Raw genomic sequence first — 50799 nt, 5'->3', positions numbered from 1 at the left:
CAGGCCAGGCGCGGTGGCTCATGCCTGTAATCCCAACATTTTGGGAGGCCAAGGCGGGCAGATCACTTGAGCTCAGGAGTTCAACACCAGGCTGGCCAACAAGGCGAAACCCTGTCTCTACTAAAAATACAAAAATTAGCCGGGTGTGGTGGTGGTGGCACATGCCTGTAATCCCAGCTACTCGGGAGGCTGCAGTAGGAGAATCGCTTGAACCTGGGAAGCGGAGGTTGCAGTGAGCCAAGATCACGCCGCTGCACTCCAGCCTGGGTGAGAGAACAAGGCTCCGTCTCAAAAAAAAAAAAAAAGTTCTTGAACAACCCGGAGTTAACTTCAAATCTCTTTTCATTCATCCTAAAAAAAATAGTACTTTTATGAGTGAAATAAGATATTCTGCCCACACAGTAGTGGCCAAAAAAACTTTATTAGCTTAGTCTCCACCCTTTTAAATGTACTCTAGGTACAAAATAAACATTATACACATATAAGATCGGTCTTTCCAACTTTAGAATGTATAAATAAGAATGACATTTTAAAATAAAATACTTTAGTCACAGTCACACAAAACTACCTTCTAAGGAAAACTGTCCAGTGAAGCCGTGAAATTTGTGCTTTCAGCTATGAAGAATTAAACTTAAAATGCATTCATTCTTCTTTTAATGAAAAATAACCTACCCTTGGAAACAGCATAAGCATTGTTATGGTAGTCTAGCTCCTAAATGAAAATGTGGACTGAGTTACAGTTTACTGTAGTAACCTACCTAAGAAGACTTTGAAAATTAGCAATCAATCAAAGTATTTACATAAATTCAAGCCTTTTTCTTAGGACAAAAGGTAACACAGTTCCTTAACCTCTTTTAAAAGGAACTTTGAAATTAAACCTTACGGTCACAACTTTCATTCAAAAATGTTGCTTAAATATCAAATTTCTCTTCACAGACGCTATGTCCATTTTCTTCATAATCTTCTCTTGTTACCACCATATCTTCAAAATCATCATTCTCTGATATCAATTTTCCACCTTCCCAGGCATAAGTAATAGGGCTGAAAATAAAGGTATAAATGAACCCCAGATGATTTTACAGGAAAACTGAAATGCCTGAAACATAAATTACTATTAGGTTGGTGCAAAAGTAATTTGTGTTTTTTTTGCCATTAAAATGTGGCAAGCTCTACCCAACCCAACAGAAAATCGTTTAAGGTACAGAAATAAGCATACATTTCATATGAGTAGAGCAACCCAAAAAGGAAAGGAACCTTGTTCACTGCTACAAAATAGTAAATATTCCTTTTTCCCTATGTCCTGAATTTATGGACCCTCTAATTCTAAAGAAAAAACAAGAATATAAGCAAAAGATCAAAAGATGCCTAAAAGGAAAAACTGTCATACTGAGTCTAAATTCTGTATGTGGCAAAGATATGTCATCTCAATAATTCTCATAGCAACTCATAAAATAGCTATTACTCCCACTTTCTTTCTTTTTTTTTTGAGACGGAGTCTCACTCTATTGCCCAGGCTGGAGTGCAGTGGTGCAATCTCAGCTCACTGCAACCTCTGCCTCCCAGGTTCAAGCATTTCTCTTGCTTCAGCCTCCCAAGTAGCTGGGACTACAGGCACATGCCACCACACATGGCTAATTTTTTTTGTATTTTTAGTAGAGGTGGGGTTTCGCCATGTTGGCCAGGCTGGTCTTGAACTCCTGACCTCAGGTAATCCACACACCACGACCTCCCAAAGTGCTGGGATTATAGTCGTGAGCCACCACACCCAGCCTACTCCCACTTTCTAGATTTGGAAAATGAGGCTCAGAGAAGTTAAGTCTGGAACTAGAATTTAGGCTGGAACTAGGATTTAACTCAGAACTGTTTTCACAGTCTGTGCTTTTGCTGCTACACTTTGTTGCCTCTAATAAATGAAACAGAAAACATAGTGTATGATAAACAATTATGTGGGAAGACACAGACAATAGGTAAAATTAGAGCAGGTAAAACATCTAGTTTGGTTTTGCTATCTACAACCAAGGTTATCCTATGTGTTATGACTCAATTCTATTTCTACTATTCTTTTTCCCCAGTTTAGAGTTTCAAATCTGAAAAAGGTAAAGAAAAAAGTTAAATCAATATTTTCTAGCCAAGTGTGGTGGCATATACCTGTAGTCCTAGCTACTTAGGAGGCTCAGGCAGGAGGATTGCTTGGACCCAGGAGTTCAAAGTTGCAGTGAGCTATGATCACACAAGTGACAGAGGGAGACTTTATCTCTATTAAAACAAAGGTCGGTTATGGTGGCTCATACCTGTAATCCCAGCACTTTGGTAGGTTGAGGTGGGAGGACTGCTTGAGCCCAGGAGTTCAAGACCAGCCTGAGCAACATAGCAAGATCCCATCTCTACCAAAAATTTTAAAAATTAGCCAGGCATGGTGGCTCATGCATGCAGTCCCAGCTACATGGAAGGCTGTGGTGAAAGGATCACCTGAGTCCAGAGGTCAAGGGTGCAGTGAGCCGTGATCACACCACTGCACACCAGCCTGGTAACAGAGCGAGACTCTGTCTCCAAAAAAAAAAAAAAAACAAAACCCAAAGCCAGACGCAGTAGCTTACACCTGTAATCTAAGCACTTTGGGAGGCCAAGGCGGGCAGATCACAAGGTCAGGAGTTTGAGACCCGCCTGGCCAACATGGTGAAACCCCATCTCTACTAAAAATACAAAAATTAGCCAGGCATGATGGCATGTACCTGTAGTCCCAGCTATTCGGGAGGCTGAGGCAGGAGAATCGCTTGAACCTGGGAGGCGGAGGTTGTGGTGAGCCAAGATTGCGCCATTGCACTACAGCCTGAGCAGCAGAGTGAGACTCCATCTCAAAAAATAAAAAAAAAATTTAAAAAAATTTAAAAAACCCCCCAAAACCCAACTTGGCTGGGCTAAGGCAGATTACTGAGCCCAGGAGTTGGAGGCCAGCTTGGGTGAAACAGTGAGACTCCATCTCTACAGGAAAAAAAAAAGGTTTTCTTTTCTTTCTTTTTTCCTTCTTTTTTTTTAGAGACGGGGTCAAACACTGTTGCCCAGGCTGGAGTGCAGTGACGCAATCCTAACTGACTGTAACCTCAAACTCCTGGACTCAAGCCATCTCCCTACCTTGGCCACCCAAAGTGGTAGAATTACAGGTGTGAGCCACCAAACCTGGCCAATAAGTGTTTTATTGTATTTATATTTGCATTAAGCTTTTATAAAAATAGATTTATATATAAGTATACACATATATTTATACATATATAAAAGCAGTAGACGCACAATAAAAATTTATTTAATAAAATAATAAGACCTATTTCTGTGGATCCCTTGGCCTGTAATCTGTGCATGCAAGAAAAAAAGCCAATATGCTTTATACTCTTAAGAACATATGAACATTAGTGGTGATAAAAATCATCCCAATATTTTTAAATTGTTTATTCATTTATCTCATAGCTATAAAAGAACGTGATACCAATGAGGGCCTTCTATTAACTTGCTGATTTTGGAAAATTCTACTTTAGCTTTAAAACAAAACTCTAGAATTAAGAGTCAGGTATGTGGGGTCTTGTTTGCAACTCTGCCACTAACACTAGGGGTGAGTTTTTAGACATATATTTTGGGTAAGAAGTCCTCACTCAAGGTAAGAAAACTGGGTTTTAATCTGATCATTGCTATTAACTCACCATAGGGCATTTGCCAACTCACGAGCCCTTGTTTCTTTATTTACAAAATAAGAATATAGAATAGGATGATATGTAAGCCCTTAGAGCTGTAAAATTCTACCTTCTTTTTTTGTTTTTTTTTTGCAGGGGGGTTTGTTTGTTTGTTTTTGAGACAGAGTCTTGCTGTGTCACCTAGGCTACCATACAGTGGTGCAATCTTAGCTCACACCAACCTCCACCTCCTGGGCTCAAATGATCCTCCTACCTCAGCCTCCTGAGTAGCTGGGACTACAGGTGCACACCAGCACATCCGGCTAATTTTTTGTAGAGACAGGGCTTCACCATATTGCCCAGGCTGGTCTCAATCTCCTGAACTCAAGTGATCTGCCTGCCTCAGCCTCCCAAAGTGCTGGGATTACAGGCGAGAGCCACTGCGCCTGGCTCTACCTTAGTTTATTTTAACCACTAAAGTGGAAGTGATGATATGCACTTTTTCTTATATAACACTGTACAGGGTAGACATAAAACAGTTTTGAATTTTAAAAACCTCATTAATAAAAGTCATTTAAAGGAGAATTTTAAAAATTCTAAAACAATTTATGAATTGATAAAACTTATCACAATGGTTCAATTATTCAATTTCTATTCCTGACAGAAACTGACAATAAATAATACATCTCAGATAAATCATATAGACAATAACCTGATTGCTTTGCCTATAAAAATCTCTTAGGACCAAGGCTGATTTACTACATGGGAGTAATCACCCCATATACTTAATTGAGCACCCATTGTGTACGAAACATTATGGTTGGCACTTTACATACTTCCATTTAATTTAGTGAAATGTAAGGTTTATCATTTCAATTTTTGAAAGAAGAAAAATGAATATTCAGCAGGTGAAATGAACCTGCCACGGTGGGAGAGCCAGGTTTTAAACTCAAGTCAACAGACCACCTTTTCTACATGCGGACTTCCATGTTTCGTTTCTATATAAAACAACACTTACTTTTCAGGCAGCACAACAGAAACATCATAATCTGTTGGAGTAAGACATCGAACTTCTGAGTAAACCCGATCCCTAAATCCTGGGAAAAGGGAATTTCCTCCTGTCAAGACAATGTTCTTAAAAAAATGCGGCTGCATTTCTTTAAAAGAAGAAAAGGAGAAGGAAAGGAAAAAAGGCATTAGAAAATCTGTTTACTTTTCTGGAAAGATGTGGATGAGGGATCAGATAAGAAGCAATTAGGGATTACAGTTACTGGTGGGAAACCAAATAAATTTTCAGGTCCATTCTAAGATTTGTAATGAGGTTACAGTTTATACAAATAAAGACATGAAACAGTGAAAAATGACCACATAGATCTTTAAAAGAAAAACCTAAGGTGAGGGGGGTAAACTACTGGCTACTTACTATACACTCATGTAAGCCATATATAAATGAGTGACACCGTAGTAAAAAAAACAGTTGGTAATTATAATTATTCTTCTCTAAAATGGAAGGGGGGTGGTTCTTGCTGTAGGCTGAGACTGTGAGCTACCACAAGGATGAAAACGAGGTCTTTCATGACATTTGAACTTACAAGCCCAAATCTCCACATTATCTCATTGAGGCAAACATGCATGTTGTGCAATACTTACCTTTGATAGTTAAAAACACTCATAAACTATGTTTAAAGAAGGGATCTAAGTATGAACACTCATTAAAGTTACATGATAGCAAATGTTAAGTATTAAAAGCCTTCAAAACACCACTGGAAAATCCATCAGGAATTAACAGGTATGGGCCGTCCAACCTAATGTTTCTGTTCAGTAAAACAAGGGCAGAGTTTCCTTATATTGACCTCGAGTCTCACTCTGCCATGACCTTAAAGCAGTGTAGTACAAAATGTTGTACACATCATGACTGCAACTTTATATAAAATGTGAAATATGAAAATAGCTGTGAAATAATTATGTATGGATAGCATTATGTTTTTCTTTTTTTTTTTTTTTTTTAATGAGAGGAAAGCACATGGCCTGTGCTAGATTTTCTCCAATGCCTACTTCTTGCGAACCAGGGAGATAGTAAAGTACCCTAAAACTCTGGAACATTATTTACTTAAGGCATGTTTCAGGAGAATCCAGAAATCACTATGAAGCACCATATTCCAATCTCTTTAAAGTTAATCCTGTATGTTACTCTAAATATAGCAGAAAGAATAAGTCAGTCTACCAATAGCTGAAAACCATTAAATTGTTACATTATAAATTTATATTCTGTACAGATCTGGGTTAAATTAAAACTTTCCTAAAATGGATATGGCAATTTAATGCTCATGGAGAGATACATTTCTTCAAGTTTAAATGGACCATAATGATTTTTCCTTATCGAATTTATAATCACAAAAAAAGATAAAAGAAAAGAAAAAAACTTATAATCAAAGATGAATCAAGAATTATATAAATGCATTATGGGATCTACAAATCTCTGCAAATAAAACAGACTCACCAATTTGCCTGAAATTATTTAGAGGAAACAGGGTTCACAGGGCTTATGATGTTTTTAAAACAATTATAATTCTTTAGTATTTTACTCTATTTATGTACCTTCAGGTAGATTTTGAATTGAATACACAATAGCTTCTGGAATTCCCATTTCTTGAATGCCTATATCAGAAGGATTAAAGAGTATTTCTGGAACAGCAAATCTCTCATTGGCCAAACGAAGAATTTGTTCCCCAGATTTGTATTTTCCACTCAACACCATCTCTTCCCTTGGCTTAAAGACAAAGAAGATTAAAAGTTTAAGCTATATTATCTAGCTCACATGACTAATAATTAGTAATATGCAATAATATATATGCAATAATATATTAATAATATATTAATAATATTCTTGGAAGTTTCAGGATTCTCAAAATTTAGAAGAATGTGTGGCTGCCTTTACTGTTGCCAAAATCACACAAAACACAACTAAATAATTACTGACGCTAATATGGCTGTTCCTTCAAAGATAATTTGGCAGCTTTATTCCACACACTTTAAAATACAAAGAGGGCCAGGTGCCCTGGCTCACACCTGTAATCCCAGCACTTTGGGAGGTCAAGGTGGATGGATCACTTGAGCCCAGGAGTTCAAGACAGCCTGGGAAACATAGCGAGACCCCCGTCTCTTAAAAAACAAAAAAAAAAAATTAAAATACAAAGAAAAAAAGGAGGAGAGACAAGAGAGAACTTCATAATCTACCTATAATGGTACAATGATTCTAGTTTCTAGGGAACAAAGAACACATTCTAAATAAAAAACATTTACTATGTCTTGTGTTTCTAGTACTGTCTACTTTCACTCCCCTAATTTAGGTGTTTACTGGATATGTGGCTCTATTCTATTAGGATTCCCCCTTTCCCTTCTGGAAAGAGCCTACATCTCTACATTTCTTTAATATGTATTCAATCTCTATTCAAAATTAGTTTCCAAATGATGTAAGCAAGTCCATGGTCCTTATCCTTGAACTTACCTTATAATGCTAACTTTATATGAGGCCTATGTATAACAAACTTTAAACAACCATGACTCATATTTTCTTGTTATTTATTTTCTGCTAACCCACCCAATCTGTGAGCTGTAGTGCTGAGGGGGTTGCAAAAATAATCTCCTTCCACAATATTCTAAATCATTAAAATAATGGTCCCTCTCAATTTTACAACCATCAGCTTTCCTAGATTCAGGTAAAGACACTCATTTCATTTGACTTATAAATGCAGTTGTCCTCCCATAAAAGGATAGGTCCCTTAATATAATCAGCCATCTACTCTCTATTCAGATTTCAGCTTCCTGAGAGGTTTTCTCTGCTTCCCAAATAAAAAGATCCTTCACTATTCTCTATCACCCTATCTTATCCTTCATAGCTTATATTGTTCACCATCACATATCCACTAACTATCATAAAAAAGTACCTGGCACACAGTAGATACTCCATGAATTCTTGAATAATAGTAAGCAAGACAGCAACATGTCATTCATTAAACATATTACATACATTATCCCACTGAACTCTCATATAACCCTGTAACACGGGCATATTTTCCTTTTAAATTAATGATGCAATTGGGCTCTGCAAGGCTACATTACTTGCTCAAAGTTATTCATATCATAATCCAAAGCACATACAAAATATTCCTTCCACGATACTACCACTCATAACCTGGATATAAATGGTTAGATTTTGATCATTTGGGAATTCCATGCTCAAAACATTATTCTAAAATAAAAAATATCCTGAAAATTATACAGTATTCACAAATACTCCAGGAAGAACAGAAAACTATAAATCACTTTTAACCCAGAAACTATAAATCACTTTTAACCCAAAATATTGTTATATAGTAACAAAGAGAAGAATATTATGCCTCATAGAAGTATTCTTCCTTCTCAAGCAGAATGGAAAATATTTTCTATGAATTTACAAATTCATTAAATTCCAGCCATTCACTGACTTGAGTTTAAGGGATATAACTCATTTTGTCAACATTCAAAATAACCTGAGATAGTTGCAGATTTAGGAATTTCAGTTGACAAAACATTAGAGGTTATCTAGTTTATAGCCCTGATTGACAGAAGAGGATCATGTGACTTATTCTAGATTAAATGACTAACTAGGAGAGAGAGCCAGAACTAGACATCCTTGTTAAATGTTAGCACTAAAGCCATTAACCATCAACAAGTAATCTGGAGGCTGGGCACACTGGCTCACGCCTATAACCCAGCACTTTGGAGGCCAAAGCGGGAGGATCACTTGGGCCCAGGAGTTGAGGCTAGCCTGGGCAACATAGATGAGCGTGGTACCTCGTCTCTACAAATAACTTTTTAAAAACTTAGGCGTGGTTTATATTATATATTTATATAAATATATATTTATATAATATATATTTATATTATATTATATATTATATAAATATAATTTATATAATATATGTTATATATTATATAAATATATATTTATATAATATATATTTATATAATATATTATATATATATATTTATATAATATATTATTAATATATTATTCCATCTGTGGTCCCAGCTACTTGGGAGGCTAAGGTGGGAGGATCACTTGAGCTTGAGAGGTCAAAGCTGCAGTGAGCTGTGATCACACCACTGTGCTCCAGCCTGGGCTATAGAACAAGACTCCGTCTCAAAACAAACAAAAAGTTAGTTCCAGCACAATTAAAGAAATGATCAGTGTTATGTTATACTGGCTCTGCAGAAAGTGGTAATCCATGATGAGGACGATTTTCTCAATTTAGGTCAGTCGAATTCATTATACATTAGTAGGCTTCCTCTTTCTGATAAGAAAGAAAACTGGAATTTCTATTGGTTGTTATCTGTAATGATATTACAGGCCTAGTTTTATTGCTATTGTTACTACCATTAGTGCTAGAAAATCAAGTATGTAACTTCCCCCAGCTACTTAAAAATATTCTTGAAACTATCAAAATTCAAGTGTTAACAAAACCCTACGAATAAAGGCTCTCAAATAAATATTTATTTTAATCAAGTATTAAAATCAAAACAATATAAAAAATTCCAATATATAAAATATAACTGTTTCTAAATCTTTAAAAAATTATTAAGATGATTTAACACAGACTGAATAAGGTGTACATTTTAACGAAATTGACAAAGATTAAACCATTCTTTCTACAATAAACATTTGCGGTAACACTGTATCATCTGCCAAAAGCCCAGTTCCAACTGACTTTGTCCACTCATCTGCTATTAAAATACACATTATATATGAGAATCAGCAACAGAGTGTATCCTGAGTAAATGAAGCCCACTGTCCATAACCAGATTCTGTTCACAAGGTCAAAGGCCAATAAAAAACCTTATATGGCTTCTGCCTTTTCTAAAGATGAGTAAAGTAATGGTCAACTGGGAGAATAACCACACCTCTACTGGCTTATTGCATAAGGTACTCACTTGAGAAAACACGGCTTATGATTTGGCAAGGAAGAAACTGGCAGAGTTTAGAAGAAAATGTCCAATAAACAAATAGGTTGTAATTTGCAGGGAAGGAGAGTTTTTCTAAAAAGAAAGATTTCCTAGTTGACTATCCAATCATCTGGAAGAGGTTTTAAGTTTTCAAACTTATGAAACAGGCAATTCTAGGAAGAGGAACTGAGAACACGGACACAGGTTTTGTTTTGTTTTGAAGTGCCCCAAGAGATTCCAATGATCAGTCAGATTTGAGGAGACTGGAAATCACTGAGACTTTACTCAGATCCATCTCTGTAAAAATCAGGATTACTTTACCCCTATTAACCCTACAGAGTACCATAAAATTTCCACAAGGTATCAGCTATAAAATATGACAATAATCAAATGTGCCTAGTAAGAAAGAGGTTTGGTATTTAAATGTTTGGGGCAGTTTTTCTTGTCTTGTGAAGAAGAAAAAAAATACACCTTCTGTATCTTAGCCAGGACTTGGGCTTCCAGTTTCTCTCTACCTGATACATGCCCAGGCAACTTTATCCCATCATCTATCTCAATTCCCATTTCTGAAAGCCAGCCTAGGTCCTTTCATAAGGATCTGTTTCACTTTTTGTTTTTTGTTTCTTTTGTTTTTAAAGAGACAGGATCTGGCTCTGTTGCCCAGCTCTGGAGTGCAGTGAAATGATCATAGTTCACTGTAACCTCAAATTCATGGGCACAAGCAATCCTCCCAACTCGGCCTCCTGAGTAGCTAGAACTACAGGTGTGTGACACCATGCCCAGCTAATTTTAATTTTTTTTTTTTTTTTTGTAGAGACAGGGTCTCACTTTGTTGCTGAGCCTGGTCTCAAACAATCCTCCCACTTCAGCCTCCCAAAATGCTGGGATTATAGGTAGGTGTGTGCCACCACACACAGCCATAAGGATCTGTTTCTAAGAACATAAAAGGATGACTTCAGTTTTATAAGACCCCAAGTAGTCTCTGAACTCTGATTCATACTTCACCTCAATAATCTGGCTCAAAAAAATTCACTTTTGTTTTCAGGCATACTAAGTATAAATAATTATATAAAACCCATGTATTCACCAACCAGCTTAATGTAACTTTACAGATAAGCTGACACTCTCCTAATTTAGTATTTTATCATTCACATACATAGTTTTTTATACTTTTACTTCATATTTAAGTATACCTTAATAACATATTATTATTCTCACCAAAAAGAGAACATAATTATTCTGCATAGACTAAAAGTGTACATAGCTTTCTAAAATGTGCTTTTCTGTGAAAATCAGATTTCTGAGATTTGTCCATGCTGTTTATATAAGCTCTACTTGATTTCACTACTGCTTATTATTTTACTATACGAACATATCAAAAATTAATCTCCTTCCATTAGTGGATATTTAGGCAGGTCTCAATTTTTCATTATTTTAAAGTACACTGCAATGAATATTATCATAAATGTCTCCTTGTACAAATGTGCTTATGTTTCTGACCAAAGATTTTTAACTTCCCAACAGTCCTCATCAGGTTGGTAACCAGAAATGCAAACTTCACATTTACCTAAACACAGAAGTAATTTTATCTGAGCTGATAAAAGATAAATAGAAATTATTTTGACATCCATGATAAACTGCTTCTCAACACTTTGAAATGCCATTGGATTTTGCCCTTTTCTAATCTAATCATACCAGACCAAACAGAAGTAGAATTTGGCCCTAGGTCAGCTATGTCAATAATTTTCACAATAGGAAAATAACCAATTTCTAACTCAATTTAAACTAATTTTTAAGTAAACAAAAATGGGTTAGCCATAATATACATAATGATACTATTTATCTCCAGATTTGCCCTATGTGCTATCTTTTGGCTGATAGTTCTTTTTCTAAATAAATTTACTAAGAAATTTATTAATCAAATTTCACTTTTGCTGGGTGAAATGGCCAGCAGGAAGGTAGTAATCAACAACTCTCGAAGGCCCAAGGAGCTGTGGCTCACGCCTGTAATCCCAACACCTAGGAGCCAAGGCAGGAGGATCATTTGAGCCCAGGAGTTCAAGGTCAGCCTAGGCAACACTGTAGGACCCCACCTCTACAAAAAATACAAATATGAACCAGGCGTGGTGGCACATGCCTGCAATCGCAGCAACTCTGGAGGCTGAGACAGGAAGATCACTTGGGCCTGGGAGGTAAAGGCTATAGTGAGTGCTGTGATCGCACCATTGCACTCTAGCCTGGGTGAGAGTGAGATGTAGTCTCAAAAAAAACCAAAAAAACAAAACAAACAAAAGAAAAGCAACTCTCTAAGGCCCTGCCAATCCCAGCTGGATGTGAAATTCTTTTTTTTTTTTGAGACAGAGTCTCACTGTGTTGCCCAGGCTGGAGTGCAATGGTGTGATCTCAGCTCACTGCAACCTCCACCTCCCAGGTTCAAGTGATTCTCCTGCCTCAGCCTCCCAAGTAGCTGGGACTACAGGCACCTGCCACCACACCTGGCTAATTTTTTTTGTATTTTTAGTAGAGACGGGGTTTCACTATGTTGGCCAGGCTGGTTTTGAACTCCTGACCTAGTGATCCACCTGCCTCAGCCTCCCAAAGTGCTGGGATTACAGGTGTGAGCCACGGTGGCTGGCCTAAATGAAATTCTTTTCAAATCTAACTGAGGTGATCACTTGAAATATCACTGATTTTTTTTTTTTTTTAATTTTATAATAGAGACAGGGGCTTGCTTTGTTGCCTAGGCCAGTCTCTTAACTCCCATCTTAGCCTCCCCAAGTGCTGGGATTATAGACAGGAGCCACAGCAACCAACCATTGATGGTTTTTAAAAATTACCTTACAAAAGCCCTTTTTAATTGTACTGAAGTCAGGCAAGACATAGTCTATCATTACTGTATTTTCTTCTCCTTTCAACCTGGAAAACAAAATTGAGATTTATGAAATATTCTAATTATGTGTAACATCCCCTAACAATCTACTTTCCAATTCTTAGATTGTCATTATACATACTTTGCAATATCCATGTCTCTATAAAAATCCTGAGACACATAGCATACATCTTCTTTCACTTGATTAATCACATGTGTTTCATCCATAACATGTAGCTGCCTAACAGAAATAAAAGTTGTAAAATTTGAAGCAGAAACAATTAAACATAATTTATAATTATCTGAAATTTTTTTCTGGAATTAAATTTTCAGGTAACTGATTTTTTGAAATTTTAAATTCTTGAATGTGTAAAATAATTTTAACTTTATGGAATACTGTCACTTCCATTAATTTCCACAGTATTCCTCTGAGGGTAGGTATTAGTCTAGTTTATAGGTAAGGAAACTGAAAACAAAGATGTTAAGTGGGGTTTATCTAACTAAAGATCAAACATTCCCCCGCAAACCATTCTGAATAGAATCTTGCTACAATGCCTTAACTCTATGCACTTTCTTTTCTGATTATATTAAGTATTGCTGAGTCAGCACACAGTACCAAGCACATACAAGCAGTTCAATAAATGTTTGACTGAGGGTGAAGCTTAAACATTGGCTTACTATAGAAATAAAGATGTTTAAAAATAAACAAAAACTTTTCCACCTCCCAAAGTGCTGGGATTACAGATGCAAGCCACTGCACCTGGCCATAATTATTTTTAATGAAAAAATGGCTAAATGTATGGCATGACTGGGTGTGGCCATCCCAGTATTCATTCTCCCACCAGTATCTTTAAAACATATATATATATATTTAAAGCTGACATGTAATAATTGTACATATTTCTCAGGTACACAGTGATGTTTTGCTGGGAGCTGTGGCTATGCCTGTAATCCCAGCACTTTGGAAGGCTGAGGCAGGAGGACAGCTTAAACCCACGAGTTTAAGGCCAGCTTGGGCAACATAGTGAGAACCTGTTTCTACGAAAAAATACAAAAATTAGCCAGGTGTGGTAGCACATGCCTGTGGTCCCAGCTACTTGGGAGGCTGAGGCAGGATAATTTCTTGAGCCAAGGAGTTGAGGATGCAGTGAGTAATGAACACACCACTGCACTCCAGCCTGGGTGACAAAGACCCTGTCTCAAAATCAAAAAGAAACCCACACAGTGCATCAGATCAGGATAACTAGAATACTCATCATCTTCAACACTTATCCATTTTTGTGTATTGGTAACACTCAATATCCTCCTTCTAGTTACCTGAGACTGTAACATTCTTGTCAAGCTCAGGGGCGTGACGTGCAGGTCAGTAATCCCAGCTACTAAGGGAGGCTGAGATGGGAGATCTTTTGAGCCCAGGAGTTTGAGACCAGCATGGGCAACACTGTGAGACCCTGCCTCAAATAACAATAATAGTAATAATAAAATTGTAAAAAGAAAACAAACAAAAAGAAACTAACATTCTTCAGATAACAAACATATAGCGATGGAAAGCCAATTAGTGGTTGCCAGGGGTCAGCGACACAGTCAGGGAGCAAATACAAAGGAGTAGGGCACATAGGGGAGCAAAGGGATCCTGATGGTATGATACCATCCAAAGTTAATGTAACAAGAAATTGAGATTTAAGAATTCTACTTATGTGTTAAACACAATAAAATTAATAATAGTAGCATAAGTTATGTTAATGTACAACATTTACAATTTTTTTTTTTTTTTTGAGAGAGAGAGAGTCTCACTTTGTCACCCAGGCTGGAGTGAAGTGGCGCGATCTCGGCTCACTGCAACCTCCACCTCCTTGTTCAAATGATTCTCATGCCTCAGCCTCCCGAGTAGCTGGGATTACAGGTGTGTACCACCACACCTGGCTAATTTTTGTATTTTTAGTAGAAGTGGGGTTTCACCAGGTTGCCCAGGCTGGTCTCGAACTCCTGGCCTCAAGTGATGCACCCACCTCGGCCTCCCAATGTGCTGGCATTACAGGCGTGAGTCACAATGCCTGGCCTTAAAAGTAAGGAATAATCTTAAATTACTGTAAAAGGTTCCTCCCCAGAGCCCCATCCTCCCAAAGAATCAAAGCTAAGCATCACCTGTAAGATATGATCTCCTTTAGATGATTGGTTAAGAGTTTTCCTCCCACATTTATCCTGAAAGGGGAGAACTCAAATTTAATTATCGCACATATCATTCTGTTTAATCTTTAGAAACAACATGAAAATTAAATGCAACTCACCGAATAATTGCTTCTTTTTTCTTTTTACTTCTACAATAAGGAACTATATGTGTAAAGGAATATCCACTATCAACAATGATACAGCATAATTCGGAAGGATTATCTCGGAAATACCTATGTGCACTGAGAGCCCCAGCTATTTAAAAAAAGATAAAAAAAGTGAACAAAAATATAACACTAATTTAAAGCAATTAAAAAGGTAGGAAACAAAGACAAGCACCAAGACAAAAATGTTCCCTTTATTACAAGAAAAATGTTAATTTATAATACTATTCATAACTGTCAAAAGATCTTTATTGTGTTTATACTTTAAAACACCACACTTACATGGTAAACATAATAAAAATTTGGTATCCGTTTTTAAAGGTAAATATTCACTCCATAGTTTAAAAGAATTACTACAACAGCAGCTCATTTTTACTGATCATTTATTACATGCCAGACTCTATTCTAAAATCTGTATAATGAGTGTGTGTGTTAATACTCAAAACAATTCCATTTTACAGATAAGGAACCTGAAGCTCAGAGAAGTAAAGTAATGTGCTCAAAGTCACACAGTTAGGAAGTACCAGAGCCAGGATTCAAACCTAGGCAGTAGGTTGAGACCTCAGAACTATTGACATTGGGGGTTGGATAACTCCTTGTTGTAGAGGGCTTTCCTATGCGTTGTAGGATGTTTAACAGCATCTTGGCCTCTACCCATGAGATGCCAGTAGCACCTTCCCGGTGGTAACGATCATGGCACACTGCAACCTCCACTTCCCGGGCTCAAGTGATCCTCTTGCCTCAGCCTCTCCAGTAGCTGGGACTGTACACATGCACCACCATGCCTGGTTAATTTTTTAATTTTTCTTTTGTAGAGATGGAGTCTCACTATGTTGACCATCTAGCCTAAAGTGGTCCTGCTGCCTTGGCCTCCCAAAGTTCTGGGATTACAGGCATGAGCCACTACACCTGGCTGAGATTGTGCCCTTAACCACTGCCCATACTGCTGCTTATATGGACTTAAATTCTGAAAGTTAAATATTTAAATACTTTCATTGTACCCAACCATGTCATGTAATCTAAGCCTGTAATAAACTTGCTTCTAGATGATATTTACAGATTGTTCTCCCTCACACTGGCAGCCTGGGCTACTAACATTATTTCAAACAATAAGAATTCGGCCTGGAGCCGTGGCTTATGCCAATAATCCCAGCACTTTGGGAGGCCAAGGCGGGAAGATGACTTCAGTCCAGGAGTTCGAGACCAGCCTAGGCAACAAAATGAGACCCTGTCTCTACAAAAAATAAATAAATCAGCCAGATGTGGCAGCACATACCTGTGGTCCCAGCTACTTGGGAGGCTGAGGCGGGAGGATCCCTTGAGCCCAGGAGGTGGAGGCTACAGTGAGCCATGTTCGTGCCACCACACTCTAGCCTGGGCAACAGAGCAAGACCCTGACTTAACAAAAACAAACAAACAAACAAACAATAATAATTGCAAACACATAAATGACAGGAAAGATAACTACCTCAGAATCTTTCAGAAATAAGAAATATGTGGCCAGTAACTTCATTAGAAGAAGTATTAGTAAAAAGATAAAATGAGAGATGTCTGACTATATAATCTCTAAGGGTCCATTTAGTTTTAAGATTCCAAAACTTGCGCAGTGGCTCATGCCTGTAATCCCAGCATTTTGGGAGGGCAAGGCGGGTGGATCACTTGAGATCAGGAGTTCAAGACCAGCCTGACCAACATGGTTAAACTCCATCTCTACTAAAAATACAAAATTAGCCAGGCATGGTGGCGAACGCCTGTAATCCCAGCTACTTCGGGGGCTGAGGCAGGAGAATCGCTTGAACCCAGGAGGTGGAGGGTGAGCAGAGATTGCTCCATCGCACACCAGCCTGGGCAACAAGACCAAAACCCCATCTCGGGAAAAAAAAAAAAAGAAAAAGAAAAATCCAAGTCTTATTTCCTTCAAATCTAAAAAATGCCACATAGTATTCTGGAACTTTAAGAGTTTCTTTACTTGGTTCATATCCATATTCGAGCTTCACATAATTCAATTTCTTTTTTTTTTTGGAGACAGGATCTCACTCTGTCACCCAGGCTGGCACGATCATAGCTCACTGCGGCTTCAACCTCCCAGGCTCAAATGATCCTCCTGCCTCAGCTTCCTAAGTAGCTGGGACTACAGGTGCGTGTCACCATGCCCAACTAATTTTTCTATTTTTTTGTAGAGACAGGGTTTCACCATGCTGCCCAGGCTGATCTCAAATCCTAAACTCAAGTGATCTACTCACCTCAGCCTCCCAAACTGATGGGGTTACAGGTGTTAGCCACTGTGCTAGCCAAGAATGCCACTTAATATTTTGGGACTTTATGAGTATTACCCTATTCATATCCATAGTCATATAACTCAATTTCAGTGAAAACTTGAACTCACCATTTACTCTTAATACTGCTTGAAACTGGTATTCTTCAAATAGAATTTCATTCATTGATTCTTGAATTGAAGTGAAGTTAAAGTATGGTTCAGTGATAATAATATTAGTATCTAAAAAATCAACCTATAGGAGAAAACATTCCAAAATGTTTCATAATTTGTAATGATAATTAACACTTGTTTTACATGTACAAACAAATTTATTTAATCCTCACAATAATCGTGATAAGTCTTATTACTATCCCCATTTAATAGATGAGCAAACTGAGGCACAGAAAAGTTAAATAAGTGACCAAGTTCATAGAGCTATTTAATGACATAGGTAAGATTTGAATCCAGGGAGTCTAGTTACAGAATCCATGTTCTCGACTATTATGCAATTTTACTTCTGTTAGAGGTAGCATTAATAAAATGTTACCAGCCTGGCACAGTGGCTCATACCTGTAATCCCAGCACTTTGGGAGGCTGACGTGGAAGGATTGCTTGAGGCTAGGAATATGAGACCAGCCTGGGAAACATAGCAAGACCCCACCTCTACTAAAAAAATAATAATAATAATAAATAAAAATTAACAGGGCATGGCGGTGCATGCCTGTAGTCCTGGCTACTTAGAAGGATAAGGTAGGCTAATTGCTTCAGCCTGGGAAATTGAGGCTGCAGTGAGCCATGATTGTGCAACAGAGCAAGACTCTGTCTCTAAAAAATGAAAGAAAATGTTACCATAAAATTGTTTAAAGACAATTATAGAAACATTAATGAATGATACAACAAATATTGGGGCTGTTATGTTTCTAAATGAAAGGAAAACAAGGTCAGGCACGATGGCTCAGCTTGTAATCCCAGGACTTTGGGAGGCTGAGGCAGGCAGATCACCTGAGGTCAGGAGTTCCACACCAGCCTGGCCAACACGGTGAAACCCCATCTCTACTAAAAATACAAAAAAAAAAAAAAAAAAAAAAAGAGCCAGGTGTGGTGGCGCGTGCCTGTAATCCCAGCTACTCAGGAGGCCAAGGCAGGAGAATCACTTGAACCCAGGAGGCAGAGGTTGCAGTGAGCAGAGATCATGCCACTGCACTGCAGCCTGGGCAACAGAGCAATACTCCCCCTCAAAAAAAAAAAGAAAAAAAAAGGACAGAACAAGACAAAGACAAAACAAGAGAAGATGGGGCTGGTGCGGTAGCTCACGCTTGGGCGGATTGCTTGAGCCCAGGAGTTTGAGATCAGCCTGGGCAACATGGTGAAACCCCATGTCTATTAAAAAGAAAAGAAAATCATAATAAAAAAAAACTTGCAGATGTTTTATTTATGTATTTATTTATTTATTGAGACATAGTCTTACCCAGGCTGGAATCCAGTAGTGCAATCTCGGCTCACTGCAACCTCCACCTTCCAGGTTCAAGCAATTCTCCTGCCTCAGCCTCCCAAGTAGCTAGGACTACAGGTGTGTGCCAACATGCCTGACTAATTTTTGTATTTTTAGTAGAGACGGGGTTTCACAGTTGGCCAGGCTGGTCTCAAACTCCCGACCTCAAGTGATCCACCCGCCTCAGCCTCCCAAAGTGCCGGGATTACAGGCATGAGCCACCGCGCTTGGCCTGCAGATGTTTTAAATTAAAAAAAAAAGGAAAAGGGCAAGATGCTTAAGATATTCAAGTTTATTTAATTCTCTCACACACATTCTTGAGAAGTATTAAAACTTGAACATTTTCTCCTTATACCTATAATCACATTACAGACATTAAAAACACAAAATCCTCTTGTAATATTCATGTATTTAGATATGTAAGCAAAAATGTTTTATTGTGAAAATTAAGATGATATAGTGAATTGATCTAATAATAGAAATCTGAAGTAAAATTTTGAGTTTCATACAGACTATCTTTACTCAACCTCTACTTCAACATGGAAATTTTATTCACTTGCATTTATTATTTATTTTAAAAGTGACTTAAATATGTGCTGAGAACATATTCATAAGTTTATAAATCTTAAAATGTAAATTCTAATTTTTCATTACAATTAAACATGGAAATAGAATTTGAATACATACTCTAATTTGTTACCTGATACATTTCTTTTCCAAAAAGGTAATCCCAAACTTGTCTCTGAACATCCCAATTCACCAAGTAGCCCTAAAAAATGTTTTTATAAATTTAATTATCAAGAATATTTGAATAATTTTTAAAAATCAGATTATAAAAATTTGAATAATTTTTAAAAATCAGATTCCAAATCACTGATTTCTATCTATGGTTACCATTTCCGGTGTAATGCTGTATGAATTTATTTTTTTTAATTAAAAAAAAATTTTTTTTATTATACTTTAAATTCTGGGATACATGTGCAGAACGTGCAGGTTTACTACATAGGTATACTGCTGTATGAATTTCAAACCGATTATGTTAGTATGTTTTTCTCCTTTAAAAAGTTAAAAAACAAACTCACAAATAAGCAATAACTAAAATGTCAGAGGTTCAAAAGACACACCAATATATACAGTTGCCTCCCTATACTTATTTTCTTAAATTAATGTGTGCATACCACTTAGATTTAATGTAAGTAAAAATCAGTACTCACAATAAGTAACTAAATCATGGTCGTTTATTTTTACCCAAACAATTAAATTTTAATTTGGGTTTAATTAGGTTGTAGTTAAAATTTAAGTTACACACAGCCTTTTATATACAATTAAAATTATCTTTAAATTTAGGTCTACAATGCTAGAAATGAAACATAATTAATTGGATTACCTTTTGAAAAGGAAGGATGTAAAAGAGTCCAGAAGGGTCTTTTATTTCATCTATCTGGTTGGCAGTAAAAGTTTTAAGACGTGCTGTTTTTGACCGGAACTGACAATTAGGAATAACCCTGGAAACAAGGAAACAAATAATTATCCCCTAAATATTTAGTTCCTAAAAACATTTTTACTTCACCACCACTCTTGATGCCAAAAGATTAGTGTATCCTAAGATTGGTATATCCAGTGTTTCTCATTCTGTCTTAAAATAATACCAAAGGCTGGGAGTGGGGGCTCATGCCTATAATCCCAGCACTTTGGGAGCAGGATGATTGCTTGAGACCAGGAGTTCAAGACCAGCCTAGACAACATAGCCAGAACCTGTCTCTACAAAAATAAAAAATAAGGCCGGGCATGGTGGCTCACGTCTGTAATCCCAGCACTTTGGGAGGCAAAGGCGGATGGATCACTTGAGGTCAGGAGTTCGAGACCAGCCTGGCCAACAGGGTGAAACCCTATCTCTACTAAAAAAAACACAAAAATTAGCCAGGCATGGTGGTACATGCCTGTAGTCCCAGCCACTAAGGAGGCTGAGGCATGAGAATCAATTGAACCTGAGAGATGGAGGTTGCAGTGGTCTGAGATTGCACCCCTGCACTCCAGCCTTGGCGATGGGGCAAAACTCAGTCTCAAAACTAATAATAAAATAAAACAGAAAGAGAAAAATACGAATCAGGCAGGCATGGTGATGAGCATCTATATTCCTGTCTTCTAGAGGAAGGCTGAGGCAGGAGGATTGCTTGAACGCAGGAGTCTGCAGCTGCAATGAACTGTGATCCCACTACTGCATTCCAGCCTGGGTGGACAGAACAAGGCCCTGTCTCTATTTTAAAATAATAATAACACAAAAATGCCCCTCCCCCATTTTTTTTTAAAGTTCAGTATGTAACAAGTTCTATACTGGATCCTTTCTTTCTCTAATAATCCTCAAGAAATCCTTACAGGTAAGTATTGCTTCCGCCACTGCAGAGGCGAAAGCCAGTGCTTTGGTAAAGGTCCTTGTCTTTCTGGCTTTAACACAGAAAGTCTTAATACCATTTGGATTAAAGATTCACAAGTTAGGCCGGGCGCGGTGGCTCATGCCTGTAATCCCAGCACTTTGGGAGGCCGAGACAGGCAGATCACGAGGTCAGGAGATCGAGACCATCCTGGCTAACACGGTGAAACCCTGTCTCTACTAAAAATACAAAAAACTAGCCAGCCTGGTGGCGGGCGCCTGTAGTCTCAGCTACTTGGAAGGCTGAGGCAGGAGAATGGCGTGAACCCGGAAGGCAGAGCTTGCAGTGAGCCAAGATCACGCCACTGCATTCCAGCCTGGACGACAGAGCGAGACTCCGTCTCAAAAAAAAAAAAAAAAAAAAAAAAAAAAAGATTCACAAGTTAAAAATTATGGCCATAAAAATTAAGTTTCCAGCCGGGAGCAGTGGCTCACAGCATGTAATCCCAGCACTTTGGAAGGCGGAGGCGGGCAGATCATGAGGTCAGGAGTTGAAGACCAGCCTGGCCAACATGGTAAAACCCCATCTCTACTAAAAAATATAAAAATTAGCTGGGCATGGTGGTGCATGCCTGTAATCCCACCTACTGGGGAGGCTGAGGCAGGAGAATTGCTTGAACCCAGGAGGCGGAGGTTGCAGTGAGCAGAGATTGTGCCACTGCACTCCAGCCTGGGCGACAGAGCAAGACTCTGTCTCAAAAAAATAAAATAAATTAAGTTCCCATGAAGCCAAAGATCTTCAATCAGCAAGATGCTATAGGGCAGGGATCCCCAACCGCAGGGCTTGTGGTCCGGTACCTGTCTGTGGTCTGTTGGGAACCAAGCCTTCATAGCAAGAGGTGAGCACCAGGGTGGGGAAGGAGGGTGGGGCCGTAAGCATTAACACCTAAATTGCACTTCCTGTCAGATCAGCCATAGCATTAGATTCACATAGGAGCAGGAACCCTATTTTGAACTGTGCATGCAAGGGATATAGTTTGTGCACTTTTTTTGTGAGAATCTAATACCTGAGAATAGTTTCATTTCAAAACCATCACCCACACTCATACCCCCAACCACACGTTAAAATTGTCTTCCACGAAACCAGTCCTTGGTGCCAAAAAGGTTGGAGACTGCTGCTGCTACAGGGTACAGAAGTAGCAACTTTTTTTTTTTTTTTTTTTGAGACCGAGTCCCGCTTTGTCGCCCCAGGCTGGAGTGCAGTGGCGTGATCTCGGCTCACTGCAAGCTCCGCCTCCCAGGCCCACGCCATTCTCCTGCCTCAGCCTCCCAGGTAGCTGGGACTACAGGCGCCTGCCACTACGCCCGGCTAATTTTTGTATTTTTAGTAGAGACAGGGTTTCGCCGTGTTAGCCATGATGCTCTGGATCTCCTAACCTCGTGATCCACCCACCTGGGCCTCTTGCTGCTTGCCATGAGCTTACAATCTGGTTTGGAAGACAAACTAGAGCCATTATTAATTATACACACATGTATGCATACAAATGTGTCTGTATGTGTATACGAGATGACACTGGGATAATACTGTAAAAAAATGTTTTACACCTGCTTATTTCACTTATAATACTGTCAGCATTTTCTCTACATGTTTAAATGTTCTTTGAAGACATAATTTTAAGAAGCTGAATTTGTTATCAGTCTCAGGTTGTATTTTGGTGTATTTAGCCAATATGCTATTCCTGATTATTTAGCTTGCTTCCCATTTTTTGGCTGCCTGTATACGATGACTATGAATAATACAAAGCACTTCTAATTAATTCTCTAGGTAATAACAGAATTGCTGTGTCATGGCCGGGCGCGGTGGCTCACACCTGTAATCCCAGCACTTTAGGAGGCCGAAGCAGGCAGATCACGAGGTCAGGAATTCCAGACCAGCATGGCCAATATGGTGAAACCCCCGTTTCTACTAAAAATACAAAACTTAGCCAGGCGTGGTGGTGCGCAACTGTAGTCCCAGCTACTTGGGAGGCTGAGGCATGAGAATGGCTTGAACCCGGGAGGCAGAGGTTGCAGCGAGCCGAGATCGTGCCACTGCACTCCAGCCTGGACAAGAGAGCCAGACTCCCTCTCCAAAAAAAAAAAAAAAGTTGCTTTGTCAGCTGGGTGTAGTGGCTCACGCTCCTAATACCAGCACTTTGGGAGGCCAACGCGGGTAGACTGCTTGAGGCCGGGGGCTCGAGACCGGCCTGGCCAACATGATGAAACCCCGTCTCTAACAAAAATACAAAAAATTCGCCGGGAGTGGTGGTGCACGCCTATAATCCCAGCTACTCTGGAGGCTGAGGCGGGAGAATCACTTGAATTCAGGCTGCAGTGAGCTGAGATCGCACCACTGCACTCCAGCCTCGGTGACAATGATAATGATACACATTGCCAAAACGTTTTCCAGAAAGATTGTAACAATTTACACTCCTACTCAGTTTGATTTCCCTCTTTCATTTCTGTTTCAAAAGAAATGAAAAAGAAGGAAAGGAGGGAGGAAGGAAAGAATTTTTTTTAATGCTGTTAATTTGATAAAGGAAAGGCGTGTCTTTAGGTTTGCTTATTTATTCAAACATATATTTTATGACTATACAAGTTATGAATGCCATTGTATTAACAGTACTTCTGTTTAATTGACCTTACCAACTAGGTCGGCCAGTAGGCCAAAGTCTTCAAAGCCTCTAGATCCTAAGACCGTGATTTTTAGACTTTTGGAGGGTCATAGAACCCTTTGAGAATCTAATGAAACCTATAATCTTGTACCCAGGAAAATCCGCATACACCCAAACACCGTGCCCACAGTTTCCAAAGGCTGATGAACTTTACGGACCCTTCTGTCAGGAACGCATCTCTATAAGCCTATTTTCCTTGGCTATTTCCTGTTACGAAATAAAACATATATCCCACTTCCGGGGCCTCGCAGCCCAAAACTAAAACCAAAATCAATTTCAATTCAAAGCATCACAACCACCCACCCAGCTCCAACCAGGGAATCCCTCTGGCTAAGTCAGGGCCGAGCGGGGGTGTCTGCAGTTCATTGATGTCCGGAGATGAAACGTAGCACATGAAACCACTAGGCGTATATATCTTGTCCCTCGGAGAAAGAAAGTACTTACGACACATTTTCATGGCTGTAACCGATTTTGGCGTTGTAAGCTCCATTATCCAGCACTAAGGTCGTCATCTCACCACCAACCACACCGCAGCCGTAGTTGTTTTCCCTTTCCGACCCCTCTGCTCGAGCTTTTTCCGGTACTCTATGGTTTGTTGGGCGGAGCGTTAGGACGCGCCTCTGGTCACCTTAGCAACGGAGGACGCCGGAAGTCGGAGATGCTAAGCAGCACCGAATGTTAGGGGCTGTGCTTCCAAACTTAACCTGTTTATGTGGTGGCGAGATTTGACTGCTATGTGCTTTCTCGCTCATTTCGTATTTGTTTTTAACTACGCAGATTGATTCGCGCAAGTTTTTTCTAATCCTGTAGAGAACCGGCTGCGTGTGTGTGTGTGTGTATGTGTGTGTCTTCCAATCGCATTCTTCAGACGGTGACATTCTTTGAAGAAAAAAGTGCAAAACTTGCTCTTGGACTCACATTCATACTCTCCTCTTCCCCAGCCCACTTGCTCTTCAGGACGAAGCTGAGTGAGTCTTTCTCATCCAAAAAAGGCTTTTGGGCCGGATGCGGTGGCTCACGCCTGTAATCCCAGCACTTTAGGAGACCAAGGCAAGCAGATCACTTGAGGTCAGGAGCTTGAGACCAGCCTGACCAACAGGGCGAAACCCCGTCTCTATTAAAAATACAAAAAGTAGCCGGGCGAGGTGGCGGGCGCCTGTAATCCCAAGTACTCGGGAGGCTGAGGCGGGAGAATTGCTTGAACCCGGGAGGCGGAGGTTGCAGTGAGCCGAGATGGCTCCACTACACTCCAGCCTGGGCGACAGAGCGAGACTCCGGCAGGGCGGGGACTTGGCAGGTGCGGGAGGCAGGACCTGGCTTCCGGGGCGTCGCGGGGGCAACGGCCAGCGGGCTAGGACAACTGCCAACGGGCTTGGAGGGGGGCGTTCTACAAGTTCCAGGCCACTTTGAGCGCCTGAGGGAGGAGCGGGGCGGCGGGAAGGGGGCGCCGCGGGGGCAGGGAGCGCAGCAGCCGCAGCGCGAAGGCGCGGAGGCCGGGGAACAAACGGTTGGCGCGCAGGCAGCCATACCGGGGCCGGAGCCCGGGCAGAAGAGGGCAGCGACGGCGATGGGGAGGCTGCAGAGCCCGGGGCGGGTACCGCGCGGGAACCAGCGCGACTGCGTGGCTACCGCAGCCGTCGGTTCGTGTTGGACGGGCGCCGCTGCTGCCTCTGCTACTTCAAGAACCCCCACGACCCGCTGCCCCTCGGCCACCTGGACATAGCGGAAGCCTGCTTCAGCTACCAGCGCGCCGACGAGGCGGCGGAGCAGCCTGCGCACTTCCAGGTGCGCAGCGCGGGAGCCGCCACGGTGCTTGAGGTGGGAACTCGCGCCCTGCAAGCGCCTGGGCCCTTCTGTTCGCGCTCCCTGCCTCCCCTGGGGGCCTGCCCCATCCACCCTCCTTTCTCCAAGGCCTCCTCGCACCCTGCCAACGTCGGCCTGCCTTTCCCCACTTCTCCACATCCCGTCCTCGTTCCTATCTCCTCCCCTCCACCTGGGCTTAGGCCCGTGTGGCTGGGGCTACCCAGCCCAGTCTCCTTCCTCAGACACTTTGACCCATTATCTCCCTCTGCTCCTTCCCTCTGACCTCTCTCTAGTGTCTTCTCACCCCCAGCATCCCGTGGATGTCCGGTGCAGCCCTCCCAAGCATTCATAACCGTAGGCTTCTGCCCCGGGGGCCTCCTTTAGAACTCTGCTAGGACCTTGGTACATCAGTTAACCGCTCTGCCCTTCAGCGTCCTCTAAAATGAGATAGCAGTAGTATCTATATCACGGGGTGTTGAGATTAAACTAATTATACTCTAAACTGCTCAGTAAATGTTAGTACATTTATTTTATTTTTATTTATTTGTTCTTTTTGCCATAGGATCTCGCTCTGTTGTGCAGACTGAAGTGCAGTGGTGTGATCTCAGCTAACTGCAGCCTCATGCCTGGGCTCAAGTGATCCTCCCACCTGAGCCTCCCACCTGAGCCTCCCAAGTAGCCGGGACCACAGGTGCAGGCCCACGCCTGGCTAATTTAAAAAATGGTTTTTTTGTGTGTGTGTGGAGATGGGGGTCTCGCTATGTTGCTCAGGCTAGTCTCGAACTCCTGGGCTCAAACCATCCTCCCCACCCATCTTCCTGGGATTCCAGACATGAGCCACAGTGCATTTAGCACTATAGACAAAAAGAGTCAGAAATGGCAGGGCCCTTAGAGATATTCCACTACATTTCCTCCGAGAGTGGGCAGGGATGCTCCAGCTAAGGTCACACAGCCAGTAAGTGGCAGACCCTCTTTTCTTGCTCCTTGTTTTGTCCAGGAGAGGTCGGAGGGGGTCACTTCAGCCAGTTAGGCCTTGCTCTTTGAGGCTCTTTTAATCCTCCAGCGAAGAGACATAATGGGAAAAATAATGCAGAAGCAGGAGAGTAGAGTGGGGAGTCCTGGTGCTGAGAGGCCTCCCCTTTCCTTGGGAGTCCTTAGCGGGCTAGACTCTGTCACCTCCGAGGGGTCCACCTGCTTCGAGCACATAGAGGGATCTGGGCCCAGGCCTGGAGCCCAGTATCCTTTCTCCAGGCTGTGCTCCCTGCCTGGCTCCTGTGAACCTCCACCTTCTCTCTCACTCCTCTTCCGCGCTGCAGGCTCGGCTTTCTCCAGGGCAGCAGGGTTGGGCTGGGATGTATGAAAGCACTCTCAAAGCTGGCCACGCGGAGAGCAGAGTAGGCAGGCTCTTGGCCTTATGAGCACAGGACTGTTCCTCAGACCCCCAGAGCTGCTAACAGCTGGAGCTGCCCCCGGAGATGTTCTCAGAGCTTTGTCGACTCAGCTTTTGCCAATTCAAGCAGGATCTGATTCCCATGTTCTCTCGGGCTCCTCTGTCCTGTCTGTAAGTGGGTGCAGACAGCCTGTTTCCCCGAAGGAAGCCAGCCAGGGTTGCAGTCCTACTCAGGCTTACTTTGCGCCTGTATAAACATGGGAATGACCCCGGTGGAAGACCTTTGCCAAAGGTAGAGGCTCTTCCTCAGTGTATACATGGACTGTCCCCATGTCAGGTGAATTTCCTGTAGGATATTTATTAACAAAGAAAATAGAGCGTCATGTTTCAGATTTTTCTCAGATGACTGTAAAGCCCTATATGGGTTACAGGGCATACTGTCAGGAGCATGGCTTTAGACTTGGATGGGCTTGAACTTGAAGCAGGAGCCTGCTGCTCACATGTACTGGACAAGTTATACCACGTCCCAGTTCCTCTTTGGTCTTCTCATTCCTCATCTTCAATGGGAATCTTACCTTCCTCATTAGTGGCTGTGAGGATTCTGGAGAATGTTATGGAAATAGCTGGCACATTTTCCATAGTGGTATGGAAAATAGTAGGCACTACATGGCATATGAAACATCAAGCAGTGTTTTTGGCCAACTATGTAGTATATTCATATAATGGCATATTATGTGGTAGTAAACAAAGGAACTAGAGCTATAGGTGTCAATGTGGATTACTCTCACAAACATAAAATTGAGCAAGAAATAAGTTACAGACTGATTCTGTTCAGAATGATACCATTTATAGAAAGGTTAAGAAGATCATGTAAAATAGTGCTACAGATCACAAGGATATATACTGTGTCAGGAGGGGAAGAGATGCAAGGGGGTGATGAGCTCTGGTTTCTAGGTGGTGGTTGCCTCTGATGGGAAGAGGGGGGATGTGATTGGGAATGGCTGCCTTGGGGCTGGTGCCTTGTGGCTTCCACTGTTGTTTTGCAGTGTTTTATTTCTTGGACTGGGTGGTGGGTGCATCAGTGTTTGTTGTGTTATGCCATCCATCTTTTTTTTTTTTTTTTTTTGAGACAAGAGTTTTGCTCCTGTTGCCTAGACTGGAGCGCAATGGCGCTCTATCAGCTCACTGCAACCTCCGCCTCCCGGGTTCAAGTGATTCTCCTGCCTCAACCTCCCAAGTAAGTGGGATTACAGGCATGCGCCATCACGCCTGGCTAATGTTGTATCTTTAGTAGACACGGGGTTTCACCATGGTGATCAGGCTGGTCTCAAACTCCTGACCTCTGGTGATCCACCCGCCTCGGCCTCCCAAAGTGCTCAGATTACAGGCACGAGCCACTGTGCCTGGCCGCTATCCATCTTGTTGTAGGTTCAGAGTATTTCTTTTTTTTTTAAGAAAAGGAAATATTTTCCTTTGGGTTACTGACAATGGAGGAATATTTTGACATGTAAAATTAAATTGGTCACAGAGTAAGATAATACCTGAGGCCTCGAGTGTTGGCTATTTACAACAATGGAAATGGAAACAGGCAAGGCTTTCCAAAAGAAGGGATCAGGGTTTTAGAGTAGGGGTGTTTTTTGTTTGTTTGTTTGTTTTGAGACATTGTTTCGCTCTTGTTGCCCAGGCTGGAGTGCAATGGTGCGATCTCAGCTCACCACAACCTCCGCCTCCCAGGTTCAAGCAATTCTCTTGCCTCAGCCTCCCGAGTAGCTGGGATTACAGGTGTACGCCATCACACCCAGTTAATTTTTGTATTTTTAGTAGAGACGGGGTTTCTCCATGTTGGTCAGGCTGGTCTCGAACTCCCAACCTCAGGTGATCCACCTGTCTTGGCCTCCCAAAGTGCTGAGATTACAGGCGTGAGCCACTGTGCCCGGCCAGGGGTGTGTTTTAAGAAAGATAAATTTCATTGTACCATTATTTCTTTTGAGCTCTAGAAGTAAAAACTTTATGGTGGTAAATAAGGAAATTACCGATTTATCTTCCTTTTCATCTTTCAGATCCAAGAACTGATTCCCATAAGCCTTAATGTTTCACTTTAGGGCTGTCCAGCCATAGAGGAGACCCTGATTTCTAAGGATTTTTAAGTTAGGTTTTAGCCCTGCTCAGACTTCAGCTAGTTGTGTATAATTTTACAAATACCATTTCTTTTCACAGAGGGTTAAAAAGTAAAGAAAAATCAGCAATGTTCTTATTATAGTATTATATATTTTTCTTATTTTAAAGCATCTTTGAGCCTTCTCTGGAGAAGCTGTGGTTTTGTTGGGCTTTTCCAAAATGTTTTACTATGTGAGTCTTAAAGCTGATACAAGAATTTCTTGGTAAACTCCTCTATTCCAAAACTTAGGGATCTGATCTGGTGCCTTATTTTACAGATGCGGTAATAGAGGCTGGAGAGGGTATGTAATTTTGCTGATGTCATGAAGCTAGACTCAGACCCTCTCTGAAAGTAGAGGCTCCAGGAACAGTGAGTGTCCAAAATGTGGAATATCTAATTGTATTGTCCGGTCTGACAAGTCTACTTTTTTTGACTTTGGATATTAATTGTTTTGGATCAGATAAGGTATAGTAGTCTTTCCTTTTACTGTATTTGATAGCTGTCCTTTTTGGACAGTGAGTATCACCAGGAACATTTTACTGCCCAGTTCTTTACCAGGATGCATAGTACCTTTTACTGGACATATCTGCAAACTGTTGTAAGGGCCTAGCAGAGGCTGACGCTACTGTGTGCGTATCTCTGTGTGTGTAGGGGGGCTGGAGGCTTCTCGTGGAGCTTTACTGGAATCTGAGGCACTTAGGGGAAGGAGAGCATGTGATTGACTGAGGGTGAAGTTTAAACAGCCTTGCTCTTCCGGATCTCTGCAGTCTTCGGAGCAAGAGAGTGTCATCAGACAGTCAGCAAATGATTTCCTTCCTCTGCTGCCTTCTTGTAGGTGCTTGGTGCTCAAATGGACATGTGTGTTGGTTTCCGAGCCACACGTAACAGAATAGCTATGTACACCTATTCTTAACCCACTTTTGTGGGAGTGTGCATTCCCTGTTGTTGAAATTGCTCTTAATGACAAACATGTATTGGCTTGGGTAATCAGAGTGTGTTCAGTACAAACTAGATGTGGTGAACCAGCATTCTTTGCTGTATGGTTCTCCTAAGTTGTTCTACCCTGGAGCATCTACTCAGTCTTGAAGCATTATTTAACCTTTAAGTTATGGGGGCTTAAACTTTTCAAGGCTTTCCAATTAGTAAGTTCCTTCAAGGCAAGTCCAGTATTGTGCTTGTGATACCACAATGGCATTCCATCTTCCACTGCCTTTCACACAGTCCTCATTGCACGGGAGTCCCCAACCTATTTCCTACCTGCCAGAAGGTGAGCTCCCTAAGGACTGTTTGTATCCTCAGTTCACGCAACAGTATCTGGCACAAAGGAGGCTTTCTATAGACCAGTGTTTGTGTTTGTGTTCCTGAAAAATTCATATGTTGATGCTCCAACTCCCAATGTGATGATATTTAGAAGTGGGGCCTTTGGGAGGTAATTAGGTCATGAGGGTGGAGCCTTCATGAATGGTATTAGTGCCCTTATAAACGAGACCCTGGAGAGATGATCTCCTGCTCCACCTATGAGGATACAGCGAAAAGGCATTCCTTTGCAAACCAGGAAGAGGGCCCTTGCCAGGAACCAAATTGACCAGCACCTTGATTTCGGACATTCTAGTCTCCAGAGCTAAGGAGTCAATTTGTGTTGTTTAAGCCACTCAGTCTGTGGTGTTTTTGTTATAGCAGCCTAAACTGACTAAGGTATGGTGCCCAGGTAGACACTTGTTGAATGAATGAATAGAAAATGGTTACCCAGTAAGCACTGGTTTTGGTGACGCTTTAGAACTGATCAGCCAGAACTCCCAAATGTACAGATGTATTACATGCCATTCTTGCCTCATGTCATAGAGGAGGCAGCCATTCAGTAAATGCCCACTGAATAGAACGGATATTGGGAATCCAAAAGGGGGTTATGACTCACCCTTCCCCAGAGGAGAGAGCTTACTTACAGTCAGTTCTGTATTTTCAGGTATCTTGTATTTCATGCCCATAGTCAGGACTTCGAGGACACTGTTACAGCAGGGGCAAACTTTTTATGTAAAGGGCCACATAGTATTTTGGTTTTGCACACTCTTCCATCTCTGTCACTATTCTGCTGTAGTAGTACAGAAACAACCGTAGAATGAGTATAGCTGCATTCTGATTTTTACTTATGTACTCTGAAATTTGGATCTCATGTAATTTTCACATTTCACAAAATATTCTTTTAATTGTTTTCAGCCATTTAAAAATGTTAGCTGGGCACAGCGGCTCACTCCGGTACTCCTCCCAGCACTTTGGGAGGCCAAAGTGGGAGGATCACTTGAGCCCAAGAGTTCAAGACCAACCTGGGCAACAAAGTGAGACCCCATCTCTATAAAAATTTTAAAACTGGCCAGATGTGGTAGCAAATATCTGTAGTCCCAGCTACTTGGGAGGCTAAGGCAGGATTGCTTGAGCCCAAGAGGTAGAGATTGCAGTGAGCTGTGTTCGCACCACTGTACTCCAACCTGGGTGACAAGCTGTTTTTTGTTTCAAAAAAACAAAATAGCAAAATAAAAATGTTAAAACCATTCTTGGCTTGTAGATTGTACAGAAATAGGCAGAGGCTGGAAATGACTCCAGGCTGTAGTTCACTGACTTGCGTTCTAGGAAGGCCTCGGGAGCTTCCCACTCAGTCACTCACTGTGTGTGATTAGGCACTAGGGATATGACTGGACAAGATAGTCCCTGTCCTTGTGGAGCTGTCAGTATCCAGGGAACAGATATTAATAAAATATAACAAACACCAACCAGTGCTAGGAAGTTTGAAAGGAAAGAGAGGCAGTGCATGTATAGTTCAGGATCTTGATGTGGTTTAGGGGTTGGGGAGGGCTAGGAAAGACTTTCCTGAAGAAGCGACATTCCAGCTGAGACACAAAGGACGAGTTGGTGTTGACTGGGGGGCGTGGAGAGGGGGAGTAAAGTGTTCTAGGGAGAGGAAGTGGCATAAACAGAGGCCTTTAGGTGGGGGTGCTGTTTGCATGTGGGACTCAAGGAGTGCCTGGTGGCCGCTAGGGGTGAAGGGGACATAGCCTTTGGAAGAGGCAGGGCTTGGGTCCGGGCAGGATTTTGGTCTTTGTCCTAAGAGCTATAGAGTCAGTGAAGAGTTTTAAGCAGAGTTTGACAAATCGTTTCTTTTCTTTCTTCTTCTTCTCCCAAATTGATTATCTTTGTTTATTTGGGCTGCTGTGATAAAATACCATAGACAAGGTAGCTTATGAACAACAGAAATTTATTTCTCATAGTTCTGGAGGCTGGGAAGTCCAAGATGAAGACAGCAGCAGATTTGGTGTCTGGTGGGGGCTCACTCTCTGTTTTAGAGATGATGCCTTCTAGCGGTGTTCTCACAGCAGAAGGGACAGACAAGTTCCCTCTGGGGCCTCCATCTATGTATACATATATATGTGTGTATATATCGATGTATGTATACATATATATGTATGTATGTATCTAGCTACCTAGCTAAGTGTATTTTTCTCCTGAAATCCCTTTTACCACTCTGGCCTCTTCTATAAGGACCCTGATCTCATTCCAGAGGGGTCTGCCCTCATGACTTAATCACTTCCCACAAGGCTTCACTCTTACTACTATTATCTTGGGGACTAGGTCTCAACATAGGAATTTTGTGGGGACACAGACATTCAGACCGTGGCACTGATGGTTTAGTCATGCCTAGTATTTTTATTTAACTAGGTTGGAGGATTATCTTGTTTGTGTATGAAGGGTTGAAGTATTTATATGTTATGTACTGGCAAACATTTAAAAGTAGATAAATGCAAAGCTGAACCTATTTGGAGCAGTTGCTTCTTAATTGTTTCTGAGTTGGGGGTGCTGTGATGGATGAAGCTCGCTTTGGCAGGTATGTGTGGCTGGGGCCAGCCCCACCCCGGTGGACTTCCTTTCCTGAAGGATTCCTAATGGCCCTTAGCATTGACTTCTCTCCTGCTGCACTTGCTTTGCTTGTATGCACATTGCCAGTTTCCTTCCGCCATGGAGATAACAATTTCTTGAGAAATGAAAGGAGGGGTCAGATGCATTCGGGGTGGAGGTGTACCAGCTCCCACCTCACTGAGGCATCTGATGAGGGTAGACAGGTGTCCTTGGTCAGACGCTTTTACCTTTGAGGCACTGGGGTGCAGACTTCCCACCTCCAGTCAGAACAAAATATAAACAGTAACAACCCCTTCCTCTAAAGAAAGAAAGGGACCCTGCCATTGTATCTCAGACTGGGAGAGGGAAGGGCATTTTCATTAGCAATTTTCAGTTCTGGTATTTATGTAGTGGGGTCTTAATGATATTTGATTGGGTGTTTACCTATATCGTATCAGGCTAGCCCTCAGCTGGGTTTCGTTTGCTTTCACAGAATGAATGTATTGTGGAAATGGTAAACTAGGTAGTCGTGACTAATTAGTGGCTTCTAACTAGTGTTCTGTGAAATACTCTGCCTAAAGTGCTCAGTTCAGTAAACATCCTGAGCACTCGGTTGTGTGAGACCATCTGAGGGGCAAGGAGCTGAGAGGATCCCTAGGGAGACTGTGGCTTTCATGATTGTCCAGTAGGCAGTAGCTCACCAGCCAGCACAGGGGGCCCTCAGTCGGCTAGAGATTCAGGATGGTTTTGCTCCCTGATCTAGTCTTTGAGCATCTGCTGTTGTGTCCTACTAGAGCATCACCTCCTAGGAGGAGATTTTGTCAGTATAGTTCACTACTGTGCCTTTCATGCTTAGAGGATGCCAGATGCTTATTGCCTAACCCAAGCTTTAAGCCCTCATATCCTCTTGGAGTGTGTGTGTGTGTGTGTGTGTGTAAACCTCTCCCTCTCTGGATCAGTGACAGTGTTGTTAAGGTTACAAATAAGAAATGCCTAGCACACTGCCTGACTGATTGTAAGTGCTCTGTAAATGGTGGCTACACACCCCAGGCCTGCTGGCATTGCTGCCACTGTTGCCCCTCTGACTCTTTTGAGCCAGTAGGTGAAGTGTGTCTCCACTCCCTTGGGTGGAGTGGACAGGGTGCCTTTCTCAAGGGCAGTTGTGAGGGCTGAGCTGGCCGGGAAGGTGTGCTCTTCCTTCCAGGCCTCCCTCCCATAGGTCTTCTGCGGGCCCTGCAGTTGGCCCTGCTCTGACTCTTAGTTTTTGCTTCGTTCTTGACCCACTCAGGCCTGGTAGAAAGAGTTATCTGTGAGCACAGCGGGGGTTCCCAAGAATCTATTATGGTTTTAGTGTCTAGGACTCTAAAGTCGTGACAGTGACTCGTCTCTTCAGCCCCCGTTTGCAGCAGAGGGCGCAAACCAGCTCAAAGCAGGCACCCAGATGTTTGGTGAATTGGGAGAAGTTGTTCCTGTCCAGGAGCCGTAACGTGGTATTTGTAATTTTCCTCGTTGGAAGGCATGGCTCTGTCTGCCAAGAAAGACAAGGCATGTAGTCACCATGCTGCTGCCTCACAGTGACATTTTTAAAGCCAGACCTTCTAGAGAAGGAAGCAGGAAGGAAGGCGACTTGCTTTTGGGCCCGTGGAGTTTCAGCAGTTGCGGGAAGTTGCCTGGGCTGTGTGTGTGTGTTGCTGCATTGGTGCCTGGTCTTCTTTGATAGCTCCCAGGAGCATGAGGTTGTGCTTAGCAGTTGTGTCCCATCAGTCCTCTTGGTCTCGATCAGTTCACACGCTCCCAGGGCCCCACGTATCAGAAGGGCCGCCGTTGCATAACACTGTCCATGGAAATCACTGCAGTCATGAGAGGAGCAGTGGCTTTGGCCTGTAGACTCAGAGACCTTTCACCATGACTCAGCATGGGAAGCGGAGGCTCAGAGAACTTCAGCCTGTCTTGTCCAGGGCCACCAAGGGAGCAACTGAGCCATGTCTTCTGTTATATTTAGAATTGGGGGCTGAGGAGGGGCGCCTATCTGCATTCTCTGCCGGTCCTGGGTCCACCTGTTGCAGGGACCCAATTCTAAGGGACCTGAATCAATTCAATCTACTGCCTCAGCCTTTCAGAGGCTTCTCATTGCTTTAGGCCGAAGGCTGTGCTGCTGAACATGGCCTTCAGGGTCCCATGGGGTCTGACTCCTGTCATTTCCTCTGTTGCAGGCCCACTTGACTTCTTGCAGTTCTTCAGATGTATCGTCTTCCCGACAGGCCCTGCCTCAGGCTGTCCCTTTGCAGGGCGGGCTGTCTCTTCTCTGGTTACTTCTGCTCGTTCTTCAGAGAAGCCTTCCCTGTTCCTCCCACTCCTCACTGCCGTGCTTCTCCTTCACAGCCCTTACCACTGCCTGTAGTTACTGTATTTCTTTGTGTACTCATCTGTGGTCTAGCTCCCTTGCAAGGCTGGGAGCTCCATGGGGCAGGGACCCTGTCTGTCTTGTCTCTGGTTTACCCCAGTGCCTCACACGGCCTGGTACATGGTGGGTGTCCAGCATCGACTTGAGGAAGAGTGATGAGGGAAGGCTCCAGACCCTTTCAGGGGCAGAGTTGCTCTACTGCTCCTGCTCCTGCTGCTTGGGGCTCATCATCCTCTGCCCTGCACACCCGTGGCAGGGGGGGTCTGCCCACACCCACCTGCCTTTGTGCCACACTCCCTTCCCTAGCAGGACGATGGTTCCTCTCAGCACTGTCCTTTTTGTTTGGCCTCCTGGTGAGAGGTGAAGCCAGCTGGACTTCCTGGGTCGAGTGGGGACTTGGAGAACTTTTCTGTCTAGCTAGAGGATTGTAAACACACCAGTCAGCGCTGTGTCTAGCTAAAGGATTGTAAATGCACCAATCAGCACTCTATGTCTAGCTAAAGGATTGTAAATGCACCAATCAGCACTCTGTAAAAACGCACCAATCAGTGCTCTGTGTCCAGCTAAAGGATTGTAAACACACCAATCAGTACTCTGTAAAATGGATCAATCAGCACTCTGTAAAATGGACCAATCAGCGCTCTGTAAAATGGACCAATGAGCAGGATGTGGGCGGGGACAAATGAGGGAATAAAAGCTGGCCACCCCACCCATCAGCGGCAACCTGCTCGGGTCCCCTTCCACGCTGTGGAACCTTTGTTCTTTCGCTCTTCATCATAAATCTTACTGCTGCTCACTCTTTGAGTCCGTGCCACCTTTAAGAGCTGCAACACTCACCACAAAGGTCCGCAGCTTCATTCTTGAAGTTGGCGAGACTAAGAACCCACCAGAAGGAACCAATTCTGGACACTGGGAAGGATGTTACCTTCGGACACAGTGTTGTTCACTTTTTTGACGGGGAACCAACAGCAGATAATACACCTTTGTATGTAAATGTATACTGTCAGTATGTACATAAAACTGAAAGAAAAATGTCACTGCTACATATAGTAAAGCTAAGTACTATTTTCTCTTTTAATACTAAAAAAAAATGCTTGTCCCCTCAAAATTGACTTCTTATCTTCTTAATTTGATATCCTGGCCCACAGTGGGTCACCACTCAAGTTTAGAGAAGCCCATTCTGCAGGACTGCCTGGCTGTGCAGCTGGCGCTCCCTCCCTCCCTGCTGCATTTTCCTCTCCCCCTCACTGTGGGATGGGGCTGAGGTTGTTCCCTTGGGTAAGAGGCTGTCCCTCCCTGCCTTCAGCAGTTTGAAGGGTTCTCAGGAAGACAGGCAGGCAAGGCCTGTGAGTCCTCTGCCACAGGTGCCGTAGGGTGCAGTTCAAGGCTGAACCCAGCATGTCACAGCCTCCCTGGGTGCACCAGGAAGAAATGGCTTATTCTTTGCGGTGTGGGTTTTGGGAGAGGCTAGTGATGGTTTTGCTGTGAAGACGAGTTTTGACTTAAAGGGCTTGAGCGATGGAGAGGGACTGGCCAAAGGGAAATGCAAGTTCAAGGACACCCATGCAGAGGCAAGGAAGTCAGAACAGGGTGTGTCTCACAAGTGGCATGGGTTCTCATGCCAGGTGCATAGGGTGCTTAAGGGGGTGAGGATAGAAGAGGAGCTGAGGAGGCCAGGGAGCCCAGGGTGAAGGGGTGGGGGTGTCTGCCCTTTGGGCAGTAGGGAACCAGTGGAGCTGTACCTGTCTGAAAGTTCTACAACAAGAGTATTGTTTCTTAGATGTTTGGTTTATTTGAGGCTGTGCATGTTTTATTAGGTGTTTGCTCTAATGTGTTACAATTGGAAGGATGATGTACTCATCTGTCCAGGTAAATGTCTAGAGTATTTTGGAAAGGGTCTTTCTGATGACACCCTCCCAGATCCTCAGGATCAAAAGACATCATATCAGAAGTAAATATATTCTAACTTTGGACATTAACGCTCCAAACTTGAATGCCAACTGAAGCCTGGACCACAGCAGAAAGCAGCCTCTCAAAGTCCTTGGTTTGAAGGGCAATAGCTTTTTAGAGAGTGATTGTATTAATCTGCTCTGGCTGCTGTAACAAGTTACCATAAACTTGATGGTTTAAAACAACACATATTAATTCTCTGATAGTTTGGGAGGCCAGAAGTTCAAAATCAGCTTCACTAGGCCTAAGTTCAGGTGTCGACAGGACTGGTTTCTTTGGAGGCTCCAGGGCAAAGTCGGTTCCGGGCCTCTTCCAGCTTCTGGTGGCTGCTGGCATTGCTTGGTCTATGGCTGGCTTGCTGTAATCTCTGCTTCCCTGGCCACATTGCCATCTCCTCTTCTGCAGTTGAATCTAGGCCCACTCCTGAGATAACAGCGTTAATCCATTCGTGAGGACTGAGCCTTCATGGCCTAATCACCTCTTAATGGTTCCACCTCTTAATACTATCACAGTGACAATTACATTTCAACATGAGTTTCGGAGGGGACGTTCAAACCATAGCAACTGACCTCTGGCTTGCAGGCCTGCCACCTGACAGATTCCCCATTTGGCCTGCCTTCTTAGTTGTGTGTTTGTACTTCATTGTAAAAGTCATGCATGTGTATAAAAAGAAAAATCAGCCATTGCTGAGGGGTGCACAGTTAAAAGTGAAAGTCCTTCTAAGTCCACTTCCCAGAAGTCACCACTAGAACTGAAATTGGTTATGTATGCACCCTGAAATTTGCTCGGTGTATATGTGATCTACACAGAGGGATCATACAGTATCCACTGTTTTAGTGTATAGCTATTTCAGTGACTTAGAATTCCACTCACTCTTCCTTCAAACGCAGTTTCTCTATATTTACCATGTCATGAGGCCCACTTATGCCAAAGCTGTGCTCTTACCTGCAGGTGAGTCAGGAGGGGTTAGCAATGGCGGGGAGTGTAGGGCCACTTGCCATGCCCCTTTGAACTGGGGCATTATATAGGCACTTATCTGGAATGTCTTAACTTGTTAGTCTTTATTAGAGCTCTTGTTCTAACAGAGTTCAGTTATATGAATGCGCCCTAATTTAACCAGTTTCCTAGCCACAGACATCTGCTTGTTTCTACTTTTGTTTGTCATTTCAAATAGCATTATTGTGGTATCCTTGTGTGTATATATGTATATATATATATATCTGTGTCCTTGTGAGAATATATTTGAGGAATTAATTTGTGGAGGAGGAAATACAGAGTCAACTTTATTGGGATGGCTACAGAGGAAACCCTCCCAACAACCTCCTCCCTGCACCCCCAACCTTTGTTTCCCTCAACAGGGCTTGTAGTCTGGAGGGAGGGAGGGAGCTGGCAGCAGTAGTAGCCTACCTCCCTCCCGTGCACAAAGTCCTGGCAAGTGCAAACCCTCTGCCTCCGCCATGTCATCCCACTGCTGAAGAGGTTGTGGTGTTGCCTAAAATGTGGCTGTGCAGGCAGTTTGTGGAGGAGTTAACTCGGAAGAGATTTGATGGAACATTTCCCAACAATTCTGTCAACTCGTAAATTCTAGCTGGTTATCAGAATTCAAACGCATGTCAAAAAACGCATGTCAAAAAAGTTATTACTGTTTTAGTTAAGACATTTTTAAACTGTTCAGACTTCCATCTGAAATATGTAAGCTTAGAAAGCAGTTTTCTTAAGGATGACACCGATCGCTGGTATTTGTTTAAAAAAAGCTCAGGCTGAACACAGCCCCTACTAAGGTGCTGTTTTGCTGCTTGCTGGCACTTTCTATTTCAGAGCAGCTGAGTGTTTATAGGTGGGCACCTAGCACAATGCCTGGGAGAACACAGAAGGCCCTCTCAAAGATCTGTCAAATGAGATTGGGATCTTTAAACAGCAGATACTGCCATAGAACAGACTCTAACACCAGCTTAAAAAATAGCCTCATTTAAACCAGCTGTGAGCTCCGCAGTAGAATGCACAGGCAGGACACATGGTTACCACCGAGGCCTCTGTGGGCCAGAGCAGATGGGGTGAGTGTGTCTGAAAAGTCTGCACCCTAATGACCCCCTTGTTGCATAGTCCCAGAATTGGGTTTCGCCACAAAAGAGCTAAAACAGGAATTGGCTATATAGTGTTTCAGTTTCTGGAGGCTTTCATTTTGAGCCTGATTCCATTTCTCTGTTACCCAGGGCTTGGCAAGTGGCACCGCACCCCCAGCAGGTTAGAGCACAGCTTTGTGTGAGTCGGCTTGTGACAGGCTGGAAACACAGAACCACTGTGGGAGGAAGGAGGGTGTGTGGCAGTTCTAAGTCACTGAAATTGCTGTTCTTTCTCCCCAGGCCATGTGGGGTGTCACTGTTCTTACTCCTGTTTCCTGCATTCCCCCTTTAGGAAGCAGAGCCAAGGAGCACAGTTTGATGGCTAGGGCAAGTGGCAAGGAGAATTGAATTCCTAAAATTGATGGTGTTAGTAGTCACATACCACCTAAGAGAAAGCTGTTGTGAGATCCTTGCCATAGGCAGGGCCACTGAAACGTCGTGGTACACTGAGTCCAGCGGCGTGTCAAAAAAACGAGCAAAAGTAAAGTAAGCATTTGTGAGAGTTTTCTTCCTGAGCAGCTATTTTGAAATAGCTTTCTCTACACTTTTATAATTTTTAATAATTTTTATAAAATCAGACTTTATACAGTATCTTGCTCATTAGGTCACATGGGAATTGACTAGAATCCTTTTATGCAGTGTTTTATGAAGATGTGTGGCACAATGCCAGGCTCTGGAAGAGACTTAGGAAATAAATAGCATGTGCAAGATGCTTTATGTTGTTGACCAGCTCCCTCTTGGTCCTAAGTAAATAAGCCATGAGAAAGTGAATATAGGTTCTAAACAGTGACTCTTTGTTAAAGCAGTTAGCAAAAGGTTATACATTCACATGTTGTAACAGTGTGATGAGAACATAAGTGTGTTATATAATTTCTCTTCATTCTTCTGAATGTTTAAAGTACAAGTAAAAAGGAAACACGATATGTTTTGAAAAACACATTGAGGGGCGGGGTGTGGTGGCTCACGCCTGTAATCCCAGCACTTTGGGAGGCCAAGGCAGGCAGATCATGACGTCAGGAGTTTGAGACCAGCCTGGCCAACATGGCGAAACCCTGTCTCTACTAGAAATACAAAAATTAGCTGGGGGTGGTGGCAGGCGCCTGTAATCCCAGCTACTGGGGAGGCTGAGGCAGGAGAATCACTTGAACCCAGGAGGTGGAGGTTGCAGTGAGCCAAGATCACACCACTGCACTCCAGCCTGGGCAACAAGACTGAAACCCCATCTCAAAAAAACAAAAACAAAAACAAAAAACCACACACATTGAGAAATGACTATTTTACATGAGAATATCATCTGCCTGATTCAAACTAGAGATGAAACCACCTTTTCCCTCCTTATGTTTAATCTACCTCAGAAAACACCACATTATACATTTCTTCCTCTTCTGTGTTTATTTGCATGTTTATTTTAGTAACTTCATTGAGGTATAATTTACCTCCAATAAGTTCACTTATTTTAGGTGAATAGGCTGATGAATTTTAGAAATTATACACATTGATGTAAACACCTCCACAATCAAGATAAATAGAACATTTCCATCACCTTTAAAAATGCCTTCATGCTCTTTTGCAGTTGATCCCTTCCCTCAATCCCTGGCCCTGGGCAACCTCTGATCTGCTTTCTGTCATTATAGCTTTGGCTTACAAAAGATTTTATATAAATGGAATCCTACTCAATGTAGTCTCCTGTGTGTCTTCTTTTTTTTTTTTAATTTTTTTTTATTTTTTGAGATGGAGTCTCGCTCTGTCACCCAGGCTGGAGTGCAGTGGTGCAATCTCGGCTCACTGCAAGCTCTGCCTCCCGGGTTCACACCATTCTCCTGCCTCAGCTTCCCCAGTAGCTGGGATTACAGGCACCCACCACCAAGCCCGGCTAATTTTTTTGTATTTTTTAGTAGAGATGGGATTTCACCATGTTAGCCAGGATGGTCTCGATCTCCTGACCTCGTGATCCACCTGCCTTGGCTTCCCAAAGTGCTGGGATTAGAGGCGTGAGCCACCGCGCCCGGCCTGTGTGTCTTCTTTCACTGAACCTTTTGGAGACTTATTTATATTGTTTGGTGTTTTCGTATTTCATCCCTTTTATTGCTGAGTAGTATTCAATAAGTACAGCTCTATGAAGTAAGAGGATATAAGCATATGTGTGTGTGTGCATATAAGTAGGTGGTTCATGTGAGCATGTCTCTTCCTCACCACTCCACTTACTGACTGCTCAAATGAATTAATTTAAGACGTCTCTTCATCTTTTGACAGTTTAACTTTTAAAATTTGACTATTCCTTTATTTCTTTTGCAAATTAAGGTTATACTTACAACTTTAAATATTATTTATATTAAGCAATTTGGTTATCATATGCCTTGATACAGTTTTCTTCATGATTCTTGTGCTTGAAGTTTGTTGAGCTTCTTTGATCTGTGAGTTTATAGTTTTCATCGAATTTGGAAAATTTTTTGGTCATTATTTCTTCATATACTTTTATTCCATCTCCTTCCTTTCTCCTCTCCTTCAGTGACTGGCTCATTTGTCCATCCATCCTTCCTTCCTTCATTTCTTTTGTCTTTTTTTCTGTTTCATTTTAGGTCATTTCTATTGCAGGGTCATCAAATTCACTGGTCTTTCCTTCTACAATGTCTAGTCTGCTCTTATTCCTATTTAGCATATTTTTCATCATCAGCATTGTAGTTTTACCTTTGGAAATTTGATTTAAATCTGTTTTTAAAAAAATATCTTCCATGTCTCTAAGATGTTCATTTTTTTTTCTAGCTCTGAGAACATGAAGAATACAGTTAGAACTTTTAGAGTCCCTGTCTGCTAATGTTATCATTTGTTGTTTCTGCCTGTTTCTGTTGATTGATTGTTTTCCTCATTATGAGTTATACTTCCCACTTCTTGCATGCCTGGTCATTTTTAAAATTGGATAAATTTTATGTTTTTGTGTGCTGGATTTTTTGGTGTTGCTATAAATATTCTTGAGCTTTGTTCTTGGATGTATTAAATTACTCAGAAACAGTTTGATCCTTTTGAAGTTTGCTTTTAAGCTTTGCTAGGTAAGATGAGAGTAGGCTTTAGGGATATTGTTGGTAGCCTTTCTGAGTACTCTTTCGGATGCCCTGTGAATTATGAGGTTTTCCACTCTGTCTGGTGAGACTAGGCACTATTTCTGGTCCTGTGTGAGGCTCGGGGATTGTTTCCTTTGCTTCTCGCAGGGGGTTCTTTCTCTGTTCTCAGATAGCTTTCTTACATGCAAACCCTGATCAGTACTCAGTTGGAGATTTGGGGGACCGTCTAAGATCTCTGCAACACTCCCTCTGTGCAGCCCCCTTCTCTTTATTACTCTGCTCTGTCAGCTGCAGCTGCCTTGAGACTCCCCACTCTATCTTCTCAGCTCAGAGAGATGCTGGGCTCCTCCTGGGTGCCCCTTGCCTGCACCCTGGCCTGGAAACTGTCCCCGGACAGTAAGGTGGTCTTACCTCATTGGCTTTCTCTCTCTCAGGATCACTATCCTTTGCTGCCTGATGGCCAATGACCGAAAACCACAGTTTCTATACTTTTTTCAGTTCTTTAGTTTTCACGGCGGAAGGTAAATCTAGTTCCTGTTATTCCATCTTCACCGGAAACAGAAATCCCAACCTAGTTTTTAAAACTTTTAATGAAATATTTTTAGCACACAGGCAAGTATATTGATTACTCAGATAGCCATGACTCATTTTTATAGTTTTGTCATTTTTCCACTGCATTTTTAAAAACAAAACATTACAGATACAATTAAAATCCTTTTTTTTTTTTTTTTTCCAGACAGAGTCTCATCCTGTTGCCCAGGCTGGAGTGCATTGGTGCAATCTCGGCTCACTGCAGTCTCCATCTCCCGGGTTCAAGCAATTCTCCCATCTAAGCCTCCCTAGTAGCTTGGATTACAGGCATGCGCCACCACACATGGCTAATTTTTGTATTTTTAGTAGAGATAGGGTTTCACCATGTTGGCCAGGCTGGTCTCAAACTCCTGACCTCAAGTGATCTTCCCACCTCAGCCTCCCACAGTGCTGGGATTACAGGCGTGAGCCACCGTGCCCAGCCAAATCCTCTCTTATTAATCCTATTCTTCTTCTCCTTTACAGAGGTAGCCAATATTCTGTATTTGATTATTGTCATTCATGTGTGGATTTTAAAAAATAGTTTTACTACATATGTATGTATCTATAAATAGTCTCTATTAACAGTATTATCTGAAGACATAAAACAGTATCATGCTGTACCTATAATTCTTCCATTTTCTTTCACTTTTCATTCAGCATTTAAAAAATATTTATCCCTATGATACAGATAGCTTTAGCTGAAATGTGCATTCCACAAGAACAATAATCTTGCTATGTTTTGTTCACTAGGATATTCCAAGCATCTAGATAGTGTCTGGCATGTGGTAGGCTCAATCAACATTTGTTGAATGAATGAGTTCATTTTAAGTGCTATATAGTACTTGACTATATGAATATGCCACAGTTTATTCTCCTGTTGATGAATGTTTAGCTTGTTGTAACTTTTTTTTTTTTTTGTAATATGAACAGTGTTGCAGTGAATGTTCTTGTTTGTGTCTCCTTGTGCACGTATGTAAGGATTTATTTTAAGAAATACTGGGTGTTAGGGGCAGGCACCTCTCCAACTTAGCAGTACCTTGCTGAGTTACTCTCCATGGTAATATTATCAATTTATACTCCCACCAGCAGTGTATAAGAATGCCAATTTCTCCATATTCTCACCAACATTTGATATTATCAGATATTTTAATTTTTGCCAATCCTATATACATAAGATTACATTTTGTTTTACTTTTGTTTTTGTTAATAACACATATCATTTTTCCCAATAGAAATTTGATGTCTTCTTTCCATCCTGGGAATGGACATAGTGATAGTCGGAGGTCTGTGTTTTATGCCAATGAAAAGTGGGAATTTTTAGACCCAACCCCTAAGGACCTAGAGGAGTCCATAGTACAGGAAGAAAAGAAGGAGCCAACCCCTGAAGGAAACAAAGGTATCAACACACTTCCTGTTGTCTGTCATTCTCTCTACTGCCATCTGTTAACCACCAGTGATGTGGGAGGCACTTTATTAGCAGGTATTTCTAGAAGCATAAGGCCTAATTGGGGCTTGCATTTCCTTTATGGGACTTAAAACATAAAGGCTTGGCAAATTATTTAATAAATGTTATAAGAAATAAATGACTGTCTAGTCCAATGGCTCAAAATTTTTTGGGAAATAAAACACTTGGAAGTCATGATCCTCTTTATGGAAATATTGATTTTTAAAAACTGTATAGTTAATATAAATGATCAGGGCCAGGTGCGGTGGCTCATGCCTATAATCCCAGCACTTTGGGAGGCTGAGGTGGGTAGATCACTAGGTCATGAATTTGAGACCAGCCTGGCCAACATGGTGAGACCCTGTCTCTACTAAAAATACAAAAATTAGCCAGGCAGGAGAATTGCTTGAATCCGGGAGGCGGAGGTTGCAGTGAGCCAAGATTGCGCCACTGCACTCCAGCCTGGGCAACAGAGCGAGACTCTTCCTCAAAAAAAAAAAAAAAAAAAAAAATTTTGTCTTTAGAAAACTCATCAAATTAAGATTGATAATTCAGAATAACATTGGATTTTTGTTATTTGAGTAATATTATATGACTGTGGCATTTTGGGAAAATCATTCATTTCATTCTTTCTGTATCAGGCACATTTAGAGTTTATGACCTGGTTCTGTGTGTAATCTTATTCTTCAGATTCCCAATGCACAGTTTTTGCTTGTCTGTAGATGCTGTTGTTATTATGACACACATAATAGGTGTGTCCTTAGGGTAGGGTAGGGTAGGGTCCATTGGAGTCACCGTAGCTATTAATTCAAATAGGATCTTTCCAGAAGCATATATTATAGATACTATTTGATATTGAATCTTTATTAAAAATTGTTTTAATGGTTAATAGATATTGTGAACTGCCACTGTATGTTCAGTTGGTTACCTTTTGCCCTCATTTATTCTACTCCAACAACCGGCCTAGGTTCTGTTCTTCAAACCTACAAGGCATGCTCCTATCTCAGTAACCTTTACAATTGCTGTTCTTTCCATCTGGAATGCTTTCTTCACATATCTGCATAACTGACTTCCTATCTGCCTTCAGATCTTTGTGCAAATGTCATCTTAGGGAAATATTTTCTGATCGCCCTAGTTATAATTGCAACTTAAATCTCCTACTTCTTGTCCCTCTTTTCTACTTAATTTTCTCCTTAGCAACTATCACTATCTGGCAGGCCCTATATTTCACTGCCTCATTGTCTTTCTCCCCTTTCCTAGAATATTAGTTTCATGAGAATAGGAACTGTATCCACCTAGTTGCCTACTCAATACATTATACCTAAGACAGTACCTGGAGTAAAGCAGATACTAAACTATTTGAGTGAATGAAAAAACAAAAAAACAGGAACGAGTGAGTGAATGGATGAATAAAAATATAAATGGTTGAAAACATATATGAATAAATATTTAGATGAAAAATACTCTAAGGCCAGATGTGGTGGCTCACGCCTATAATCCCAGCACTTTGGGAGACCAAGGCAGGCGGATCATGAGTTCAGGAGTTCGAGACCAGCCTGGCCAACATGGTGAAACTCGTCTCTACTAAAAATACAAAAATTAGCCAGGTGTGGTGGTGGCGTGTGCCTGTAGTCCCAGCTACTCAGGAGGCTGAGGCAGGAGAATCGCTTGAACTCAGGAGGTAGAGGTTGCAGTGAGCTGAGATTGTGCCACTGCACTCCAGCCTAGATGACAAAGTGAGATTCCATCTCAAAACAAACAAACAAAAATACTCTGATAGTAACCTGTATTTTTGTGCAGTAGAAATAAGATAACCCATTAAAAAATTGAGTTTTTAGATATGGATAATTTTTTGCTTGCCTGCCTGGCAATATTTAAGTTAAGTTGGTATCCAATGTTATTTAGCTACAGTAATGTTTGGAGTGCTATAAAATTTGTAATCAAATACATTTGTTACTTTTTAAAAAGTTTATTATCTGTGAGAAAAGAATAGTTTTCAAGTTTTTATAGAATTAAGCAATACATGGGACAGAATTTTTTTTTTTTTTAAGACAGAGCCTTGTTCCATCGACCTTGCTGGATGGAGTGCAGTGATGCAATCATGGCTCACTACAGCCTCCTGGGCTCAAGCACTCTTCCCACCCCAGCCTCCTGAATAGCTGGGACCACAGGCACACCACCACAGCTGGCTTATTTGTTTATTTTTATTTTTTTTGTGGAGACAGAGTCTCCCTGTGTTGCCCAGGATAGTCTCAAACTCCTGGGCTCAAGCAAATCCTCCTGCCTTGGCCTCCCAAAGGCCTGTAAGTGCTGGTATTATAGTCGTAAGCCACCACACCTGGATGAGAAATCTTAATTCTTTCTGATAATATGTCAAGTATCCCTTTATCACCCCAATAATGTTTATGCAGTCTGGCTAGATTTATAGTGATGAGAGCTCTTTTTTGCACATAAATCCTAGGGGTATAGGAAGTCTGACTTTCAAATCAATAGAGTAACTAAAATATTTTAGAGCCACTTAAATAGATGACTGCACTGGTAGGTGTGAGACTCATCAGTCCGTCAGAGCCATAGTAACTGTATATTGGAGAAATTGGAACCGCTTTATCTCTGGATAGCCCTGGGCTGCTGCTTACCTGCTAATTTTGAGTTTCAGTGCAGTTAATAGATTGGGAGTTTGGAAGAAAGCTTTGCTTTCCTCATTGAAAACTTTAAAAGGCAGATGGTCTGACTCCTCCAGACCCCTCAACCCACGCCAATATTGCATACAACCCTCCACCTACATACATATGTGCACAGCCTAGATAAAAAATTAGTTGTACGCTGCATGATACTGAACATGATGAAGCTACTAGATTGTGACTTTCTGAGGACCTGCTTGGTTCTGAGTTTTCTTCTCCTTTTCAAGTAGTCTGGAGATTATGGTTTCACATTAGGGTAATTCATCTAACAATAACTGTTTTGCCAAAATCTGCTTTTTTGCATTGGACAAGTGCTGCACTTACTTTATTCTATACTGTGTGCTGTGTTTATCGCTTTTATCTTTGTATTCTTTGCATCTGTAGCATGTTTGCTGGTGGTTTGTTTTCTCTTTGCTATTTTGACCAGTTGACACATTGGAGATTTTCTCATCTGTAAGAAACTATTTTTAAAAGTTTATGTTCCATCCCCTTTTCTTTCCAACTTAATGCACTAAGCATCACTTTTTTGTTTCTTTTTGGCTTTTTTTTTTTCTTTTTGTGGAGAACAGGGTCTCTTGCTTCTAGGATTCTAACATATTTGCACCTTATGGTTTCTACTCTTTGATAAATTTTCAAGTTTGTGTCAGAAACCATAGCCTTTATCTTGTACTTCCAGGCAAATATTATAATTCCTTATTTTTCAACAGTTTCACAAAGGCTGAAAAATTTGCCTCATACTTCCCTCAAAGCCAAACAGTTGCTTCAAACTTCATCTACAAATAGAGGTAAGTACTAAGTTTAAAGTTCAGCAGATGATCTAATTCAGTCTTAAGCCTTTTGACATACTGAGTCAGTGGTGTCTGTAATATAACATGTTTTAGTCTTTTTAAAAAAATAACAATAGGCCAGGCGCTGTGGCTCACGCCTGTAATCCCAACACTTTGGGAGGCTGAGGTGGGTGGATCATGAGGTCAGGAGATCAAGACCATCCTCGCTAACACAGTGAAACCCCGTCTCTACTAAAAGTAGAAAAAATTAGCTGGGCATGGTGGCACGTACCTGTAATCCCATCTACTCAGCAGGCTGAGGTAGGAGAATCGCTTGAACCCGGGAGGCAGAGGTTTCATTGAGCCGAGATTGCGCCACTGCATTCCTGGGCGACAGAGCGAGACTCCGTCTCAAAAAAATGAATAAATAAAACATTTTAAAAAGCAATAAAATAATGAGAATTTATTATGTTATTTGGGTAAATCCAGAAGAAACATTTTCTACAGAGGTATGTATTAGGTTGTTTTTCTGAAAGGAGTAAGTGATATATAGAGAATTTATTTTTGTTACCAACTTAAAACTAAAGGTCATTGTTTCAACTTTATGCCAACTGAAATTCATAAGTGCTTTAAAATGAACTTTATATATACATTTTAATGGACTCGAGCAAGCATTTTTGGACTGATTTCATAGAAGTAGAATTTCTGGAGGAAAATAATATAAAACAGTTTTAGGGATTTTAATAGAAATTTTCAAATTATCCTGCAGGAAAATTGGTTCAGTTTATACTCCCACCAACAGTGACAGAGCTCCAGTTTCCTCCTTCCATCTGTCATCTTTGCTGGTCTTTAAGCAGACAATATTGTTTTCATTACATTTCTTTGGTTTCTAGTGCTTTTGGATCTTTTTTACGTGCTTACTGGCCATTTTTATTTTTGTAGGAAGTGCCGGTTTCTCCATTGCCCACTTTCTGTTGGAAATCATTTGTTTTTTTCTGAGTAATTTTATAAAATTATAAAATATTTTATCTTTTTTTATCATTTGTCTTTTTCTGAGTAACTTTAAAGATTTCTTTATAAGCTAAGGATACAAACCTTTTATCTGTCATTGAAGTTACAAAAACTTTTTCCCAGTAAGTAATTTGTCATTTTGCTGTATTTTTTCTTTGTTTTTTGCTAGCCAAACTCCAAAGTCACATTTTACTTAATTTTTATCCTGCTGAATGAAAGCATTTTAACTTAGTGATTTTAGTGTAAACAGGAGCAGGACAGAATGTAATTATCTAGGTCTCGTTCTGTCACCCAGACTGGAGTGCAGTGGCATGATCATAGCTACTGCAGCCTCAAACTCTTGGGCTCAAGGAATTTTCCCGCCTCAGCCTCCCAAGTAGCTAGGACTACAGGTGTGTGCCACCACGCTCTGCTAATTTTTAAAATTTTCTGTAGAGATATGAATTCGCTATGCTGCCCAGGCTGGTCTTGAACTCCTGAGTTCAAGTAATCCTCCCACCTTGGCTTGCCAAAGTGCTGGGATTACATGTGTGAACTACTGCTCCTGGTTGAGAGTTTTCTTTTGTTTGCTAGTGGTGTTCTTGGTATCTTTTCACATTTGAGGCTTTGGTGCTAGTGCTGAAGTATTACACTCACCATCTAAGGTTTACAGGGCTTGTGTTTTAATATTGAACAGATGAAACTGTTCTACATCTTTGCAGGTATACAAAATGTGCCTACCAGGACTCTCCTTTGTATCCATTGAAAGCAAGAAGTAATAGAGTAAAATTTTGCCTGGCTAGAGGCTTTGAAAGAATGGAGTATTCTGGTTTAATTCTATTAACTTAGAATTATTATGAAGGTGAAAAAATTTCAAAACTTTTAATTTCATGTTGAATGCAATTTGAAAATATAACCAATGATTCCATTTTTTTTTTCTAATAAGTTTGGACATTCAGATCTACTTGATCTTTTATTATAGAACTCCTACTGTGCCTGAGACTTACATTGTGAAGATCCTTTTCTAAAACTTTAGATGTAAGAGGATGTAAATGGTATTGTGTGAGATCAGGCTGGATGAGAACTGTTACCTGTAAATACACTTTTTAGACTAAATCTCTGATTGCCACTTGTTTTCTAATTTAACTCATAAAAATAAAACACATTGGATGGAGGGTGGAAGTAGGAAGGAGATTTATGTCTTTTAATTGCATGTCATTGTTTCATATCAAGACAGAACATATAGCATCCCTGGCTTTGGACCTACAGAAGGAAACACATTTTTCTACCTGCTGTATGCCAGAGGTTCTTGAACACCTGGAGGGTTTATTGAAGCACAGATTGCTGGGCCCTACTCCAGAGTTTCTGATTCATCACTTCTAGGGTGGGGCCTGATAATTTGCATTTGTAAAAAGTTCTTAGCTGCTGCTGGTCCAGAGACTACATTTTTGAGATCCACTCTTGTACACTAACTAACTACAAATTGTAGAACTCTAGAAAAAAGCTTAGTTTGGTTTGGGATAAGAAGCACAAAGGTTATGGATCAAATCATGAAAGCTTCAACCATTGATACCAACCTAGTGTGGAATTCACATAACAAGCAATACACAATGACATAACACAGTTCTTGGTTTTCATGATTGTAAGTCATAGCCAAGTATTGAGTGAGAAATTCAGATTCATTTGCAAGGTTTAGAGATTCCAGGTGATTCTAGAAAAATAGAATTTAGTGATTAACCCCATGAGAGTAGGAGTTATTTATGTCCTTTTTCTCTCCCCTATCACTTAGCATTTAGCCTTACTTTAGAAGGGCCCTGTATTTGCTTTAAACTGTTAAGGAGCTTTGAATGCTTATTAAATTGAAAGCTTTGTTTATTTATTTATTTATT

General features: G+C 41.5%; 1 protein-coding gene across 3 annotated transcripts; it reads right to left on the bottom strand.

The window, feature by feature from the left end:
* Positions 1-402: 402 nt before the first annotated feature.
* ACTR6 (actin related protein 6) lies at positions 403-25861 on the bottom strand. Of its 3 annotated transcripts, XM_063784792.1 has the most exons (12): positions 25791-25861; positions 24128-24718; positions 19986-20103; positions 19299-19367; positions 17236-17359; positions 14805-14940; positions 14662-14718; positions 12659-12757; positions 12485-12563; positions 6261-6432; positions 4681-4819; positions 403-1041 (listed from the first exon to the last, which is right to left on the bottom strand). In XM_063784792.1, the coding sequence occupies exons 2-12, from the start codon at positions 24193-24195 to the stop codon at positions 912-914; spliced, it is 1191 nt and encodes a 396-aa protein (XP_063640862.1). In that variant the 5' UTR covers positions 24196-24718; positions 25791-25861; the 3' UTR covers positions 403-911.
* Between the last annotated feature and the right edge of the window lie 24938 nt (positions 25862-50799).

The sequence above is a fragment of the Pan troglodytes genome, chromosome 10 (genome assembly GCF_028858775.2).
Source record: "Pan troglodytes isolate AG18354 chromosome 10, NHGRI_mPanTro3-v2.0_pri, whole genome shotgun sequence".
NCBI lineage: Eukaryota > Metazoa > Chordata > Mammalia > Primates > Hominidae > Pan > Pan troglodytes.
The sequence above is the reverse complement of the archived record's forward strand: the minus strand, read 5'-3'. Positions and strand labels throughout refer to the sequence as shown.

Excerpts from the sequence above, each read along its gene's own strand:
- ACTR6 (XM_063784792.1), bottom strand. The coding sequence starts at position 24,195 with ATGACGACCTTAGTGCTGGATAATGGAGCTTACAACGCCAAAATCGGT. Across the intron at positions 17,360-19,298 it reads TTGGAAAAGAAATGTATCAG|GTTGATTTTTTAGATACTAA; the intron begins GTAACAAATTAG and ends TTTCTCCTATAG. Across the intron at positions 12,758-14,661 it reads AAGGAGATCATATCTTACAG|GCAGCTACATGTTATGGATG; the intron begins GTGATGCTTAGC and ends TATTTCTGTTAG.